Source organism: Panthera uncia, assembly GCF_023721935.1.
Source record: "Panthera uncia isolate 11264 chromosome A1 unlocalized genomic scaffold, Puncia_PCG_1.0 HiC_scaffold_17, whole genome shotgun sequence".
Lineage (NCBI taxonomy): Eukaryota > Metazoa > Chordata > Mammalia > Carnivora > Felidae > Panthera > Panthera uncia.
Window position 1 is genome coordinate 25,623,353 of NW_026057577.1, and position 68,770 is coordinate 25,692,122.

Below are 68,770 nucleotides of genomic sequence, written 5' to 3' on the forward strand. Positions count from 1 at the left end.
AGCAGAACCACAGAGACTCTCTCGGTTTCCTTTCTCCAGGACCTCAGCTGTTCCTGCAGAGATTCATGGCCACACTTGTGTGTCCGAAGCTTGCCCTGGTAGTCCCTTGGACCTCAGGGGAGGTGCCAGGGGAAGGCAGGGGTTGACAAATTGACCAGACTTGACGTGGACCGGGGGAAGGCAGCAGCACAGTGTAGGCCCCTGGCACATATGTGAGGCCCAGCTCTCACATGTGAGTGCAGGATGGATAGAACAAGAGGGTCTGAATTTTGGAATTTGAAGCTCAGCTCTGTTCAGTCCTTCAGGAGAGGCTCAGGGCAGGTGGGCTTGGGGGCCAAAGAGCAGCTGCCCTGCCCCCACACTTTCCCTTTCTGACCTCCTTGAGGACTAGGCTGCCAGTGGCTCAGGCTGGAGTCAAAGGAATTTTCTACAAGCAACGGGGCTGCCCCTCAGCTGCTGCCCGCCCCTTGTACTTAAAAGTCATGAGCTCCGTGGGTGGCAACAGAAACACCCCCATCCAGCCCCCACAGGGCTATGTCCTCAGGAACACAGACACAGGGCTCATTGTCCCCAAAGTGCTCCCATCCTCCGCCTGCAGTGGGGAGCGGGTGGGCCCAGCTAGAGCCATCAGAGGAGGAGAAAACCACAATTGGCCCTGAGACCAGCACAAGGTACCCTGGCACACACCCCCGAGTGCAAATAGGTCATGTAGGTCATGCAGGGTTATAGGGGAGAGACCGTTCTTCCTTCAGGCCTTACATGGGAACACAGGAGGCATGTGGTCCAGCCCAGGGCTGAGAAAGGATTATGATAACGGAAGCTTTCCCAGAGAGGATGCCATTTAAGTTGAGAACCTGGTGATGGGTTAAGGCAAGCCAGGCAGAGCAGGCAGCCCTAGCACACCAGCCTGTTCTTCCCAGACCAGCAGAGAGCTGGAGTTTGGCCTCTAGGAAGTTCTACCTGCTCATCTGGATTCAGTACCCACTTCCATCCAAGCTGAGTGTCCCAGATTCTGACCACACTCATGTGGGAGCTGATGAGAAAGCAGGCAGTTACTCCCAATCTGCTGATTATCCCACTGAGGCTTCAAGAACCAAATCAACAGCTGACGGATACCCAGAGAGAAGGAGCACATGGTACCAAGTGCACCAGCGCAGAGAGGGGGGAAACCAGGAATAGGAAGAGGAGCTCAGGAATGCCCACGATAGCCCTTTGTTCAACAAGCATTTGCTGTGTGCCAGGCAGTATGTGAAGTGCTTTGTATGCAACTGTCTCATTTTATCCCAAGGAATTTATGATATAGATACCATTACATTCCCCATTTCACAGACGAAATAGATTCAGAGAGGTGATAGAGCTGGGACTCAAACAAAGACTGAGGTCACCATGTGTATCCTAACCACTGAGTTCATACCTAGAGAGGCGGCTGCATGGGAGGCCGTGGGAGGGGCAGTGGCTCTGATGACCCTGCATGGACTCCCACACCCTGATGGGTGAGTGAGGGCCTCCTTCCTCCAAGACCTTCTGACTCCCCTTCCTGTTGAAGCCTCCTCCATACCAGGCTCAGCCCTGCCCCCACAGCCCATGGCCCATCTGGTCCCCATTATAGGCCAGGCCAGCCTTGCCTGCCTGTCTGCCCTTCAGACACATGTGCAAAAGTGCTCAGGTTTCTCAGGGGCTTTTGTTCCGGCCCAGTGGGGACAAGGGCTTTCCTACTGCTGTTTGCCTCATTGATGGGGGCCCACGTGGGCAGAGAGACCCTCCCCTTTGACTGTTGGGGTGGGGGAAATGGGGTTACCACGCCCACTCAGTGACTAGTCCACCCATTCCCCAGGCCCCGCCCAGGTCAGAGGCTGCAGAAAAAGCAGGGGCAGTCAAGATAAAGCTCTGCAGCCTCCACTGTGCCCCAGTGCTGGAGGCTGCCTGGCATGGGCTCTTTCCCCCTAGAACAAACATCTAGTCTCTCCATCCCCACTGTAGAGCAGAGGAGAAATTTACATGTCATCTCCCAGGCTGAGGCTGAGACCCACCTTCATAGCCTGGACTCTTGTTCCTTATCCTAAAGTCAGACTGCTCTGGCCACCAATCTCATCCCAGCCATGGAGGCTACTATAGTCATCTCCAGGGTGACCAGCCCTGGCTCTGAGAATGTGAGACTGTGTATGTGTGATTAGGTGTATGTTGGTGGACTGGCTGGCACTTGTGTGTTGTCTTCGTGCATGTGTTTGCCTGTAAAAGTCCTTGTGAGAGTGTGCATACCTATATGTGCCTGCAAGCTAGGGGCAGATGGCCCTGGACTCTGCAGGGACAAAGATCCCCAGTCCCCATTCAGATCCACACCTATGGAGATACTGCCCTTTTCTCATGAGCTGAGGAGGCATTTTCAAGGCATTCCCTGAAATGTTTCAGCCAAGGGCACCAGGCTGGCCATGGGGTGATGGGGTGGGGATCCTTAAGCCCTGACCCAGCCGCTGCCCCTCATCTACTCTGCCTATAGAAATCCACCCATATTGTGCTAGGAAACATGAAATGGAAGCAAAGGTACAGACCTAAAGGGGGCTGACCTCACAATGACACCCTTGAGCCTCAGTCTGCTCCCACTCCCACTGTGTGCTTTGGGCACACAATGATTGATGACTCTTCCTGGCTGCAGGACAGGAGTTTGATTTTCACGTTCACGACTATGGGCCCATACAGTACCCAGCACAGTTCTGGCAGGTAAGAAGGCTTGGCACCAGAACCATCTCTGCAAGGAAGCCACACACTTCGCTCCAGTCACACTGGCCTTAAAAGGCTTCTTGGAATGGTCCTGCCCCAACACTATCCCTTACGGGCACTGGTGGTGAGAACCACCACACAGTTCATGTGCCAAGGTTGAATCTAAAGGCACTCAGATTTTTGTGTCTGCCTTTCCATGGTCATTTCTCACTTCTGCTGGGGTTGAACCAGTCCCAAGTTTCAGTCCTTCCCTGTCCAGGCACCACAGCCCAGAGATGCCAGAGCCAGGGTAACCAGCCAACATCTAGGAAGGCCTGGCATAACAGGGTAAGGGTGGGATGTGTACGTAATGGCCAGAGACACTACCCCAGAGGGTTTTTCAATGCTTAGGCCCCTCTCTCTTGTAGGATGGCAGTCCGGCGACCAGCAGGCGGCCCTCAGCCACTGGGATTGGGCTAGAAGATGGCAGGCCAGGCCTGGGACCTCCTTATGGGCAGCCATCTCACCTCCCATTGCATCACAATGGCAGCAACAGTGAGGCTACCTTAATGACTCAAATGAGCACCCTGCATGTGTCTCCACTTCACAGGTAGTACAGAGAGATGGCCTTTGAAGCCACACCCAGATCCCATCTTAATCCCTGATCCCTCAAATCTCATCTTGACCTCTGACACTTGATCTCTGGGTCTCAGCTGGTTTCACTCTGATCCATGAAACCTCACCAGACCCCTGAGCTGGCAGAGGGGAAGGTTGGTACCACAACCCTGTCCCTTGGTGCATCTTTTTCACGCAGCACTGACCCAGCCAGAGGCCTCCCGCGGAGCCGAGACTGCGGAGTGGACCTGGGCTCCGAGGTGTACAGGATGCTTCGGGAGCCGGCTGAGCCCTTGACTGCAGAGCCCAAGCAGTCAGGCTCCTTCCGCTACTTGCAGGGCATGCTAGAGGCTGGGGAGGGAGGTAAGACTCCTGCCAACTTGCCCCACCTGCCTTCCCACTCCCTCAGTTGCCTTGAATTGCTCCGCCCCCTCTCTTTGCGTCCCCATGCCCTGCCTCCCAGCTATCTGCCCCTGCCTTGTCTCCTCCCAGCATTCCCACACCCCTCAATGCAACTGTGAGTGCTGATTCTCACTCCACCCTTGTCGCATTCCCTGGTCCCATGCCCTCCAAACCTTATCCCCAGTCGCAGTGCTGGTGGTCCCTGAAGCAGGGCCCAACCCACACCGCGTAGAACTGAAGTTATTCCCTTTTCTCACCTCTGCACCTGGCTCATGCCACTTGCGCTCCGGCTTTCAGGGGAGCGGCCCGGGCCTGGCGGCCCCCGCAACCTCAAGCCCACCGCCAGCAAGCTGGGCACTCCGCTGAGTGGCCTGCAAGGACTGCCCGAATGCACACGCTGTGGCCATGGCATCGTGTGAGTACACACCCCTGCTTTCCCCACCCTGACCCGGGTACTCCCTTGGCCCCGCCCGAGGCCCTGAGGCCCCGGATGGGCGCGCTCACGAATGCGTCAATCAGTCGCCGGAAGCAGCCCTCTCCCCCCCCCCCCCCCCCCCCCCCCCCGTCTCCCATCAGGGGCACCATCGTCAAGGCTCGGGACAAGCTTTACCACCCGGAGTGCTTCATGTGCAGCGACTGCGGCCTGAACCTTAAGCAGCGCGGTTACTTCTTTCTGGACGAGCGGCTCTACTGTGAGAGCCACGCCAAGGCTCGCGTCAAGCCGCCGGAGGGCTACGATGTGGTGGCGGTATACCCCAATGCCAAGGTGGAACTCGTCTGAGCTGCTCCCGGAACTTCCAGTCTCTGCTTCTGCTTTTAATGCCCCCACTCGGCCCGTGTAAATATGTTTGCCCCCTGCCTCTCTAATAAACTCCCTCAGCTCGGCCTTGAACATGTCCGTGCCCTAGCCTGCCTCCCTCTAGCACAGGCCATGACTCCCGAGTGCTGCCTCTATGTCCTAGGCACTGGGTGCATTGGTGAGCAAGACAGGTGCTGTGCTGTCTTCAAGGAGGCCACAGCCTAGATGGCTGGCAGACATAAATCACAAGGGGCAGTTATATTAGTAGGGAGGTGCGATCTGGGTGCTATGACTGATGTCACACCAAGGGGTCTGATCTGGGTGGAGTCAGAGAAGGTGTCAACTGAGGACTATACAGAGAGGAATCGTGTATGCAGAGGTATGGGACAAGTAAGCACAGAGAGGAAAGGTCTCCTCTGGCCACCAGCAGAGAGAGGGCAGCCCCTTGCAGCTGCAGGTGGGATTGCTGAAGGGTGGCGGGGGGCAGAAATCCCTGGGACTGCTGATGGCGGTACCTGCCCCCTGACCTTCCGCGTTCTCATGTGTCTCTCCCTCCCCCTGCCCACTATTCTTTCCTCGACCCCTTTTTCTTTCCCCTTCACCTCTCTACCCACCAGGGGGCGCGCCTAGAGAGCGTTGGGGGAGGGCCTGTGAGAGTCAGGAGAGGGACTGGGGAGGGGGGGGCGAGGAGGCGGAGAGGGAGAGAGAGAAAGGAGGAGGGCCTAGGACCCCACCCTTCACGCAGCTCCAATCTCCAAAGCCCAGGGTAAACACAACCCCTTCTCCAGACCTGGCGGTTGATTACCAGGTGGTGGGGCGGCCTGGAGCCTTTAATGGATCGGTAGCTTATGCCGGTACAGACTGGCGCTTTTTAAAAAATATAAATGATATCAGAGTTGGTGAGTTGTGGCCGTTCACAGGCAACAAACTGCCCTGGACTCCAGGTCACACGGATCTGCGCTCTCCACAGCTTGCTCCCGGCCGGAAGCAGCCTCATTCGCTGAGTCCCCGTTTACTTAGCTAGCCCTCAGTAATGTACCTTTGTGCTATTTTCAATTTTGTACTGTCACAAAAGCCACAAAAGATTTATCGTTTCCCCCTCTTACTATCAGCACACGACAGTGCCCGTTAACTCACGCTCTTGCTATCACAGGATAGTATCTCTCTCTCTTTTCATTTTTTGCCAACCCGATGAGTAAAATGCGATACGTGATTGCTTTAATTTGCATTCCTCTGATTGCCGGTGATGCACATTCATTCGACAAATACTTCTGTTTGCTGTTGGGCGCTGAGTGAACAGCTGGGAACAGAATGGTCTTCTCCCTCCAAGACTTCTTCTCCTGTGAATTGCCCTAAACCCTTTACTCATTTTTCCGAGACTCATTTACTTCTTGTTGATAGGACCTTTTCATACTTTTGCAGGGGTCTTTGTCACTTGACTTTATTCCACTATCACGTTGACTTAATTACTACTGTTGAAGAGTGTAATATGCCAATCTCTCCTTGTTCCTGGTTTTTACAAACATGTCAAGGCTGTTCTTGTACATTTCTAATTGTTGAGGTTTAGACTTAGGATGTCAGACTCGGGAAAACAAACAAACTTTTTTGAACTATGACCCCGACTCTCCAGACTCATTTGGCAAGAACTGGTGTAAAAGGTAGAGTCCTGTCCTGAAAGATACTGTAATCCGTGTTTACCCTGCATTTATTCAGGCATGGTGTACATAACCTCGTAAATTTTTATTTCTGCTTACTTCTTGTAGACATTGTGTTCCTGATTTAATTTGTTCTCCTCCCGCCGCCTCCTCCCCACCCTGAGGGAACACAGGCCAGGACAGCGGACAGGTGCCCCCTGAGAAGTGAGGGGAAAAGAGACAGGGCTGGAGTCCAGAGTCCTGGTCCTGCGGACGATCCCGGGTTCCGCCTCGCCCGCGTCTTCTGCTCCTCGAGGGGTCAACACTGAGCTCGCAGCCAGGCCGGGTCTGGAGCAGACAGAGGGTGGGGGCCGCAGGGCCGCACGCAGGAGCTCACTCGTAGGCCACACGGGAGTAGGGTGGGGCTGGTGGAGACTGCCGCTTTCCTCCCCACCCCACCCTCCTGCAGACAAGGTCCCCGTCCCACCCTCTCATAGGCGGGAGCCAAAGGGATGACGGGCAGCCAGGGAAGCCATTCGGAGCAGGAGCTGGCGGAAAAATACCAATCCCCCATCCCTAGGCCAGGTTCAAACCCTGGAGACTCAGGTCCCCACTCCCACCCGCCTCTGTGCCTCCAGCAGCCACTTCGGCTAGCCTTAGTCCTGGGACGCGCAGTCACCTCCAAACCCCATAGGACTACCAGCTCACACTGAGAAGCCCTTGAGCCACGGTGGCATCTTCTGCTCCCCCAAGACCAACATCTCCACCCTGCAGGGCTTGCAGCCATGACAGCAGCCTTTTTGCCTGGGAAGGCATCCTGGAGAGAGGTTGCGGGGACAGTAGCTAAGAGGTGTGTTGCCCAGAGCTGCGAGGGTTCTTTATCCTCTCCCAGTTTCAGGGCCCAGTCGCCCAACTACCTTCTGTGCCCAGGGGCCCTGACTGAGTCCATCATGGTGGGACAGGGTCCCTGCAAGGACAAGATTTCTGTGACCCGGGATCCCAGTTCTGAAATAAGGCAGCAGATGCCTTCTCAGGAGGAAACACAGATCCAGGACCCCCAACTCAGAGTGCCCCAGCCCACCTGGCCCAGATGGAGTGCTCATTATTGACCCCAAACCTGCTCCCCTCTCAGGTCCTTACCCCAGAGGACTTCAAACCAGAGATGTGGATATCATCTTCTGTATCCTAACCCCAACCATCCCATCCTACCCATCACTGTGTCTGGCATTCTGCCTCCTAACCGTTTCTGGGGCCTATTTCAGGGCAGCTGGAACATTCTCTCACTCCCTTGTCTCATGGACGCCTTCATGGCCCTAGAGCCCTCAGGATAGAATCCCTGGTGTATCAATTGTAGGCTTAGCATTTAAAGCCTCTCTGACCATGGACACCTGAGTGGCTCAGTCAGTTAAGCTTCTGACTTTGGCTCAGGTCATGATCTCAGGGTCCACAAGTTAGAACCCCGTGTTGGGTTCTGTGCTGACAGCTCAGAGCCTGGAGCCTGCTTTGGATTCTGTGTCTCCCTCTCTCTTTGTCCCTCCCCCATTCATGCTCTGTCACTTTCTCTCTCAAAAATAAACATTAAGAGAAATTAAAAAAAATAATAAAGCCTCTCTGACCTATGTTGCTGGCTGCTTGGTCTCACTTCCTCTGCTACACCAGACAGTCCACCATTCTCCAATCTGTCCTGCCTTTTCATACCTCTCAGATCTTACCTCAGACTCAAAATGCCTTTATTCTTTCTTCTCCATCCAGCAAACTACTACTCACTCTTCAAAGCCCAACTCCACTGTCCCCTCTCTTAGAGCAAAGCCTTGGCTCATCCATCCCCCCCACCCAGAGTCAGTAATTTGCATCCACATGTCCTCCACCCCACCCTGTCCATTCCTGCTCCATGCTTCTGGCATGACCTATTATCTCCTTTGTCAGAGCCTGCCCCAGACCTAATCCGTTTTGCCTAGACCCCAAGCCAGGTACAGAGAGGTGCGGGAACCCTCGGGCCAACACCCTGCTCCCCACCCACTACACACACATACACACATGCACACACACATTGTGGTCTCCCTGCTTCCTACCACCTTCCTCCTCACCTTGCTATCCTGGTTTCTGCTGGCATTCTTCCTAAACCTTCAAGGGGAGGTAAGTCCTGGATCCCTTCTATATCCTCCACAGCCTCCCTCTGGCATTCTCAGCCTCAACTCACTCATTCAAGCAATTATTTACTAGGAATCTATTATGTCCCAGGCATTGTGCTTCATATATGGAAAACATTCTGAACAAATATAAAGTAAGTACAGATTATAAGCACTGCCACAAAGGAAATAAATCAGATATTACAGTAGAGAATTAGCGATCCCTTTGTATATGGAATTTAGAAAGATCTCACAGAGATGACATTTGAGCAGAGACCTGAGGTGATAAGGGAGCACCTGTGCGGGTATCCAGGGAAACTGCACTGCAGGCAGAGAGGGAAGGAAATACAAAGGTGCTATGTGGGGCGGGGGAGGAGATGCGTGCTTGCCATGTTCTAAGAACAGTGAAGAAATGGGGTGCCTGGGTGGCTCAGTTGGTTAAGCATCTGACTTGGGCTCAGGTCATGATCTCACACTCTGTGAGTTCAAGCCCCATGTTGGGCTCTGTGCTGACACCTCAGAGCCTGGAGCCAGCTTCAGATTCTGTGTCTCCCTCTCTCTCTGCCCCTCTCCTGCTCATGCTCTGTCTCTTTCAAAAATAAATAAACATTAAAAAAAATTTTTTAAATATGGCTAGGAATAGTAGATGATATCAGAGAGATGAGGGGTAAGAAAGCTGACCATGTTGACCCTGTAAGCGACAGGAAGGACTTTGACTTTTATGCTGAGATGAGAAGCCAGAGGAGTGGCATGACCTGGACTTTTATGTTTTAACCAGAATCACTCTGGTTGCTCTGTGGAGAATAGACTGTAAGGGGCAAAGGTGGAAGCAGAGAGACCAGTTAGTAGGCATGACTGCATTCATCCCTAACTAATCCCTAACTAACCCTTTTCCCTCTGCCTCCACAGTTCTGGCCAGCGTCCAGGCCCCCACCATCTCTTGTCTGGGTGCTACAATAGCCTTCTGCTTGGCCTTGCTATCTTCTGTCTGGCCCCTCAATCCTTCCTCTGCAGAACAGCAAAGGGAGCTATTTAAAATGCAAATCTGATCATGTCACTCCTGTCTATTAAAACTTCCATAGCTCCCCATTGCTCTTAGGACAAAGTCTAAAGTCTCAATTCCAGCCCACAAGGCCACATAAGCTGTGGCCCCTGCTGATCCCTGCTTACAGCCCTGCCTCATGCCCTAACTGCAGTCATGCTGACCTGTAAAGGTTAGGTCGTGAAGCTCTCCTCCAGACAACTGCAGCCTTCCTTGACCCTCCAAGGAGCTTGAAATGAAAATGGAGTCCCTCTCTCTAGTTCTCTGTGTAACAAGCTTTGTTTGCCTCACCTTCATCCTTGAGATCCAAGGAAAGGACTAAGGGCAGGAGAAACCCACATGCTGCTTCATGCCAGCCCTCCCTCTGGGCCAAGGATCCAGGCCTTCCAGAGGGCACAAGAGCCTGGCCCTGAGCTCACAGCTGATGAACAACTGAGTTGGGGGACGTTGTGACCTGCGCTGTGATGACCAGATGACTAGGCTGTGGGCCCAGAGTCCCTCTGCCCACCTGGGACGTGACCTGCCCCCTCCTCAGCCTTGGGGTCTCCCTGCCCAGCTTACCTGCATGCTGGCTCCATTTCAGACTACTCGTTTTAACCCAGGGTAACACTCTTGCCATTGGGCCCCAGGCCAGACCCTGACTTGCTCCTCACAAGTCTGAATAATTTCCTGATTTATCATTTTCCCACATACTATTCAGTATTTTTCCACACAATATTCCTCAGCCCCTCTGAATGGAGTTGGAAGTCTGACAAGGATTGAGGGTAATAAAGGGGTCTCTCTAACAAGCAAGGACTATCCTCCTGTGCCCCCTTTACCACAAGTGGGAAACTCTATTTGAGTCCCCACAGAAATCAAATTTCTTCTTTGCTTCTATCTAACATATGATTTGCAACCATTTGTGGTTGAAGGCAGAGGCTCAAAATCCCAGGAAAGGCTGCCAGAGGCCTCACCTGTTCCCATAGGGTCTGGGGTCAGCCTGAGCCACTTGGGCTCAGAAACCTGACTGACCAGTCCTGTGAGGGGGTCTGTCTCCCCAGTTAGCCACGGTTATTCAAGTTCTCAGGCTGAATCACTGCACCACACACCAGCTTCCTCACAGACAAAAAGCAGCCATAGAAGGACACTCAGCTGCTTTCCAGGGCATGTTTGGTCTAAGGGCATGTTTTCATGGGAAGCCAGAGCACAGCCACAGACTTAGAGAAAGGGATTCAGATTGTATAATAACTATAACAAAAGCTGATGTGTCCCAGGCCTTCATCCCAGAGTCCTTAGTGAACTGATATTACTCTTCTTTAATCCTCACATCAACCGGAAAGGAAGTATAGTTATTATGCTCATTTTATGGATGAGTGCAGAAATGTTGAGAAACTTGCCAGTCTCACGTACTAGTGACCTAATCTTGATGGCAAGGGCACTCAGGGTAACCACAAGTACTCATCTTCCCTGGAGAGCACTGCCTGCCCTACCAATGATCTGGTGACTCCGACTAGGTCGCTTCAGAAGGGTGTTAATCTGTCCATCTACTACCCCCACATCAGAAATCTTCCCTGCCTCCTCTCCCTCCCTGATGCCCATATCCGGCTGGTCATCAAAACCTGCCCTTGCCACCTGAAAAGCTCCAGAATCCATCTTTCTTGGCCACTAGCACCACCACCCTCTTGGATGCCTACAACATTCTCCCTGATGTCTCTGCTTCCACCTTAGCTCCCTTCCTTGCATTCTCAATTTGACCACCAGAGGGAACTTTCTAAAACACCGATCTCATTAGGGTTTGTTCTGACTCTCCTTGGCCTCAGAATTAAAACTAACACCAAGTAACAATTAGGAACTTTTAGGGGCACCTGGGTGGCTAAGTTGGTTAAGCGGCTGACTCTTGATCTCAGCTTAGGTCATGATCTCACGGCGTGTGAGATCGAGCCTCACATCATGCTCTGTGCAGACAGCAGGAAACCCGCTTGGGATTCTCTCTTTCTCTCCCTCTCTCTGCCCCTCCCCTGCTCAAGCACGTTCTCTCTCTCTCCCTTTCTCTCAAAATAAATTTAAAAAGTTCAAAAAAAAGTTTTTACAGTTTAGCATGTTCTAGCCACTGCCAACCTTTCCAACCTCATCCCTCTGCCTTCTTCCACCACTGGTTTAGTGCTCACATGGGCAAGGGTCTGAGCTGGTTCAGACTGTTTTGGTGCCAGGAAGTGGCCCAAGACACACATTTGTTGACTGCAGGCCCTCTTAAACAGAACCAGCAGAAGCAGGAGTTCATTCTATTAATGAGGCAGCCGGGGCCCACCTTTCTCATGCTCCTGAGCAGCATCCCACGAGGAGCAGCACAGGCTGCATCCTCCCCAGTCATCTCCGACTAGGATGACCAAACACGGCACCTCCTCCTTCAGCTTCAGATCCTCCAGGCCCCCTGCTCACTGCAGGCACTGAAGTGGCAGCCAGCTTTTCTGAGGTGGCCCGATCTCACTTCTCACGTGGTGCTCCTGGACTTCTCTGACACTGAGGCGTGGAACACACACAGAAACCTGCCCAACACTCACGCATGTGCAATCTGGAAGTGTGGGGGATTCAGCAGGGGAAGGGGCACCCCTGAGCCAAGAAGGGATCAAAACCTATGGATAAATGTTGCCTACTTCTGAACCTGAGAAAGACATTTCTGAGACACGTTCCTCCAGTTTCCCACAACCGTAAACACCCCTATGCTGTACACTTGCAGTTGCATTTCTTCCCTCTGTCACCCTCTGCAGTCCTTTACTCCTGTTCTCGTAGATCCATTCCCAAATAGAAGGCAGACATGCAAGGGAGGGATTCTACAACTGGAACATTCACCTATCAAACAGGGTTAAGGAGTCACTTAACTATTAGTGAGTAGGCTGGTAATAATCCCCGGCATGGAATGCAAAACTCCTATCCATGGTAGATTAGAATGACATACAAGTAGAAAATGAAACATTTGGCTTGTATCAGTGTTTTTTAACCAGAAGCAGTTTTACCCGACAACCCCCTCCCCGCCCCGCCCCACTCCCCACCCCCTCCCCAGGGCACTGTCTAGAGATATTTTGTCATCACAACTAAAGGGCAGTGTTACTGACATCCAGTAGGTAGAGGCCAGAGATGCTGCTATACACCCTAAAATGCACAGGACAGCCCCCCCACAACAAACAAGAATTATCTCCCAAAACCTCAATAGTGCCAAGGTTGAGAAACCCCAATTATGGCACACAGAATGCATGAGGACAATGGTGATGACAAGGATCAAAGAGTTGACTAGCTTTTGCTAAGTGCTTTAGAAGCCTTGAAAAAAGAAAATGATAGGCCCAAGTCAGGCAACTATAAACTCAAGGCACACTGTGTAAGCCAGGAAGTCTCCATGGCAGTTCCTAAAGAGACCCTCATCTCCTGCAGCCACAGGGAAGATTGTGCTGGAAATAAAAACCGGGATTAAACTGATTTAATTGTAAGAGTAGGACAGCCACATCAAAAGGCTGCCTTTACAGTTTAGATGGATCTCCTGTGACAAAGTGATGGCCCTGATAGAAAATGCATAGGACCCTGGAACACAGAATAGAAACATTTGGGTAAATTAATGTGAGAGTTTTGAATTCCTAGATTTCCCTAATCTTCAAGGTCAACAGCAGCAGCTCTCTTCCCCTTGCTATAGGAGAGTAGCTTTCCTATCTGGGAATCCTGCCAAGATTCCTCCTGAGGCAAGTAGCTCCAAAGATGATGCTTATCCTCCTCAAGATCCTCCCCTGCCCACCCCCCACCCCCCAACTGCCTCCAGACCAACAACCAAGGTGAAGTCTCAGCACAGCCTAGGTGGGAGAGTATGATCCCTGATCCACAAGGAAATGGCATACACACTGAAAAAAAAAAACAAAACAAGACCTGTGTTTGGGTGGAAACAGGGGTAACATGTGGGACTTTATTAACCTAGGAGCACTCTCTCATTATTCTGGGTTTAACATCCAAGCAAGGATGAAGAAAAACACCTTCATTTCCTTTGTCAAAGATGGCTCTTTGACACTTGGACACAATTATGGCCTACAGAAATAAGGTAGAGAAGCCAGAATTTTCTTGACACTCTATGAAAGGAGTCAGAAGCCTGAGGGGAGTGAGCATATATTTATCATGCAAGACCAGAGAACCTATCATCAGACTGCATTCCCAAGGCAAGTACAGCGGGTGACTCCCTTCTCTAAGGCAATACACAATGCACAAGTGAGGACCCCTAGTGTCAGTGAGGATAAGCTTCTAGAACAGCAGAGGCTGAATAGTGACACAATCAACAGGGGCAGGGTGGAGGTCATTACAAGACCAAAGTAGCAATCAGCATGCTTTGGCCTATAGCTATGTGGTGATGGCTAATTGACCATGGTGTTCCTAGGACTTAAATAAATGGGAAGATGACCAGGTGTTCCTTGTGTAACAATCTCACCTCCAAAATCAAGAGCTAGTGAGCAGAAGGCTGACAGTGGTGCCACAATGGAAAATAGTTTTTTCTCATAAATTTCCCAGATATAGGCCAGTTCACAGGCTCCAAGCCTATTGATTGAAAACAAGTCCAAGTCTCCTTAAGGAAAAACCCACCTATACTACCAAAAGTATATATGAAAATTATTTCTCTAATCTCTTCCCACAAAGGATCTGTGGCTATCTTAGTCCACTCAGGCTGCCATAGCAAAATACCACAGACTTGGAGGCCTAAACGACAGAAATTTATTTCTCACAGTTCTGAAGTCTGGAAACTCCAAGATCAAGGTGCTGATGGATTCAGTTCCTCATGAGAGTCTTCCTGACTTGTAGATGGCCACCTTCTTGTGAGCTCTCCAGTGTTTCTTTCTTATAAGGTCACTGATCCCATCATAAGGGCCCCACCCTCATGATCTCATCTAAACATAATTAGTTCCCAAAGGCTCATTTCCAAATATGATTGAGGATTAGAGCTTCCACATATGAATTTGGGGGAGACATAGTTCAGTCCATAGCAGTGATCTTTTACCAGATCAACTCTGGCCTGGAGAAAGGGAAAGTCCTAGACCTTTCAAAGGATTCAAGAGTATGAGTTAGCATTGATGCCAAGGGTTGGGAAACACCATCATGGTCCCCCAGTTAGATTGGAGGCTCATGAAAGCCAGGTGGTAAACAGAGTTCTCATTCAAACAGGTCTAATAGATGTAAAGATCCATAGTGTAGTGGTCCCTAAGTGCATAACTGGGATAGCTATGCTGAGCAGCTGGCAAGACCCTAATACTTATTCCCTGCCCTAATAACTAAGAGCCATTAGGGTATGTAGGGACAACTAGAAGCCTCTAACGTGCCCACATTTTTGATAAATTTATTAAATCAGAAGTAATACCACATCCTGGGAGACGCTGCAAGGATTAGCACCAACACCAAAGATTTTCTTTTCAAAATCCCTCAGTAAGAGTATCAAAAGCTATTTGCTTTTCTGTGGGATGAATAGCAGTACATATTCACTTTCTTGCCCCTGAACTATGTCAATTCTCATGCTCTCTGTCACAATATAGTACTTAGTGACTTTGATTATATTGATATTCCCTAAAACATCATGATAGTCCATAATTGATCACATAATGCTAATATGACCTAATGAGCAAGAATAATCAAGTACTCTAGATCTCCTAGTAATACACATGCATGCCAGAATTTGAGAAATAAAAAGTATGAAGATTCAGGGCCTTCCACACTGGTAACATTTTTCTCTTACCCTTTTGTTCTGCAATGAGTTAAATGTACATAAAAATAAACAAACTAGAAAATAAACCCGTAGATCCACCATCATGGCCAATTCTATTTCATCTATATCCTCATTTGCTTCTTCTATCCCATAGTATTTTGAAGCAAATTGGTAAAATTATTGGGGAACCAGTAGTATGGAGTATGCCAGGCAATCCCCTATAAGGTTAAGTCAAGTTGTTGTACCCTGTACCCTCAACCACTAATAAAGACTTGGTGCTTGGTGAGAATACTACTCTGATCCATTTATTGAGTGCCTTAGAAGGCTCCCAATTCTGAGTGAAGCCCAGAGCAAGAGAGAGCTCTACAGTGTGTACAACTATAGTACAAGGTTCCTTACTATTCTGTCCATATGACCCAGTAGAATCAATGGTGTTCATGGTAATAAGAATGCTGGGATGCTGGGTAGAGCCTCTGACAAGCTCTAATAAAAGGGTTTCGGTACAGATCTCTAGAGTTCCAGGGCAAGGTCATGTCTTCTGCAGCAGAAAGCTATTTGTCTTTAGAAAAGCAGCTATTTGGCCACAGTAAAAAACTAAATGCTTGGCAGTGGGACATCAAGGGTCTGTACAGCTAGAAATGTCCAATATTAACTAAGTATTGCCAAATTCTATCAACTTACAACGTTGAGCAGGCACATTGGCAATTCATCATGTAATAGAAATGGTAGCGTTGTGACAGGACTGAGCAGGTCCACGGTATTCATGTAAGTTTACGAACAAGTGGCTCAGACTCCTATGACACCTACCTCAGCTATACCAGTCCTTTCCCCTCAGCTCAAACTTTGGTCTTGTGGGGGTGATTCTCTACAACCAAATAATAGTGGGGAAAAATATTCAGCCCTCACTCACAGACGGGTTAGCTCGATGCTAGCCAAAAAATGGATCCTTACTGAAACAAAGCCCCACTCTGGCCCTAGACAGTGGTGAAGGGAAATCCTTTCAGTGGGTGCACCTTTAAGTAGTGCGCTTGGGCATTTATTTTGTATGGGGGGCAAAATGGCTCAAGGTATGGATTTACATTTGCTGATGGGCAGTGTCAAACAGTTTACTTGGGTGCAACCTGTTCAGCTGTCACACATGTGCAATCTAGAAGTGCAGAGGAGTTAACTAATGGAGCCAGAACTGGGAAACAAATGCCTCCTCATTCCATATGGCTCTTTAGAAGGTCCCATTGGGATCTCTGTCACCCATAGCAGTGAGGTTTGGGGAAAGGTTGAGGCAAATGAAACTAGTGAGGCACTTGTGTCAGATGGAAAAATTTAAGGGGGCACCAAGAAATTCCATAATCAAAAGAAATAATATTTTAATATAGCATTTTAAAAAATCAAAATCATATAAAAATCCATGATCAAAGTAAAGATTAGGATCAGTATTACTAATTTTTTTCCTTTGGCCTCAGGATCCAATGTTTCAGCACAGCATAATCACTGACCCTGGTGCCAATAACCCCTCGGGTGTTACACAGTCTTTTCTGGGCTTACCTTCTCTCCTGTTCACTCTTCTGAGCCCCTCACTCCTTTTCCTGGGATCATTGCTCAAAATGAACCATCTTCACATAAATTCCTATCTCAGGCTTTGCTTTTATATTGAGGGAGAGGAGGAAGGATGAGATTCAAGCTAAGTAACACAATGGCCACATAAAATATTATTTAAAGGATACTTTTGGAAGTAAAGGGATGTGCTATTAATAATTTTGCAGGATTAGCATGCATAAATCAGACCTGTCCTAGCACATCAGGACATATGGTCTCATTACAGAAAAGGAAACAGGAGGAGAACCTCGGTGTCTCAGTTGATTAAGTGTGGGAGTTTTGATTTCTACTCAGGTCATGATCTCACAGGTACTGAGCTGGGGCCCTGCCCTGCACCCTGCACTAGGCTTACGCTGGGCATGGAGCCTGCTTAAGATTCTCTCTCCCTCTCCCTCTACTCCCTACCTGGTCCCTCTCTCTCTCTCTCTCAAAAAAATAAGCTTAAAAAAAAAAAAAAAAGGAAAGGAAACAGGTTCTAAAGGAGTGAGAAAAGGAATGAGAAACCAGCCTAAGAGGAGGGGTTAGACTGAAAACTACATAAACTGAGGCAGAAATGTCCCTCAGCCACTTAACCAGGACCTGGAAAGCAAACACACTTGCACACAATCTCCAAAAAGGTAGGACCTTGAACCTGTCAACCTCATCTGCCTGCCTTCTGCACCCCAGGACTCAGCCGACAGCCCCGGCTAGTTCACACAACAGCAGGGGGCCTTTGGCAGGCACTGAACTATTTGAAGCCCCTGCTCTGGTTTCCCTGCCAGATCTGGCCAAACTAGACCTTCTCCTCCTCCCTCTCTCCGTTCCTGGACTGGGGGCGGTCCCTTCTGCAACCCAAAGGCCTTCCAGTCCAAGAAGGCTCTGACAGCCCCAATAAAGAGCCCCGGGGGCATGGGGAGAATGAAGGGATCCAAATCAGACCCCAGAGGTGGTGACAAGAGCGCCTCCATTACTGTGCTCTCACACAGGGCCAGCCTTCGTGTTGAAGTCCTCTAGAAGTCCTCTAGAAACCCCAGCGGGATCCTGGACCGACCCGATAGCCCCTGTCCCCTACCTCCCTTCCTCAGCACCTGTCTCTGACGCAGTGTGACCTTGCTCATCCTTTCCGGGCTCTGGGCCTGTTCCCCCCTTTTCTTAAGGTGAAGCTCCAGGCTGGCCAGAAGACGCTTTCCGGAGCAGCGCGGGATGGTGATTGAGTCCGGCCGTCCTCGTCCTCGGACGGGTGGGGAGTGAGCGCCCTGTCAGCCTGGTGCCAGCGCAGAGGTCGCACTCCTGTCACCCTCGCGCTCACAGAGGCTTCTCCTGAGCACCGACTCCACGGACACGCCGTCCGCGCGGCGCCCGAGGACACCTGAACTCGGAACCAGGATTGGAAGGGCCACGCACGGAGAGACCCCTGCCCCAGGAGAGGCCTGGAGCGACGCCCACGGAGAGGGCCAAGGGCCGACTTCTCCAAGACCTCGGTGTCCAGCCTCGGCTCCTGCCTTTCGCCCGCTCTCCCCTCCGGAGCTTCGGCCTGGGGCCTCCGCACTTGGGGTCGCGGGCGACTTAGGGTGCGAGGGAGCGGAGCTTTGCCTCACCGGGCCGTTGGGAGCCCAGGGCGGCTCAGGCGCGGGGTCGCAAGGGCAGGGGGGTGGAGCACCAGGCGGAGCCGGCGGGGAGCCCCACCCCTCCTGCGCGGCCGCCCTCCACTCCCCTCCCCGCCCCTGCCGAGAGGGGCGTGTGGTCCGTAGTGCCTCCCGTGGCTTCTAGCTTTGCGACCGGGAGAGTTCCAACGCACGCAGCCTGTTTCCCGGGAACCCTCCCCGGTCGTGGGCCCCAATTTCCCGCAGCCTTCCACGACTCCGAGAACGTTCTGACACCCTCGGGGAAAGCTCTCTGCTGCACGACTCGGTACGGGGACGGCTTTTCGCACCCCTTGTTGCTGGGGCAGAGCGACGGTGGGAAGCATGCGGGACTACGACGAGGTGACGGCCTTCCTGGGCGAGTGGGGGCCCTTCCAGCGCCTCATCTTCTTCCTGCTCAGCGCCAGCATCATCCCCAACGGCTTCAATGGAATGTCAGTCGTGTTCCTGGCCGCCACCCCGGAGCACCGCTGCCGGGTGCCCGACACCGCGAACCTGAGCAGCGCGTGGCGCAACCACAGTATCCCGCTGCGGCTGCAGGACGGTCGTGAGGTGCCTCACAGCTGCCGGCGCTACCGGCTGGCGGCGATCGCCAACTTCTCGGCACTGGGGCTGGAGCCGGGGCGCGATGTGGATCTGGAGCAACTGGAGCAGGAGAGCTGCCTGGATGGCTGGGAGTTCAGCCAGGACATCTACCTGTCCACCATCGTGACTGAGGTGGGTGTGTGAATGACACTTCATCTGCCTCATATCCCTTGAGACTCCCTGGCAGTGCCTGGGTCCGCGTTTCCCACTTGCAGTCAAACCTGACTGGCAAGCAACTGGGTTATGCTTCTCAAACACGTGTGTGCAGAGCATGAGCAGGGCTCGAGTGAGGCTTATTCCTGAGCGGTCCAGTCTAATATGGAGGGGATGGAGCAGGGAGTGTTGTCGCCAACTGTCTTTCCCTTTTTGAGTTTCACAACAGATGAAATTGTTTCCCAAGAGGCCCAGTCCCAGGCTGCTCAGATGTACAGTCTGATTCAAGTTCCTGCTACTCACATGAGGAAGGGTGTGGGGATCTCTGCTGAACCCAAGTGCAGACACAGAGAAGAGCCTTGTTGCAGGGCAGGCTGTGGGCAGGTTTGACCTGTTTCCTGGCCACAGAGGTCTGAAAGAATCAAAGGGTCTACTGCTCTGCCATACACATTTTGGTGAAGCTTTGGGTCCTATCTTGAGGCTCCAATTTCTCTGAAAAGGAGCAGAGGACCTTCTGATGCTGACTGGCTACAGGGGCCACAGGAGCCATAACTCTGGCCCCAACGTACTGATAAAGAGACTGACTCACAGAGACTCTTCTGAGCATAGGATGCAGGGGCCGGCAGGGGTTCCAGCTTATGCCATTAGCACCTTAGGATCCTAAGTGGTTTGATGGCAAGTTTTCTGTTTCAGGAGTCAGGCTACGCACATACTTTGTCCCTTACACTTCTTGCTTCACATGTGCTATGGGCCACAAGATGCCGCGTCCTTCTGAGGGGGGCATACCCAGACCAGTTTCCTGCTGTTGATCAGACAGGTAGGATTTCCCAGCTTCTGGCCCTGCCCCTGCTCTATGTTCCTCCCAAGAAAAACCCCAGTGTGGCCCCTCTTAGTCCTTAATCCTCTTGTCTCAGAACAATGTAGCAATCATCAGACACCATGTCTGGCCTTATGCTGGGCACTAGGCTAAAGACAGTTGGGGTGTAGGGGCTGCTTTCAAAACTCACATGCCCCTGGGGCACACTGGCCAGGTTACAGAGAGGGCTAACACTAACTCTGGTTAGTAATAGGATTCTGGAGCCTGAATTCAAATTTGGCTGACCTGCTGTGTGACCTGGAGCAGTATATTACTGTCTCTGTGCAGATAACAGGGTGAGGGAACCCTCCAAGAAAGAGTGAAAAATTAGAGCTGAGTCTGGAAATATGAGTAGAACTTGCCCAAGCAAAGAACATGGCAGATTCCGTGGAAGGAATTCCCGTAGATCCAGGCAGATGATGTTCAGGGGATGACAGGTGAGGCTAGATATGCCTACAGAGATCATTTCACAGTGGTCACTGTAAAAATGTTGAGTAATTGACTTTATTCTGAGAGCAGTGAGGAAATAATAAGGGTTCTAAGCAAGGGGTAACATGGCCAGATTTGGGTTTTCAGCAGAAGCTTACTCTAGCTGCTATGAAAAGCAAGAAGACCAGTGAGGAATCTGTGGGAGTTTCCTTGGCAAGAGACTGGTGGCCAGCCAGGGGTGGTGGCTACAGGATCTATAGGACCTGTGGAAAGTGGGCTCAGCCTGTGACCCACCTCTGGATCCCCCAGCATTGCCACCAGGCCTACCTTGGACCCTGAAGTGACTGTGCTTCTCTGGCATTGATCCCCTAGCAGGGGCTCCTAGTGCCCACCCCCTTCCCACAGCCTGGTCCTGGGGTATCTAAGACTGGGGATCAGCTCACTCCACCTCAATTCCTGGAACTTGAGCTAAAGCTGGCCCCACTAGCTGCAGCCCCCCTAAAAGCTGATCTGAACTCTTTTCTCTTCCTTGCTGGTGTCATTGACCTCATGGTGTGAAGGGTGGGTAGCTGCTCACCTTCAAGTCCATAGCTCCTCCTGTTGTGCCCTACTAAAGGATCCTGTGGGCACCTCTGGGGATGCACATCATCACACACTCACACGCAGGAAAAGGGTTTGCTTTTCTCAGCAGGCTTTCCCTTCCTTGCTTCTTTTTTGGTGGAAGAGTAAAATAAAAGACAAATGGATACTGGTGTTTGGGAGGAAGGAGAGGAGAAGCACCTCTGAGTCGGTGAGTAGGGGGAGGTGGTTCTCCACAGACAGATGGTGACACAAGAAGAAGTTCTGGAGTCAGACTGGAGGGCCAGTTCTGACCCCACCCCTAGCCACTTGGCTGACTTCAGCAGTTACATCACTTTTCAAAGCCTCAGTTTCCTTAACTACGAGAGGAGATACAAGCATGTGAAAATCTGCTCGACATTACTAATCAGTAAGGAAATGTAATCAACACCACAGTGAGATATCACCTCACACCCATTAGGATGGCTGTTATATGGAGAAATTGGAATTCTTGTGCACTGTTGGTAGGAGTATAAAAAGGTGTAGCCACTATGAAAAACAGTATGGCAGTTCCTCACAAAATTACAAGTAGTTTACAAGTTGGGAAAACTAGGCAGTCACTTCTGAGCTGGGTACCACTTCTCCTAGGCCCCATGCTCCAGAGGCCCTGTGAGAGCCTTTTTTTGGTAAGGACCAGCTTTCTGTGGCAGGCTGTCAGTGGCCTGAGGCGGGCATGCTTCTCCATCATCCAGGCTTCTGTCCTTTCCTGAAGTTGGCTGCATCCTTTAGGAATCCGTGGGTGGAGCTGCTGGTGGCTATGCCCTTGAGCATGATACAGCCTCCAGCAAAGGGCCTGGGCCTCTAGGGGCACTAGACTCATGCCATCTTTCCTGGGACCTGGGGTCAGGGCACAGACAGAGGAGGACACACTGATTCTCCACCCATAACCCAAAAGTATGAGGTAGGAACATGAGGGCCTCATCCTCTGCTAATAGGGCGCTTATGGGAGGCATTGGGAGTAGCAGAGGAGGGACGATGAAATAGACTAAGGTTGATATCTGGTTGCTACTACCTGGGACTACATACCACAGGATGTGCCTCCTCTGAGGCCTGGGTGGCCTCTGACAAAGGTGAAAACTTTGAGCAGTAGGCAGGCTTATGCAGTTTTCTTTCTGTCAGGCCTGGAAGCTACCAGGAAATGCTGCTGGTGAGTGTAGAGACTAGCAGCTTGGCTGTCAGGACAGCCTGAATATTATTAACCAAGTTCACACTCTAGCTCTCTGTCACATTCCAGAGGGGACAAGGTATGGGATCTACGCCTCCAGCCAACACCAGCGAGATTTTCAGAAAGATCTTGCACAGAAAACAAATAAAAGAGACTCAGGGGCTTCCCCTAGCTCTGATCTGAAATTGCTTCCCTGTTTGTTTATCAGCTGCCTCACCCCAAACAGTTTGCACGTTGCCTCTCAGCTGTGCTCCTCTGACAATGGCCACCAGGATCTCAGAATGTGCTTTTGTCCGGAGGCTTCTTCACCCACATCTCCTGCCAAGTTTCTGGATAAACAAACTTTGTCCATCCCTCCTGGTGTACAACAGAATGCTCACACAGAGTCCAAGAGGTAGGGTGGTGTATTGACAAAAACAAGGCTCTGGCAGGATGGGTCACAGGAGCTGCACATGCCTCTGAGTGGACTATAATTTCGTCCTGGCAGCAAGCTAAATTCACTTCATATTCCGGGCTAATGCAGGGCTGCCTTGTTATCTGAAACTTTGGTCTGGTTTTAAGTATGTCTTTGGAGCCCAAAAGAAGAGCAAGAAAAGCACGCATTTGGAGTAGAGATGGTGGAGAGAGATTGGAGGCTCTTGGGAAGGGCCAGGTTGACTCACATGCCCTAGCGATGGCCACAGATAGCCTGAGGCTGGCGGCTTTTGCTGTGTATTTGTAGGACTGGAGGTCAGGTTCACAGTGGCATCTTCCATAGCTTCCCCTCAGTGCTGGAGGGCTGATACAGACCCCATCTCACTCACTTCTGTTCCCAGAGTGGAGCCTAGGAGATGTGTGGTGGATCTGATGCCAGGCTGCACGGGGGAGAGCCGGATCTCTGAGTCCCCTTCTCTTTCCTTCAGGTGCCTCCACTCCCATCCTTACCATCCCACTCAAACTTTTGCTTTGGTTCAGCCTCTAGTGACCACAGAGCTCTCCACTGAGGCCTCCCCACCTATGGTTGTTTTTTCTTTACCTGTAATCTAAAGAAGGAAGGATACTGAGGACATTTTAAGGTTTAGTGCCCCCCTTCCCCCCCCCACTATCCCCTGAGCTCCGAGTTGTAGAGGCTTTATGCCTGGTGAGTACAGCCAAGAGATTGGGGAATCCCATCCTCTACTTGGCTCCTACTCATATAGTGGCAGCTCAAGCCCAGATTCCACAGACTGAGAATACTGGGGCCCTGGTTGTGCTTGTCCCAGATTGTTTGTAAGGTAAGATGTTCCATCCCAGGAGAGTCAAGCTGAAATGCAGAGGCTACAATCCTCACCCAGAATCCAATTCTGAGGGCCACTTTTCCTACTACCGGCTCTGGAGCAAGGGCTCAGAGATTTTGTCCAGGCAGACAGGTAGGCCATAAGAATGGAGCTCTGAAGCTGTCCCCACGGGAAATAACTGCATTTGTTAGAAGTTGAAGAAGAAAAACACTAATCTACACAGCTCAGAAGCTCAAAGAATTCCAAGTGGAAGAAACAAAAAGAGTTCCACACACAGATACATTATAGTAAAACTGCTGAGACCCAAAGACAAAGGTAAAGTTTTGAAAGCAGCAAAGAAAATATGACTTGTGACATACAAGGGAAGCCTGATAAGGTTTACCCTTGACTTCTCATCAGAAACAATGGAGGCCAGAAGCCAGTGGGTAACATATTCAAAATGGTGAAAGAAAAAAGATGTCAACCAAGAATCTTAGTTCTAGCAAAACTATCTTTCAAAAATGAAGTAAAGATATTCCCAAATACAAAAACGCACAACTGAGAGAAAGTTTTCACAACTTATTCTTCAGGAATAAGTTTTTTTAAATGAACAACTTAAGCTCTGAAAACTAAAAAACATCTTTGAAAGAAATTAAAGAAGACATAAATAGGAGCACTTGGGTGGCTCAGTACATTAAAGGACTGACTCTCGATTTCATCTTGGGTCTTGATCACAGGGTTGTGGGATCAAGCCCCAAGTCAGGCTCTGTGCTGAGCATGGAGCCTGCTTGGGATTCTCTCGTTCTGCCCTCTCCTTCGCGTGTGCACATGCACTGTCTTTCTCTCTCTCTCTCAAATTAAAAAAAAAAAAAGGAAGACATAAATAAATGTGAAGACATGTCATGTTCTGCTCATGAAGTAGAAGTCATAATATTGTTAAGATAGTAGCACTCCTCAAATTTATCTATAGATTCAACACAAAATTTGTTCAGTATTATTAGTCATAAGGGAAATGAAAATTGAAACCACAATAAGACACTTAATACCTGTTGGGATGGTTAGAGTTAAAATGACATACAATAACAAGTGTTGGTAGGAAGATGGAGAACTGAAACCCTTGTTCATTGCTGTTGGGACTGTAAAATGATGCAGCCACTTTAGAAAATACTTTGGGAGTTTCTTGAAAGGTTAAATGTAGATTTATCACGACTTAGCAGTTCCACTCCTATGTATATACCCAAGAAAAATGAAAACATATATCCATACAAAATCCTGTCTGCAGAAATTCATGGCATCATTATTTTTTAATGTTTTTTTAAGTTTATTATTTATTTTTGAGGGAGGGGAGAAGGTCAGAGAGACACAATCCCAAGTAGGCTCTACACTATCAGAGCTGAGCCTGATGCAAGGCTCAAACTCACAAACCATGAGATCATGACCTGAACTGAACCAAGAGTTAGATACTTAACCAACTGAGCCACCCAGGCACCCCCATGGCATCATTATTCATAAAAGCCATAAAGTGGAAACAACCCCATTGTCTATCAACTGATGACTGCTAAGTAAAATGTAGTCTATCCATACAGTGGTGTATTATTCAACTGTAAAAAGGAAAGAAGTACTGATACATGCTAAAACGACATGAATGAACCTTGAAAACATTATGCTGAGTGAAAGAAGCCAGTCACAAAATACTACATATTGTATAGTTCCACTTAAATTAAATGTCCAGAATTGGCAAATCCTTAGAGACAGAAAATGTATTAGTGGTTGCCAGAGGCCGAGGGAAGAGAATGGGAAGTGACTGTTCATGGGTATGGGGTTTCTTTCAGAGGTGCTGAAAATGTTCTCAAATTAGATAGTGCTGATGGCTGCATAACTCTTCAAATAATGCCAAAAACCACTGAATTGTACACATTACAAGAGTGAATTTTATGGTATGTAAATTGTATTTCAATGAAGCTATTATAAACACAAAGAACAAAAAACCTAGATTTCCCCACATCCATCCCCATCATGTGGCTGGGAAATTTCTAGCTTAGTCACAACAAAGTTATGAAAAAGAAATTGGAGTGGATGTGTATTCTGTTATTAACTAACTACTACTTCCTATTTTTCCCCTGGAATGAAAAGTGTAAGATGACACAATGGAAACCTATTTTTCATTCTTAAATGGACTATTGCTAGCTTTTCATTCACAGTAATCTCTGAGATTGATATCCATTTATAAAAGGATTTTATGCTTTCTGGTAAAAGCTTTTTTGGTTTTCGGTCACTGACGAAGAAGTTCTTATATCCAAGAATCTCTGTTGGCTAGTCAGGTTTAAGTGTAACCTGCTTTACTTATTCATTCATACTGTTTGTTCTAAGTCATGATTTTGCTGTGAGGACAAAGGCATGAGCTTAGTAGAAAGTGAATGACCATTTAATGAGGCCTGAAATGTGTCAGACACTGTGTTAAACACTGTACTTACATCTCCTGTGCTCATGACAACCCCAGGAAGGGGTGTTCTTGTTACTTCTTTGAAGATGAGAAAGCAGGCTGATAGAGGTGGATGAATGCCCAAAGTCACACAACCAGAAGTGGTAGAGCCCAAGAGAGCCTGTGCTCTTTGCTCAACGTCAGGCTGCCTTCTGGAGTTCTCAGTATTATGGAGGTCACAGGGATACTCTTATCTTTATGTTCTTTTATGGCTTTGGTAAAGGGTAAAACTGCTAGCTAGACTGGCTACTTTCACAGTTCAAGGTTAAAGGTGATTTTCAAAGGACAGCGTGTGATACCATGGTTTTCCCCAAACTCATTTTCCATTACACCTGATTGTTCAGCATTCAGCATTCATTCATGAACAATTTGTTGAATATACACCATTTGCCTAGCCTGGTGCAAGCGTTAGTTATCTAAAATGATTACCTGATTGAGTTCAGGTTTTAGAACTCTGTCCATCTGAAAGAGGTTGAGGAAGGGGTGTCTCTTTTTCTCTCTAGCCAGAGATCAAGGGCACAGTGGCCCAGAACAGAGCCTGCCCTGCCCAGGACTACTGGGCTCATGCATGCACATATGCACACCTGATCTGTCCTATAAAGTATGCTTGACCTTGAGCTTTGTGGAGGCAGCAACCATGTCTGTTTTGTGCCCCACACAGAGTCTGGCCCAGAGCAGGTGCTCAATGACGGTTGAATAAATAATTAAGCAATTCCTTTTGCCAATCCACTAGAACTCGAGCTGGTTGCTTCATTGCCCTGTGCCTTCATTTCCTCATTTATAAAGTAGGGATAAAGAGAGTACTCATTTCACATGACAACCTTGAGATCCCATGAGATAATACAAGGCACACAATGAGCACCCAATACACTATAGTCAATGTTTCTGTGAAGGGGCATGAGAGACATGCATTTCTATGCCAAGAGTGGCCTTCCGTCTTCTATTACCTTGTGACCTGGGTTTTTGTTTCTTAAAGCAAAGCTGAAGGGTGGGTGGCCCAGCTACAACAACTCACTCTGCTATGTTAAGGAATGTTAAGACCCTGAGGTCTAAGACCCTGGGGATGAGGCAGACATGGTAACCCTGAGAAGGCATATCCGGTGCCCCCACTCTACACAGCTTGGGCCAGTTAGTTCCTACATTACACTGTGTCCAATGTGGTGTGTGTGTGTGTGTGTGTGTGTGTGTGTGTGTGTGTGGTGGAGGAGGAGGGGGTTATGTTTTGGAAATTTTAGTGCTTGATCTGAAATCACAGCTCCAGGGCAACACCAGCCAGCTCCTCACCAGACCGTCCACCACTAGTCTCTGAGCAAATCACGTTATGCATGTTTGTGTGTACATGTATGTACACATATGTGCAGAGACCCAAGGGACAGTTCTGTCTTATTTAAGAAAAGACTCTCTTCAGGACTCCTGGCTGACTCTGTTGATTGAGCGTCTGATTTCGGCTCAGGTCATGATCTCCAAGTTTGTGGGTTTGAGCCCTGTGTTGGGCTTTGTGCTGACAGCTCAGAACCTGGAGCCTGCTTTGGATTCTGTGTGTGTGTGTGTGTGTGTGTGTGAGTGTGTGTGTGTGTGTGTGTGTGTGTGTGTCTGCCCCTCCCCTGCTCTCTCTCTCTCTCTCTCAAAAATAAACATTAAAAATATTTAAATAAATTTTTTATTTAAAAAATTTCTCTCAAAATAAACATTAAATAAAATAAACATTTTCTTATTAAAAAGATTTTTTTAAGACTATCTTCCACTCAGCCTACAATGTCATTGCTAACCACAGGGAGTTCCCTGGGCTCTGGCTAGTGGGGCACCAAGATGCACCCCTCAAGTCCCAAGGGGCTGGTCACAGGTAGGGCCTGGCCTCCACAATAGCCCCATGGAGAAAAGGGCCCTTCTTTAGGCTGGCAACTGATTTCTAGGACTCTAGTCTCATGAGCTGAAGCTGGAACTTTGTCTACAAATCCTATATCCTATTACTAGGTCTGCTTCAGCTTTCCAAACAGATTTTCTGGGCATAGTAACTTCTCAAGAGAGGGCCCAACCTTGGAATGAACCATGGGTAGCTATGATGTCCAGCTGCCTTCCTCTGCTGGGTATGAGCAGGAGTTCCAAAGGCCAAAAACACCCTCCATGAACCCGCAACAGGTGGATGCTATGTGCACATGACTACCTCCTGTGCCACATGATGCTGATAGGGCTTCTTGGGCCCCTCTTCAGGGAAGAAGGGGGACCTAGAGCCATGGCTGTGTGGGCTCCAATAGGAGAGCAATGGGGAGCTGGCCCTTAACCCATCCTTCCCAGCACCCCAATTCAGAACTTGTCCTGCTCCATTCCCTAAATGGACCAGGCTCGACCCACTGCCAGGCCTTCTTTATGGGCATGCAAACTGTGCAGTCATATGGGGCTCCAAAGTTGTTTGTAATGCTCTGCTACTAACATCTTGAAATTCTTCATAGTTTTTGAACAAAGTGTCTTGCATTTTCAGATTGTACCAGGTAGCCAATCCTGCTCGCTACCTTTGCCATGTAATCCCTGGCTCCACATATAACAGTCTTCCTCTTTCCTTTCTGTCTTTAATTCTTTCTTTTTCCTTAATGTTTATTTATTTTTGAGAGAGAGAGAGAGAGAGAGCAGGAGAGGGGCAGAGAGAGACACACAGAATCCAAAGCAGGCTCCAGGCTCCAAGCTGTCAGCACAGAGCCCGACACAGGGCTCAAATTCATGAATCGTGAGATCATGACCTGAGCTGAAGTCAGACGCTCAAATGACTGAGCCACCCAGGCGCCCGTCTTTAAGTCTTATTTATCCTACTCTAAGGCAAAATCCTGACAGAAAAATACTCAAAAACCACAAAGGAGAGCACATTCTCTTTGAAGAGCTTTTCTGCTTGACTGCAGATGGGATGGTGACAGTGAACAATAGACACATCAATACCCCTACCACACTTGAGAGTTTCTCAGCTCTGCCCAGCACTAAAGGCTGTGGTAGAGGTCTTTTGCCCTTGGTCCTACTGTCTTCCATGAAGAATTATAGGGGATGGTATCTAATAAGCTCATTTGCCTGACCTTTGGAGTTCTTGTCCAAAGCATGACATGGGTGCAAGGTTGGTACAAGATCAAGCCTGAGCTGGTATCTAGCAAGCCCATTTACTGCTATGACTTCAGACAAACCCAGTCTCAGAACCTCAGTTCACTCTTACACAAAGCAGGCAAAACAACATGTTAGGAGGCTTTGGAGTCTCAGTTTTATGAATCTGAGTGTTGGGGCAGATTCCAAGCTCTTTTCTGACACTTTGGCCAGTGATTTTTCAGAAGTGGGTGGCCACTAATTCAGGTGCATGTCCTGTCTATGCCTTCTAACCCATGGCATGACAGGGCACATGAATCCAGGCATACAGTTTTGGAGGGTTTGTGCCCTTTCCCCTGAAGCCCATTCAGGAACCTCAGTTGAAGAAAAACTGTACTCTGGACATGATCTCAGATTCATCCTCTGCTTGTGCCTGGGGGACAGAGAGTCAAGTTCCTGGCCCACTTTGTTTTTCCTCTGCAGAGCTATGCTTGGGCTTTCTGCCTGTAGCCAGGATCGTGGGTGCCAGGAGAGGCGGCCTCATGAATCTTGTTATTGTCTTTAGGACGGGAGTGTTCTCAAGGACCTTATCCTCAACATCACAGCGTGACCCCTTTGTGGAAGGAAGTCTACAGGAGAGACTTCTCTCAGGTCTTAGTACTTAGAAAAACTAAATTCTGCAGAACAAGTATATTACTTTGCCTATGCGGATCCTGTGAGCTGAGCCACAGGGATCTTCAGAGCTGGATTTCAGAGCGTCTCTGGCAAGCATGCAGGCCCCTGGGCAGGACAGCTGGCTGTGGGTCTAATCCTGGCTTGGTTATTTTGCAACCCTTCCTCCCCTCTGTTGTGTGCCCTGACTCCTTAGCCTTTTGTTTTATACTTTTCTCTTGGATGCGTCCTGCTGGAGACTGAAGTGTGATATAAATATGTGAATTCATTTTTAAATCTATTTTAGGGAAGTTGTGAGGATTAAGAACTGAACTGCTTAATGAATGTCATGGAAGCAGTTCTACCACCAAGTGGAGGGGGGATTGGGTAGGAGGCAGGGGGTTTTCCTGTAGACTGGATCATCTTGCCACACATAGCAATCCCTTGACCCAGAGCCCCCAAAATATCTATGGGTGCCTGCAGTATATATGTGTATATGGATGTATATATATTTCATATATACATATATATACATACATATACACATATATTTCATTCATATATATATATATATATATATATATATATATGAAAGCTCACTGAGCACACTTTGAAATCTTTGCAACTTCCCTTGAAATTTTGCTGACTTGACTAAATTGAAGAGCTGGGAGCTGAAATTCCTGCTGAAGCCCTCATGTTATGGATCCACCAGCAGGGACTTGTTAGGGGTGTGACAGCCCACAGGCCCTGGGGAATTGGAGGAACCACCTTTCTGGAAAGGCTGGGTAGGAAGGGTAGGAAAGAGTATGGAGGAGTGTAGAGGGGAGATAAGGGGTGCTGGGGAGGTATAGATACCCACCCCCCACCACACAGTGGGCCCTGAATTTAGGCTCCAAACTCAGCCTATGGTGTGAATAGAGCAGTGAACACAAGGTTTTCTGGAGGAGTCTGCTCAGAAAATATAATCATAGACCACTTGCACTTTTCAACAAGGCAGAGGAAACTTCTATGCCTGGACCAAGGGACCAGGCCCTCTGCCCTGCCCCTGGGGAGTTTCAAACACCTTCCCTCCATGCTTGGATGCCTTCTGAAACAGAAATACTACCTTGCTTCATACTGCTTCACAACTGAGGGGTCACCGGTCACAGCCGTGGCCTCGGCTAGCTTTTTGCTATGGGACGCAAGAAGAGCCAAGGCATTACCCTCCCTTACCTGGAGAAGAGGAAGGTGAATCTCAGGGAGGGCAGTGACTTGCCCCAGTAAATGCTAGAGTCAAGAGTCACCCCCAGGGTGAGACCTAGGCCCTTAGCACAAAGTTGACAGCCTGTCACAGGGGAGGAGAGCCTTTTCCAGCTGCCATGCTACTCCCTCAGATCTGGGCTGGGACTGGGCCTGCTGGAGGGCTGGGTCCATGCTTCATGTTGTCTTCTCTGGCAGTGGAGTCTAGTGTGTGAAGATGACTGGAAGACGCCCCTCACCTCCTCCCTGTTCTTCCTGGGTGTGCTCTTTGGCTCCTTCGTGTCCGGGCAGCTATCAGACAGGTAAGGAGGCTGGGAGGGAGAAAGGGTGGGATAGAGCCCCTTGTCCATTCACTATCTGTCTGGGAGTTGAACTGAATTTCGGGTATTTCTACCCAGAGAAAGAGAGGCCCCTCATACCAACAAGTCAGTGCAAGGAGGAGCCCTAATATCTCACATCTTCCCTGCCCTCATTTCCTTATTGGAACCTTACTTTGTTCAGTTTTCCCAGCCTTGCATTTCCAGGGTTTTGCCCAAAGGTCAGGAGGAGGCAATGGTCCCACTGGAGACTGCAGTCTTTATATCACCAAACTTCTCAAAAAAAGAACACACACACACACACACACACACACCCTGCTGGCATCACCACTGCCTCCCCATCCTATCCCTAACTTTCAGATGGCACATTATCTGTCCACAAACAGCCATCAGTCAGAGTAAGGGCCAGACAGTGAGTGCCCACATCACTGCTATGCAGGGCACCAGGGCCACAGACTGACCGAGGCTGGTTGTGGACCTCCTGGATCTCAATCTAGAGGAGACAGCATCGCAGCTCCAGGAGAAGTGCCTCACTGGCCCCTGAATGTTCTATGGGGACCAGAGCAGGAAGGTGGGAATGCTAAACGGCAGTGTTGAGAAGGCTTCCCAGAGGAATGCCTATCACTCCGCCACTTACCAAGTCCAAAGGGACAGCAAACCCAACAGCCTGAGATCTGATTTTGGAAAATGAGGTAGGAGACAGTTTGGCCACGCCTGTGCTCCATTCTACTCATTGGTCACTATCAGAAAGCGAAGTGAAGGCTTAAGCCAATTTTCAGCATGTCTACTGCTAAGAGCTACTTTTCCCATAGAGAACTGGCTTGCAATTTTGTTTGCACATTAGACTCATCTGGGAATTTTTTTTAAATCCTGACACGCAAACTGCATCCTAGACAATAAGAATCTTAGGAGGTGAGATGCTGACGCGGGCATTTTTTGGCACCAGGGGGTTTCAAGTATAGCTAAAGTTGAAGACCACTGCCATAAAGGGAGTCTTCACTCTGGATTGACACAATTCCCATATTGCTGATAAATGTATCTGTAACCTGTACTTACCAATTTGCCAGAAATGTGGTGGCAGCTTCTTCCTGTGGCTTATTCTAAAGAGCAGAATTCTATGTGGTCCTTGCATGAGCCGCTCTGTGATTTCAAGATATGGGGCCTTTACAGAAGGTTTTGAATCTCAGAAGTCACTTCCTGGGTAGATGGATGCCCAAGACCTCACCAAGGAAGAAGTGGGAGGATGAGACAGGGAGAAAAGTCTATCACACAGCCCTGAAAACAAACAGACAGACAGACAAACAAACAAACAAACACAAAGTCTGCAGTGATGCCTGACTCAGGGTTTGCCACATGCCCGGCTGTGAACTGCACATGCCATCTTTTGTGCTGTGCTGTATTCTACAGGTTTGGCAGGAAGAGCATCCTCTTTGCGACCATGGCTGTGCAAACTGGCTTCAGCTTCGTACAGATTTTCTCCATCAACTGGGAGATGTTTACTGTGTTATTTGTCATCGTGGGCATGGGACAGATCTCCAACTATGTGGTGGCCTTCATTCTAGGTAAGAATGTTTTCTGATGCTCCGGCCTTCTCCTTCAAACCTTTTGAGAGGCCAGGAAGAAGGGACAACCAAAGAGGAGCATAGGGAGTGCTCTTAGGACAGCAGGAGGCTCCTCAACCCATGGGCTGTGCTTCTAAAACATGATCGGCCTCATATGTGTGTTGGGGAGGGGGCTGAAGCCTCAGGTTCTTTGATCTGGTTGCAGGCAAGGCAGGCACCCACAAGGCTGGGCTCTGGAATGTAGTGGTAGATAGAAGCTGGAGCTGATAGGAACCAGCCACACAATAGCTGAGCACAATTCAGCAACACGGGGCTTGGCAAAGGCACAAAGTTGGGGTGCTGGGGATGTCTTTGACTTGAGCTTTGAAAGCTTGGGATGTCTGCCTGTGTCAGGGCAAAAGTCTTCCTGGCAGCTGTGCATGGCCTGTGGAAGAACTTAGGGTAGATGGTGTAGCCGGTACACAGGTAGAAGAGGCAGGCATGTGCCAGACAGGAGTTCAGTGCCAGTCTGCCATCCCTGGGCAGGTCTGGTGGAGCTCACTCCAGAGAATATCAGCAGTGTGCAGGATGAAGTCTTGCTGATAGTAGTCCTATCTCCTAACAACAGCCTTGCTTCTGGAGTCTCAGGCTGCTGAGTGGGACACACAAACTAAAAGACATGAGGAGGCCCCCAGGGCCCTCACCAGCATTTCCTGAGAGGAAGTGAGGTGAGCTCCAAGCAGGCTGACCAGGGTCACCCATGAGAGCAAGCACCCCAACATGCTCTCTGAGCCCACCTGCTGACTCTGACCAGCTGAGAGGAGGGGAAATGAGGGGCCCTTCTGGAACAATAGACAACAGTTCCTATAATCTCTAGGCTGACAATATATCCTTGTTGATTCATTGCTGACCCAGTTTGCCCCTATTGTCACAGTGTAATTATTAACATGCCCTTTTAATGTAAGTCTAACAATTCTTCCTGCTGCGTCTGGTAAGATGGATTCTGATTGCTTTTAAGAATCTGAATGACTCCCTGGATTTGGAGATGCTATGCTCTCTTAGTTGAGGACGTGTACACTCTCTGTGAGGTTAAGATGGAATTGCTCACATTCCACTCCTTTAATGATTTGTGAAGAGCTCCCATAGCCAAGGTGTCTGAAGATGGGGGGAGGGAAGAGCATGCTGGAGCCACATGGTCCTGACAGTTAGTACCCTCTTCAGCAGGCCCCAGCAGGAGGGGGGCCTCCCTCTTCCTTGTGGGGAAAGAGGGGAGCCAGATGTTCTTTTTTTTTTAAGACAGACAGACAGACAGACAGTGTGAGCAGGGGAGGGGCAGAGGGAGAGGGAGACACAAAATCCAAAGCAGGCCCCAGGCTCAGAGCTGTCAGCACAGAGCCCGAGACACAGGGCTTGAACTCACGAACCGTGAGATCATGACCTAAACTGAAGTTGGATGCTTAACTGACTGACCCACCCAGGTGCCCCAAGAGCCAGGTGTTCTTAAAGAAGGTCCTTTGTGTAGAGGACACACAGCTTCAGGCCAGTAGTGCTAGAAATGAGAAATTGGAGGAATTTAGGATGAAATTGCAACCTCCTAATGAAGGCTGCAAGGACACAGGGCTCTTGAATAAAGCCTATTTGTTCTCATGGGCAAAATCACCCAGAATCCATCTTCCTAGGGGTGATCCTCCCTAGGTCCAAAAAGCCCAATTTGTGGCTATACTTGGGCCAGACACATACCAGAGACTAAACAGGTCTCCCCAAAGCAGATGATTCTGCCTGAGATTGGCAGACTCCTTTAAGGAGGACCTAAAAGACCATCTAAAAGGGAAGGGCAGAAAATCATGGTGAAGCCAGAGAAACCCTATCATTGGGATTGGGAGCCAGGTGGGGTTTGTCCCAGACCTGGTGTCCCCCAGGTTCTACTGAACGGCCAATATTGAGTCCTGCCTTTCCAGGGGCGTAGGATGCTTCTGGAGCCTTGGAACCTCCCCTGTGTGAGTGGATGAGGCTGGAAGAGCATCCCACAGGGAAATCCTGCCCAGCTGGCCCTGACACTACAACCTACTCCCCTCCCTGGTCCCCGTGTAAGAGAAGTGACAGGGCCACGGGGAAAGTAAGATCATGTACAATCAATCAGAGCCCACATGTACAAGCCAGCAATCAGTGAGCTGGATGCTGGGTGCAACAGGCTCCCCATCCATCCACCTGGGTCCCAGAGCCTCCTTGGCTATTGTGCTTTCATTGCACTTGCAGGAAACTGCCGACTTCTGTATCCTCGTATGAGACTCTTTTTGTTGGGTTCTCTGGATGCACATTTAAGAACATCACTGAAAACCAATGTGCCCCCTGGAGCAGCAGACTCGTGTCAGTGCCTGGGGCCGGGTGGCATGGTTGGCGCGGAGTGCGAGCACTACTTGGTGGAGGCTGGCTTCTCCTGCAGCACAGCGGCGCTCTCTAGTGTTCCAGGGCTAAAACAGCGAATTCCGGGTTTCAAGTAAAATAAACTGAAGTTTGGGGTCTGGGCCTTCTCTTTTGCCCTCTGGCACTAGGGAAGGACTGGCAAGACTCTGTGATGATAATCTCATTTTAAGAGGCTTCACGTTAATTCAGGAAGCTGAATTACTCCCATTCTCAAAACGATGCAGAAGTAGACCTTTTAAAAATTGTAAAACCTGGCAGAATCTCAGAAGACAAGAAAAGGAAGGGAAGGAACAATGCTAGCCAAAGGAACATGAAGTGGATACCCCTGGAAGTGAGGGCACTGCCACAACCATGCTAGTTTAGGAGGAAATGACCACTCAGGACCAATGACACTGACCCTTTCTACACTCCAGCTGCCCCTCACCGTCTCCCACTGTTTCCCAGAAATTATGCCTTCAAGCCGTCCACAGCCTTCTGGGTAAAATGCCACAGGCTCCTCCTTTATCCCTCATCACTACCTGTTCAAATTTATTTTGCACAGTTAACTGCCTTCCTGTCTTGACCAATCCATTAATTCAGTATTTTCCTAGTACTCCTAACTTCAACCTCCTATGCAATATTTGTGCCAGCATGCCGAACGATTTAAAACTCTGCTTCCTCTGGTGTTTACATGTGTTTTTCCTTTTCATAAGTATGTAACTGATGGCATCTTCCTTTATAGCTCTGGCTACCAGAAAGCTCAGGCAAAATTGAAATTTCACTATATCAATTGTGCAGTCTTTTTTAGCCACATATTTTTAAAAAAAAAATTTTTTTTTTTTTTGAGAGAGAGAGAGAGAGAGAGAAAGAGAAAGCGTGCATGCCCACACAAGCTGGGCAGGGGCAGAGAAGGAGAGGGACAGAGGTTCCAAAGCAGGCTTTGTGCTGATGATGGCAGAGAGCCTGATGCAGGGCTCGAACTCACGAACCACAAGATCATGACCTGAGCAGAAGTCAGACACTTAACTGAGCCACTCAGGCACCCCTAAATTGTTTTTAAATTAAGGTGTAATTTGCATACCATACTATGCACTCTTTTAAAATGTGTATTTAAAACTTTTTAGTGTTTATTTTATTTTTGAGAGAGAGAGAAAAAGAGAGAGACAGAGCATGAGCAGGGGAGGGGTAGAGAAAGAGGGAGATACAGAATCAGAAGCAGGCTCCAAGCTCTGAGCTGTCAGCACAGAGCACAACATGGGGCTCGATCTCGTGAACCACAAGATCATGACCTGAGCTCAAGTTGGATGCTTAACCTACTGAGACACCCAGGTGCCCCTAAAATGTGTATTTTAGTGGTTATTACTATATTCACAAAGTTGTACAACCATCAGCTCTTTCTAACTCCAGGACTTTTTCATCACCTCCCCCCAAACTCTGTACCCATTAGCAGAGACTCCCCATTTTCCTCTTTTCCTAGCCCTTGGCAACCACTGATCTACTTTCTGTCCATATGGATTTATCTATTCTGAACATTTCAGATAAGTGGAATCATACAATATGTGACCTTTGTGACTGACTTGCTTCACTTGATGTTTTCAAGGTTGGTCCATGCTATAGCATGAATCATTATTCCATTGAGTGATTTACTACATCTTGTTCATCCATACATCAGTTGATGGGCATCTGGGTTGTTTCCACTTTTTGGTTATCAAAAAGAATGCTGCTATCAACATATGAGTACAGAGTTTTTTGTGGATATGTGTTTTTCGGTTCTCCTGTGTATATACCTAGGAGTGGAATTGCCAGGTCATATGGTAATTTTATGGTTAACCATTTAAGGAAGTGCCATAGTGTTTTTCAAAGTGATCAGTTGCATATTTTTTGTTCTTTTCTCCAAGGCATAACTTTTACCTTTCTTTGTATTTTACTTTAATGTTACCATTTTCTTATTGTATTCAAGTTATTAGCTACCTCAAAGACTTCAAGGGATGAGATGGGATATAAATACATTAAAAAGATGCAGAAATTTGTTGTCACCCCTTTTGTGCACTGCATCATGTGAAGAAAGATCTGGAGGGACCCAGGGAGGAGCAAGGACTCACGCTTGTCTGTTCTCAAGGAGTTTACATCTGGTCAACAGAGGCAGTCAATGCAGTTGTTACTGAGGACATGAGACATGGGTGAGGTAGGGGTGGCTATATGCTGGATATATGCAGGGATAGGAAATGTTACTTTTAACTAGAATGATCTCTTTAGGTTCATAGAAGGGAGAGAAGTAGCCCTGAGTAGGGGAATATCGGTTAATTTGGAGAGAATTCTGAGTATTTTCCAGGGAGCAAAGAGAGGTTCTACTGTCTGACCTCTTGATCAAAGGCACCATACTTCCCATCATTCCTCTGACATCCAGCATATTTCAATTGTTTGACAAGGATAAAAGAATTAGCTATTTCTGAGAACCTGTCATATGCCAGATGCTCTACTAGGCACTTTACACACAGTATCTCAGTCCTTGTAATAAGAACTCCATGAAGTAGGACTTATCAAAATTACTCTAGTAGTAAGCGAGTGTCAAGGAGCCCAGGCTTTCTGCAGGTGCCACTCTGCATATGGTTTTTGTACTCACAACCCAGGGGCCCCTGCCTCCTACTCCTGATTCTGGCAACTGCCCCACCTTATTTCTTGAGCTGGGGTCTGCCACAGGCCTGTGTTAGTCATTCATGGAAGAGCATGTCCTGCCTCCATGTGGAATGGATTCAGTGGTTCCTGGGATGACTCCCACAGAAGGGCCTTGATCAATGCAGAAGTGAGCCTGGCCCTCCCTGAGTCACCCACTTGGACAGAGTACCCTCTTGGAGAGAGTACTTAGCTTCAGGGGGTAGTGACAGGCAAAAGGCAAACACTCCTGGCCAGGACAGGCCCTTCTGGCTTAGATGACAGAGTCTTACTCCCAATAGACACTCCAAGAACCAACTAGACCAAGACCAACTAGAAGCAAAAACCTAGGGTGTAAACAAGGCCAGGAGAGGCATTCCCAGCCAGGAGAACCAGAAGTCACTGCTGTCACCTGTGGGGCAGCTACAGCCTGTGAAAGGTCTGCAGGAATCAAGGCTCCTCTCTTAGCGTTCCTCTGAGAGGGCTGGTTGGCCTCCAGTTGGTTCGAAGACCAGCCCAGGAAGGGAAAACACAAATCCTCGCTTCTTGAAAGGAGACCATGGCCTGACCCATCTCCCATGAATATCTCCTTTAGGAGTCTCAGGTGAAGGACTGGTTGAGAAGGCCCAGGCTTTGCCCCCAGGTGATTTTTTATACATGGTGTGAAGTGAGACCATTTGCTTGAACTGTTTAAGTCTCAGCTGATTATGTGTAAAACAGAAGTAATATTCATTTTTGCACAATTATTGTGATGCTTCAAAGAGATGATAGATGTAAACACTTAGTCTAGAACCTGACTCAAAGTGCCGGCTCAAAATAAATGCTAGTGTGAAGATGATGGTGATGATGAGGACAATGATAATGTTTACAGAGGGGTGATGGTCTAAAAGTCACAGAGCAGGAAGCCGTGCTAATAAGGAACTCTTCAGGTTCATGCCATCCATGTGGCTCCACAGAAAGGCAGAGAGGTAGATTTAAAAAGCTCTGTCTCCCATGGGTACTCTGCAAAGTCAGAACAACTCTGTTCTGCCCTGACACTCGAGCTTAGAGACAGAGATTATCCAGGAACCCAGTTGTGTCGCTTCTCTTTCTTATCAGGATCGTGGAAGTATGGGGGAGCTCCCTTGCTTCACAATTCTGCAAGATTCTCCCTTGGTCCTGTGCACTTTCTCTTTTCCACAACCAAATCCTCTGCTACTTCACTTCTGAATCTCTGCTTAGGAATAAAGCACCCCCTATCCATTCTTACATCACAATAATTACAGCTGAAGTGTTTAGAAACATGGCATGGTGAGTCTGCCTGTGGAGTGGTAGGAGGGTCCTTAGTGAGGTAAGAAAATACCTGAAATTAACACTCATGATCTTCAAAGAAGTCAGGCCCTATTTTTGGAAATTAGTTGAGAGGCTATAACAGGCCCCAGGTGGTTAGGGCTGTTGCCCACAGTCTGGGATGTGAGAGGCACACATTTCCAACAGTCTGCTTTTTAGAAATGGCTGTTCAAGAGGGAACCACTGAGGCAAACCTCTGAGTCATGCTGAGGAAGAAATGGGTTGGGGATAAGGAACAAGTGGTGAGAATGGGAAACTAGGAAAATACAACTGACCCATGAACAAGGGGATTGGGGTACTGACCCCTCCTTCACCCGCACAGTCCAAAATCCCATGTATTACTTTTGACTTTGCCAACACTTAACTACTAAGAGCCTACCATTGATCAGAAGCCTTACTGATAACATACACAGTCAATTAACATATGTATTTTTTTAATGTTTATTTATTTTTGAGAGAGAGACAGAGCATGAGTGGAGGAGGGGCAGAGAGAGAGGGAGACACAGAATCCGAATCAGGCTCCAGGCTCTGAGCTGTCAGCACAGAGCCCGAAGTGGGGCTCGAACTCACTAACTGTGAGATCATGACCTGAGTCGAAGTCGGATGCTCAACCGACTGAGCCACCCAGCGGCCCCACAATTAACATATTTTTTATGTTGAATATATTATTACTGTATTCTTATAATAAAGTTAGCTAGAAAAAAGAAAATGTTATTATGAAAATCATAAGGAAGAGAAATACATTTACAGTACCATACTTATTTACTAAAACAAAAACAAAACAAAACAAAACAAAAAACAAAAACCTTGTGTATGTGGACCCATGGAATTCAAACCCATTGCTCAAGGGTCAACAGTAGTAATTGTACTGCTTCTCTGGAATTAGCCCTTAATTCTTTAGCCTGGGCTCAGGGCATATCAACACATCTGAGAAAATATCTCTTTAAAGACAAGCCTGAACGGTCCTTTGAATGCTGTTTTGTTTCCTGGGTTACTTTTCTGCAGTGGTGGGCAGATCTCAAATAAAAGGCAGAGCCGTTGCCATTGGCCAGATCTCTGCCTAAGGGCAGAGGACCAAGAGTGGACTCCGGAAAGGGCCTGGAACTCTGTGACAACAGAAGGAGCTTCTTCTCAGACTCCCCCATATCAACCGAGAGCTCCAAGAGGCAGGGAATGTCTCTGGAAGACCTGTGGCACTGAGCACAGCAAGAGCCAACAGCCAACAGCCAACAGCCAACAGCCACCTGTGTGTCCCAAACTAGGGCCCAACGCCAAGCAGTCTTGGCCCTTTGTGGCGCTCTGGGGAGGCTCCATGAAGTTCCCTGGGTGTGTGGCCAGCTGTAGAGCTGCCTGTCACCTGCTGGGCCAGCAAATCAGCTGCTTCTTTTCTTTCCATGGTCTGAATAGACTATTTCTGCCTGGGGCTGATCTCTGGACACAGTGTGGCTGAGGGGAATTCAGCTCTGGATGCTGGAGCCTTCCCTATGTACCTCAGGAGCCAGCTGGACCCTATTTATCACTTCCCAGAGCTCAAGGGTGGCTAAAGGTGTCCTAACGCGACTCAGTTAACTATGAACTTCCCACTGTTTCCCAAGACCCCGTGTCTGTTTATAGTGCAGAACTCTGGGAAAGGCTCCATGCATCATGACCCCACAGAGCCCCCCAGAAGAGCCCCAACTGTCTCCTGGAGCACCCTGTCGGCTCCTCAACCTGGGACACTCATTTTGGAAATGTGGCCTTCTCAGAAGATATTACCCCTCAGGGCGGGCATGATATTTCTGTGACATGAGATGGCCTTCAAAAGATAAATCTATGGCTCCTTTAAAATCTCATGAAAACTCATCCTTCTCTAAGGTGACAAGTCTTGGGTCACTTCCCGCTTTCCTTCACCCTGATCATGCCTCCTCCGGGCCACACGGCAAACAAGTGCCTCTTCCCTTTTGCAAGTAATTACAGTTCGAACTCTAACTGCCAGGTAATTGATGTAAAACAACAAATATTAAAGTAAGTTAAAATGCTAATACTCCTCCCTTGTTTTGAACAGGAACTGAAATTCTTGGCAAGTCAGTTCGTATTATATTCTCTACGTTAGGAGTGTGCACATTTTTTGCAGTTGGCTACATGCTGCTGCCACTGTTTGCTTACTTCATCAGAGACTGGCGGATGCTGCTGCTGGCGCTGACGGTGCCGGGGGTGCTGTGCATCCCCCTGTGGTGGTGAGTGTGGCTCGGTCCCAGACAGCCCCCTGCTGCGGGCCAGCATGCCTGGAGCCAGAGCCTGGTGTGGATCCTCCTCGCGTGGGCTTGCGTGACCTCAGTGCGGCTGGCTGAGGCTGGGGTTTCGGAGCCCGTAGAGTGTCTGCCTCGCTGTGGGTGGGCCTGTGTGCTGGGGTTTGATTCTCCATGGTCCCCGCAAAGCACAGTTCTCAGGAAACCCCCCTCCCACAGGCTCCCCCCCACAGGCTCACTAACTTGATGTTGGTTGTTGATATTGCTTGTGGAGTTGTTACTGTGGGATTCTGTTGTTTCCAACTCTGTCCCACCGTGCTCTTTCCACACTGTTCTGTCTCTAGGAAATCTCTTTCTCCTTATGGATTCATCTAGTGTCATTTCCTCAGGCTTCTCTATCACAAGGTGATTAACATGTAGGTTGCTCCTATTTATCTGCTTTGTCTTGAAGGGCGAAAGAATTACTTTCGTTTAATAAGTTGTTAGAGAAATGTTCTCTCCTTCCATAATCCTGCCACCCAATTTTGACACATTGGTGTGGGAATAACCAAGTTTGGAGATACTGGGTCCCAGTTTCACCCAACATGATTATGTGGGAAATTTCAGGTGAGAGAAGAGATTAGAATCATGGAATAAGGTTCCAGTTGCACCCTCTTTTGGGGGATTCCCCCATTTCTTTGTATTATGGGCTCCCCCCCCCCCATATTTAAGTAAGAGGAAAGGGGATTTCTTCTACTGGTGGGTCTCTCTCTCTCTCTCTCTCTAGTTAATCCTTCTTGGTTTGGTTTCAGGTTATCAATATCAAATCTCCCCGCAGTGACAGGTTTTACCAAACTGCTTGATCTGTACCTGCTTACACACAATGAAAGTTTCTTTGACCGGTTTTAAAAACTCATGGTTTAGACTAGCTCTTATGGTTTCCCTGTCCTGTGGACACAGCCTAGGAAGTTGCCAGAAGGTCTTTTATCTTCCTGCAATTGTTAGACAGCCATACAGACTGACAGCACATTTTGGCCTCCTTGGACTGGATAGCTCAGGTTGGACCACTCCAAGCTACTGTCTTTTTATCACCTCTAAGACTGCTATGTTTTTCAGTGTAAATTCTTGGCATACATGTGCCTGGGAGGAGAAAGCACTTTTTTTCCTTACTTCTCTGGAATTTGAGAGACACTGTTTTCAAGGTTAGCTACTATTCTGATTTGGAGGTTTCTTCTGGAACCCAGTCTGAGGGTCAGGAAAGCTTATGGGAAATCAGGACAGGCCATTAACTACAGAGCTCTGTCTCCAAGGAAGCACCCCAGATTTACAAGAGAAGGGCAATTTCCTGGCATGAGAGTGAGCATCGTCATTATCATCAACATTACCTTCATCACATCTTCTGTCCCTGTTTCCATAATTCCCTTGCTAGCTGAATTTATTATAAGAAATGGTGGTGACCAGAGATTCTCTCAAGACACAAGATAAGATTATTCAAAGGTTATTTTCTGCCTCTTCACACAAATGATGTTAATAATCTCTGATTCCTGGTTGCTGTTTTGGCATAAGACACCAGTACTTCTAAAATATGGTATAATAATATGTTATTGGTATGTGCTCCTATAAGAGAGAGAGAGAGAGAGAGAGAGAGAGAGAGAATAAAAATAGAAGGGCCCTGACTGACCATTAGAGATTAGTATGGATTTTAATTTCTGGGGCTTGGATCTTTGCCTCAGGCCCAGATACTGCAGCAAGAAACCACTCTGGTAGGTCAGCCCCTTCAGTTTCCAGCTGAGGAGATCCATCCCATGAGGAGCTGCATTACTCTTGCCCTAAGGAGAGTTCTTGCTTCTGTTGGTTGCCCATGGGCTGAACCATGAGCGCTCCCGGCTGTGGGCACACTGTACCTGGGACAGGACTGCCCTAGACAGAGGGCAGCCCCGGGCCAGCACTACAAAGCTGAGTGCTTATGCTGAAAGTTTAACAACAGTCTTATCATTCCCCTATAAAAACAGAATAGCTTTCTTATGAATGCCTCGTCCCTGAGGGTGGGACTTCCGGAAGCCATACTCATCAGTCTAGGGGGGTTGGGGTGATTGGGGGGTCAGGTTAGGGCTGCTGCACTTCCTGCTGTCTGCTCAATGTATGATAGAGACTCTCTAGCAATGCCCTTCCCCTGTTCAACTTGAATTCAATACCTAGAGAGGCTACGGTGTATAACCTCATATGGTACTCCATTAAATTTTGAAATAATCAGCTAGACTTAATTCTCCATGCAGTAAAAAGCCATGGCAATCCAAAAATAGAGATCACAGCAGCCCTGAGTATGGTGGCCTGGAAATGGGAGTAAACCCATGCAGAGCCCTGCAGGTAGTCTGGGGAATTTTTATGTCCCAGGTTCCTTTTTTGTTTGTTTGTTTGTTTATGTTTACTTATTTATTTAGAGAGAGAGAGAGAGACGGGGGGGGGGCACACACGACCAGGGGAGGGGCAGAGAAAGAGGGAGAGAGAGAATCTCAAGCAGGTTCTGTGCTATCAGCACAGAGCCCGACGTGGGACTTGATCTCACATACTGTGAGATCACGACCTGAGCCGAAATCAAGAGTCGCCAACTGAGCCACCCAGCCACCCCTGTCCCAAGTTCCCTTTAAAAGGTTTAGCAAAGGGCGCCTGGGTGGCTCAGTTGGTTGAACATCTGACTTCGGCTCAGATCGTGATCTCACGGTTCGTGGGTTCAAGCCCCACGTCAGGCTCTGTGCTGACAGCTCAGAGCCTGGACCCTGCTTTGGGTTCTGTGTCTCCCTCTCTCTCTGCCCTCCCCAACTTGTTCTCTGTCTCTCTTTGTCTCTTAAAAATGAATAAATGTTAAAAAAATTATTTTTAAAAAGGTTTGGCAAGAAGTGACTACAGGTATGAATGGAGTATGTGTATAGGGGGTGAGAAAGAGCCAATAGATGCAACTTGAAGAACCAATAGAAGCTTTTCAATATCTAGCTGACTAAACATTAGGAACTTGAGGTCAATGATGGCCCTGAAAGCCTGTGGAAGGAAAGGTAGAGTATTTCTAAGAGCAACCTGGTGGGGGAAAGACATTGCTCAGAATCAGAAGTAAAGCATACATGTATATATACATGAAGTATACAGTGGCTGGGAAGTAAGGCCTCAAATTCTGCACTAACACAGTAGCCACTAGCCACATGCAGCTATGTAAATTAAAATTAATTAAAAGTAAATAAAATTAAAAATTCATTTCCTCAGTCACACTAGTTACACTAGCTCAACAACATGTGGTTACTGGCTACTATATTGAACAAAACAGCTATAGAACACTGCAGAAAGTTCTCTTGGACAGCACAGCTCAATTACTGAAGGTCAGTGACCTAACATCACCGTTGCTACAAGGACCAACTAAGAGTAGATTCCAAAAAATATAAACTGGGTTCATTTTTCAACTGATGTGCTAATAGGCTGGGGAAGGAGGCTGAGGGTTGACCATTTGATAAGTTGTGTTTTGCTCTGAGATTAATTCCTATTGAGGCTTTGGAGGGGCACATGTAATTATAGGAGGCCCCTATACCTGCTACATGTGATTTATTTTCTGGGATAACTGAGTACTGACAAATAGGTGAGAAAAACAAGAGAAGAATGGCAGAAGAATGGCTAAGAGATTTTGAGAAATAAAAAGTAGAAAAGAATAGAAAAAATAAATAAATATAAGTATGAAAAAATAAATAGAAATAGAAAAAATAGAAAAATTAGGAAAGAATAGAAGTCAAGTGTGTGTAATAAAAAAAGTTTCTAGGTGGTTAAAAAAAAAAAGATAACATTGACTGTCTCCCAAAAACTGGTTTGGTTACTCACTGGCCTGGTAGTCTGTTGAGAGCCACAAGGATAGCCCATCAGAGGGTGTCCATATGTACATCTTCTCCTCTGACTGTAAGAAGAGCCCAGAAAGCACAGATGCCTTGGCCACCCTTTACCTGATAAACTTTTGAGCTTTGTCAGCTGGGGCCCCAGGAATTCTTCAAGGGATGGAGACACTAAAAAGACACTAGATTGTGTTTCTTTTATGACCCACCCTGGCTATTACATTTGAGATGACTTTCTCCCACTGCCCTGGCTTACACGCACCCACAGTTAATGTTACTCCTTATGGTCTGGTCCTGGCTTCAAGTACGACTGATGATGATTGGTCTTATGGTTTGATCAAGACTTTGAAACTTGGAGGTGCTTTTGTTTATTCCTATTATCAATGGAAATCTTATGAGGCGCCCCCCTTCCTGATTTCCTTTAAACAGGCACACTACAATTTCACAAAATAAAAATCATTTGGGGGGAACTTGTGGTGAATACTATCAAAGCTTGCTATTCTGAAAAGTTATAAACCCTTAAAAATTTATTCCAGGTTTATTCCTGAATCTCCCCGGTGGTTGATATCCCAGAGAAGATTTATAGAGGCTGAAAATATCATCCAAAAAGCTGCAAAAATGAACAACAAAGCGGCCCCGGTGGTGATTTTTGATCCTATGGAGGTAAACATTTGCAGATGTGCCCTCTTGAGGTCAGCCATGCATTCTTGATTTCAGGGAATGTAATTTAATCCGATGTGTTTTGAGTGCCCACTATGTACCACGTGCTGCATGAGTCCTTAGAGACATAGTGATGATTAAGTTCTGAGATGAAACCCACGTCAAAAGGCTGTGTATGAATTAGGTGCGATCATGTATGTAAACTGCTTAGCATACAGCAAGTGTTGATTAAATACTAATTCCCTTTCCTTTGGCAAGTTTACTTCCAACTTTTTACTGGTACTGCTCCAAACCACTGGTGCAGTTGCATATCACATAATCTAAATGTCCACATTAAGTGGAAAAAAATGTAGTTGAGGGAAATTCCATGCAGGATTTACTCACTGTACTCTGAATCGTACCAAAGCTGCTGAGGAAGCTGTATATGCCTTTAGTCTTGCTGTGTCGTGTCTAGAACCTAAAGGTGTGAAAGCACAGGCTCAAGGGTTCAACCCAAAAGGCTCGAAGGTTCACCCCTGAAGGCAAGAGACCATGCGAAAAAGATATTCCATGGTGGCAGCCACACTTCCTGACAGTCAGTGAAGACTCGCAGTGTCCCCATTCATGCCCTGTGCCACGTCCTAGAGAAAATAAGAAAATGAGATACAGTTCCTATGCTTAAGGAGAATAGCATGTAGCTAAGAGTGTCACCAAGATTAGATGAAACATAAATGATGCCAGGAGGGAGGAAATGCTTATGTATCCAAGGAGTAGATGCTGTGTGCCAGCAGAGAAAGGGAACAGACTCAGAGCTGAAGAGGCAGGTCTGAACCAGGGGTGGGGGCCCTTAGATGAATGGAAAGAATGGAGCAGGGCTTTCCTGGCTAGGAGAAGGGTAGGCGTCTGCCCAGGAAACCCAAAGAAGACTAGGGCAGCTGCAGCAACAGTATGCCTGCCCACATTGAAGTCCGCACTGCTGGCTTCCACAGAAAGCAGAACTTTCAGAGGGTGGTGGGCACACCACTGCTCCACCCCAAGGGCTTCCTCCGTCCCTGGCCTTTGGCCCCTCTGTCAGAAGCAGATGTCCTGGCAATGGCTGGAGCGTTAATTACAGTGCCAGGAACCCAAGGTCCCAGAGGGCTGCTAGGACAGAGATTGCTGAATCCTTCACTCTTCACATCAGGAATTCTGTTCCCCCGGTGGCTCAGTTGGTTAAGCATCTGATTTCAGCTCAGGTCATGATCTCATGGTTTGTGAGTTTGAGTCCCGCATGAGGCTCTGTGCTGACAGCTCAGAGCCTGGAGCCTGCTTCAGATTCTGTGTTTCCTGCTTTCTCTGCCCCTTCCCCCCCCCCCCCCCGCCGCTCTCTGTCTCCAAAAATAAACATTAAAAAAATGTTTAAAAAAAAGAATTTCATTCCCAGCCTTAGATAATTTATTGGACATGGGGAGTGTCCAGTGAACTCTTCTGCATCTCAGGGCTGTGGTGGTTGTTTGTTGATATTTATTGGATATGTGATCTGATTCCTGTGTTTGAGGAATTTACAGTTTAGTAGTATAAGTCAGACTTACAAGAGATAGTTAGAGGCAAATAAGAATAAAGTCCAGTGTCAAAACACATGCTTCTGATAGAATCTTGTTTCTTCCTACCATGAGGCATTTGGAGCCTGAATTGGACAAGCCTGTTGGAGGAAAAGAGAGCCAGTGTTCATCTCTGCTGCTCACCTCCCAGTGACAGTGGAGAGGGGTCCTCTTAAGGAGGGTCCACAGAGCCCTGCGTCAGCAAGTGCGGCCTGCTCAGAATGATAATGGAGAGTCTACCAGGTGCCAGGCATGGTATTCAAATTATTTGATGTTCATTCAAGCCATAGCTCGTGGATACTACTCTAGGCTCTTTTTTTCAGGAGAAGAAATTGAGGCACAGAGAAGTTAAGTAATTTGCCTAGAATTACACAGCTAGAAGTCTCACTAGAGCTGTCTGGTGCCAAAGTACATGCTCTTCACAACTGTGCTTTCTTATCTCATGGTAGAGGCAGTGGACAGGAAAAAATACAGAGTAGTATCATCTTGGAAAGTGATCTGGGGCTTCTCTGGCTTTCCTTCTCAAGCACCTTTAACCTGCTCATCGGGTCTGGTTCAAAGGCATTTTGGTGACTCCATACAGAGGCGAGCACTGGATATAAGAATATTCTTGTACTGAGGTTTCCGAACCTGGCTGTCATCAAAATCACCCAAGGAGCTTTAAAAATACCATCCTTGGAATGCCTGGGCGGCTCAGTCAGTTGGACGTCCAACTTCGGCTCAGGTCATGATCTCATGGTCCGTGAGTTCGAGACCCACATGAGGCTCTGTGCTGATAGCTCAGAGCCTGGAGTCTGCTTCATATTCTGTGTCTCCCTCTCTCTCTGGCCCTCCCCCACTCATGTCGTGTCTCTCAAAAATAAATAAACATTAAAAAATTGTTTTAAAAAAATACAGAATCCTAGGCTTCAGGGCCCACAGGAAATATTCAGATTCAGCAGGGCCAGGGTAAGACCTGGCGATCTGCATTTTCATAAAGCACCAAGTGTTAGCATAGACCTGGTGCCCAGGTCCTATCCATGCATGGCACCACTTCCAGAACCCCCATGAAGACTTCTAGTTCCCACTAGTCTATGCAGGGGCTTTGCTTTGTCGTGATAACAGAGTTCTACTGCCAGGGGCGTGTTCTAGAGCTGCACACTCCAAATACTGTAGAAGAAGAAAGGCGATATGTCTGCAAACTGCAGGAGGGAGTGTGGTTATTCTTGGGAAGACAGATGCTCATATTTGGGGAGCACTTGCTTCAACAGCCAGTCTGGCAGTCTTACTCCTTCATTGTAGACACTCCTTCCTCGGCCTCTTATTTTTTTAAATCTTTTTTTAAAAAATGTTTATTTATTTATTTTTGAGAGAGAGAGAGAGGACACAAGTAGGGGAGGGGCAGAGAGAGAGAGAGAGGGAGACACAGAATCCGAAGCAGGCTCCAGACTCAGAGCTGTCATCAGGGAGCCTGACACGGGGCTCAAACTCACCAACTGTGAGATCATGACCTGAGCTGAAGTCAGACACTTAACCCACTGAGCCACCCAGGTGCCCCTCAGCCTCTTATTGCACATGCACTCTATGTCCTTGCACTTTATCCCAAAAAGATTACCCACCTCAGGGCCTTGTAACTTTTTTACAAGTTCCACTGAGCTTGGTTATCTAGACTCCTAACACATGGCAAGTTCACTTTAGTTAAATTAAGAATAAAGGAGGGAAGCCCATTGACAGCAGTAAGAAATTGCCACTAGCCAAATAGCACCTTTTCCTCAGTGATGCAGTAGTAGCAATAATTATAGTTAAAATGTATTGGGTATTTACTATGGTTCAAGTACTATGCTAAGCTTTATATACATATATATGATCTCATGTAATCTTCTCAACTCCCAATTATTATACCTTTTTAACATACAAGTAAACTGAGGCTCAGGGGGAATAGTCACTTGCCCAAGGTCCCTCAGTCAACCCAAATCCTTTCTGACTCTGAGACAACAACAAGAAAAATATAAAAAGCAGATATGGATCCCAAGGCAGTTAGGGGCTGCTTGGCCCTAAGGAGCACAGATCCTAAGGATCACAGCTCCGTGTGATTAAGGTCACCACAGTGATGTGACCATGAGTCAAGAAAAGGCTGTTAGCAATCAGGCTTTATATGAAGAGACAGTGAAGCCAATGTTACATATTTCAAAGGCTTCTGTCTAAAATGGGCCACAAGTATTTTAAAGTGTTAGAATAAGCATCATATATGTAGATGCCCTTATTCCCCTCAAATTCCAGACTTCTGAGCATACTCAAGGCGAAGCAGAGTTACAAGCATTAGTCTTTCCCACGCTGTCATGGTTGAAGATACTTCCTTACTAACCTCTTCATCTCCTGGTTATTTGCATTATTTTAGCTACAGGAACTAAAACTCCCAAGCCAGCAGAAAATTCTCATTCTCAGCCTGTTCAGGACTCGGAATATTGCCACAATTACCATTATGTCTTTGATGTTGTGGTAAGTAACAAGTGATCTAGAAATGTGACATGCAGCACATAAGTGTACAATTGATTTTCTTTAATCCACAGGGAACATCAGGGCATGGCCTGAGTTTTCCTGAGACAAAATAAAAATTATAGAATTCTAAGCCATTTGGAAATGTCTTCATTCAATTCACAGAACTGGATGCTGAAAAAAAGTCACAGGGGATAATCTTTAGGTCTGCAGTCCTGTGGCCCACATGGAAAGGGTCTGCCAATCCTAGGGTAGTTGAGATGAAGACCATTAATGTTCCTGGTGCCTGAGACTGAGAGGGTAATTCAGCTCCTGCTTCTCCAAGCTGGACTGGCAGCTGAACAGTGACGTCACAACATCCCCACTGCATCGGACTTCTGATGAGCTTTTCACCCTTGCCAATAGCAGACTACCCAGTGATTTTTCAGGCATAGAAATAATGAGTTGAGTCTGTAGACTAGATTTGATGATGTATCTACCAAGAAGTGAGGAAGGAAAAAAGAAGACCTGCCTACCCGACAGGGGCAACACAAGAAATTGTAGGTTCAGAGACTGCAGTGAGTCTGCTTTTAGGGCCATCCTGTTTTGCAGTTAGAAGAGATCAGTGACAATTATGCCACTTGATACAGCAAGTGTGTCACAAGCACATGGCTTTCCTCACTCTACACCTGCTTACTTCTTCTATGTCAGTGTATGTCATTGGTGCAAATGTATCTCGAGTGCTACTGAACCAGTACTAGTCCCTAGTTTTGCCTGCATTGTACTTATTACCAAATGCGACCATCGCGAAAATCCTCAGACTGATAACGTTCCATTTTTTCTTTTGTTTTGCATTAGCCCTTGTGCTACCCAACCCAGTAGAATATGTATAAAAAGATCCAACATTGTTCCTGAAAACATTTTTCAAATGCCCTCTGCTTTTCGGTCATGTCAATAATAAGCAAATTTCTGCACAGAGGAGTCTTTAAAGGGCAGTTGTTTTTTGCACAGAAAAGCTTCACAGTTATGTGGAAATTCACTGTAATGACGGGATATGGGGTGTGTACTGTGTGATACTTTGAACCATTATGGGGACTTTCATTCTTTTCCTCAAAGTGAGTTTTAATAAATTGATAGGAATTTACCGTAAGTGAATCCCATAGTATTACCTATGTATCTTCGTTTTTCTTTTTGATAAGAATGAAATCTGGATTTTATGTTCACTGACATGACTGACAATCTTTCTTCAAATTATAGTTGTAAGGGAATGAGGATGTACACAAGCTGTTCAGGAAATAACAAAATTTGAAATTCATTAGAACAGGGTAGGTATTGTTGAATGTTGGTATATCTAGACTAGGGCTATCCAATAGAACTTTCCACAATGATGAAAATGTTTTATGTCTGAGTTGTCCATTTTAGTAACTACTAGCCCCATGCAGCTATTAAGTGGGTTGAAGTGTGGCAAGTATGACTGAAGAATTGAATTTATAATTTTATTTAATTTTAACTTATTTACTTTTAAATAGCCATATGTGGTTAGTGGCTACTTGTAGGACAGAAAGATCTAGACAATTTCTTGACCATCATGGAATTATTGAGTGGTTCGGGTCATCCTCTCATCACTTTTGTGTTTTTCTGTGGTTTTGCAGGATGCTTACCTCAGTGGGTTACTTTGCTCTGTCTCTCAACGCTCCTAATTTACATGGAGATGCCTATTTGAACTGTTTCCTCTCTGCCTTGATTGAAGTTCCAGCCTACATTACAGCCTGGCTCCTGTTGCAAACCCTGCCCAGACGCTATATCATAGCTGGAGTACTGTTCTTGGGAGGAGGTGTGCTTCTCTTAATTCAACTGGTACCTGAAGGTAAGAAGTTAACCAATTTTAAGAGCTTACTAGAGGGGTGCCTGGGTGGCTCAGTCGGTTAAGCAGCCGACTTCGGCTCAGGTCATGATCTCACGGTCCGTGGGTTCGAGTCCCGCGTCAGGCTCTGTGCTGACAGCTCAGAGCCTGGAGCCTGTTTCAGATTCTGTGTCTCCCTCTCTCTGACCCTCCCTGTTCATGCTCTGTCTCTCCCTATCTCAAAAATAAATAAAATGTTAAAAAAAATTTTTTAAAAAAAGAGCTTACTAGAAAAGCTCCACACCTTGACTAAACTCATCATTTGTCACTGTGCTCTGTTGTTATGTAGCCTTTAGATCGTAAGTTCTTCATAAGTCAATCCAATCAGATAAGTGATAGACAACTACATAATTTTCCTGTGTTCGTAACAACCACCCCCCCTCCCCCGCCCAAACAGGAGTCAGCCTGAGAGAATCAGAAGTCACTGAGAGGAAGAACAATACTGTCAATCATCCCCTTGGTACTTTTATGTGAGGCACATATTCCAGTGTTGTAGTTTGTAGTACTTGCCAGGTCCAGTGTAAGTCAGTGATTTTTTTTTTAAGATTTGATTTGATTCATTATTTTGAGAGAGAGAGAGAGAGAGAGAGAGAGAGAGAGAGAGAGAGAACATGAGCTGGGGGAGAGGGGCAGAGGGAGAGAGGCAGAATCCCAAGCAGGTACCACACTGTCAGCACAGAGCCCAATGTGGGGCTCAATCCCACAACCCAAGGATCATGACCTGAGCTGAAACCAAGAGTCAGATGCTCAAATGACTGAGTCACCCAGGCACTCCTTAAAGTTGTATTTTTAAGTAATCTCTAAGTGGGACTTAAACTCATGACTCCAAGATCAAGAGTTGCATGCTCTTCTGACTGAGCCAGCCAAGTGCCCTTAGGCCAGTGATTTTTATGGTCTGTAATCTTTAAGTTGTTAAAGAGCACATAAAGACATTTGCTTCTTTTTTCTCTTTATATCAACCTTTGTCATATTATTAAAATGTTATCAATAGATCATTGATACATAGTATTATACATAGAAATATATATTTCTTAATAATTAACAGGATAAAAAGGATTGGTTCTTCCCTTTGAGGATTAAATTTAACTATATTAGCGTGCTAACAACTTACTCTGAAACTGTTGTTACACATAAAAGTGGACAAAGGTCACTGAAGGAATAAATGATCTAGAAAAACAGTACAGAAAAACAGGAAGGAACCTGTCACTCTCCACCTTTGTTTGTGTCTAATTATTAAGATATTTGAGGGGCTCAATTGGTTGAATGTCTGAGTCTTGATTTCAGCTCAGTTCATGATCTCAGGGTCATGAGATTGAGCCCCATGTTGGGATCCACACTGGGCTTGGGGCCTGCTTAAGATTCTGTCTCCCTCTACCTCTCATGCTCTCTCTCTCTCACTCTCCTAAAAAAAAAAAGAAAGAAAGAAAAGATAAAGATATTTAAAGAAAAAGTGTTACTTGAGGAATATCTTTATACTATAAAAACAATCCCCAAACAAGCAAAAAGGACAACAAAAGCAACTGAGTTAAGAAAATCTCACTTCTAAAACCACTTCTGAGGAGGGAGTGTGGGGCAAGTTGAGGGCAAAGTACAGACTAACAGTAACCTACCCACCCCAGGATGGGATGTGTGTGATATTCCTCAGACACTCCTGCCTACCCAAGAACAAAGGAAAGGGGTTTAAGTGCTTACCATGGTGATGAGGGAAGTTAAGGCAAATGAAAAATTAGATTCCCTTACTGCCTACAGCCCACTGACAAGTCCTGGAAACCAGCAGTGACCTTCCTCTAGGAGCTGCCTCAATGATGACCCTTTGCTAGACCCTTTGCTTGGCTTAACATTCTCCTGCCCCACCCCACACCCCAGGGTCCTGTAAGTCTACTTTAACATATAAAAATTCCCTTGGGGCACCTGGGGGCTCAGTTGGTTAAGTATCCATCTTCGGCTCATGATCTCACGGTTCGTAAGTTCGAGCCCTACATCAGACTCTGCTGACAGCTCAAAGCCTGGAGCCTGCTTCTGATTCTGTCTCCGTCTCTCTCTGTTCCTCCCCTGCTCCTGCTCTGTCTCTCTCTCTCTCTTTCTCAAAAATAAATAAACATTAAAAAAGATTTTTTAAATTCCTTTGGTAACTTCCTTTATCTCACCCCCAAGATATATGCTGGCAATCATACTCCAAGCTTATGGCCCCCTGATATACATATGAAGCGTCTCATGACTCAGGTTTTACTAAATGGTAATAAATGGCTTATTTTCGTAACAACACTCAGTCCCTTAAGGGACTGGAAACCTTGCTTCCAAAATTCCTTAGAGACTTACTCTATCCCTAACCCCCTCCCAACCTGAGGGTATGTAACTAGCAACTCCTCATGACCCCAAGGTAGCTCTTCCTGCCTACAGGTCCTGTCCCCATGCTTTAATAAAATCACTTTTTTGTACCCGAGATGTCTTCAAGAATTCTTTCTTGGCTGTCAGCTCTGAACCCCCACCATCACCCCAAAACCCCACCACCTCTATTTACACTGGGTCTCTTTTCCAGATTACAACTTCTTGTCCATTGGTCTGGCGATGTTAGGAAAGTTCGGAATTACTTCTGCTTTCTCCATGCTGTATGTCTTCACTGCAGAGCTTTACCCCACCCTGGTCAGGAATATGGCTGTGGGGGTTACATCCATGGCCTCCAGAGTGGGCAGCATCATTGCTCCCTACTTTGTTTACCTCGGTGAGATGCATTTTGTCAATTTGTTCTTTTTTTTAAATATAAAGGAATAACTTTTTCATTGTGAAAAATGCTAACAGCATAAAAGGTACTGGAAAAAGTGCAAGTTTACTTCTTCACTCTCGGGCAGCCCAAATCGCAGCCCTAGAACTAAAAGGAGCTAATATTAACACTTCAGTGAATAGCCCTTCAGTTGTTTTTTATTGCAAAACATACACACACACACACACACACACACACACACACAAAGACTATATATTAATCCCCAGGAAAGGTACACTCTAAATCTTTACAGAGAAAATGAAGCATTTTCTTGTTTTAAACATACTCTACATGGCTGCCCTGAACAACACCTAAGAAAGCACATTATTATATAGAATGGTGTCATTTCTCCTTTCTTCCTCCCTATACGATCAAACCCTGCTCACTTGGTCTAAAGGGTGGACCATTGGTGCCTAAGAAACAGAGGAATCCAAGACAGAGCTTTCTATTCCACAATAGCTACTCCTGTTAGTGACATAGACGCCTCGCAGAAGATTCAAGTTTAACATTTTCTGTCAAATAAAATTCTTGGGTGTGTTGTTCCTCTGTAATCTCTGTATGCAGAAGGGAAGCAAGGTGAGGATCTATTATTCTCCTGTCCAAGGAATGCCTGATAAGGAAGAGGTGGAATGGCTCATACAATTACATACAAAACCAAGACATGCAAATGTTGCAGAAAGCAACCAAAGCCAGGCAGAATTCACGGTGCCTAACATTTAGTGATTGAAACTGGATTGAACGTATTACTTAGGGTTTTTTTCTGTAAGAGTTTCATGGCTCTTTAGGGGCATCTGGGTGGCTCGGTGAGATCGAGCCCCACATCGGGCTCTGAGTTGGTCATGGAACCTGTTTAAGATTCTCTCTCTCTCTCTCTCTCTCTCTCTCTCTCTCTCTCTGTCTCTCCCTCTACCATTCATGCTCTCTCTCTTTTAAAAAAAATATTATTAAAAAAAAAAAGAAGATTCTCATGGTTCTTTGGACCTAGCTGTCCACTGCAGCCCACTTTTGCTGGCAAAAGCAAAGGTCACAGCTTGTCACACCAGTCATAATGGCTAGTATCTGTCCCTGCAATATGCTTTCTCTCCTTGATGTCCTCTCATCCCTCCTCTCAAATTTCTTCCACCGTAAGAGGGAAAACTTGGTAGGCAAATAGTTCCATCAAAGGAACATGGGTCACACATGGTTAAACAGTGGCTTAGAGAATGGAACTGGCATGAAAGACCTTATGCAGCATCATGTAAGTAAATGAGTATGGAAATCATGAAGGCAATGACATCTGCCAAAGAGAAACTGTGATTGTGATATTTTACATATCTTTTTCCTTCTGACAATGTTCAGATTTAAAACTGCTCTCAAATACCATTGTTCACCATGAGAAAAGGATTCCCAAGAGCGTCTGAAGAATCCCTATATGTAATTGATGTTCTTGTTCCTTACAGGTGCATACAACAGAGTTCTGCCCTACATCCTCATGGGCAGCCTGACTGTCTTGATTGGAATCATCACCCTCTTTCTCCCTGAAAGTTTTGGAGTAACTCTACCAGAGACCTTAGAGCAGATGCAGAAAGTGAAAGGGTAAGTGGAACTTTAAAAACTGATACCAAAATTCCTCAGAAGGAATAAACATCCAAGAATAGCTAGGAAGTTTCTGAAAAAGAAGGGTGGTAAATGGAGGGTAGCTCTATCAGATAATAAAGCATATTACTAAGCAAAGGTAATTAAAACAGTGTGATACTGGTGTATGATAGAAATCCCTGGAATAGAATAGAGTTCAGAATTAAATCCAAGAAAATATGATAAGGCAGTATATGCTAAAAATTAGCTATTCAAAATCAGTGAGGAAAATTAGATTATTCAGTAAAAGGTGTTAGAGAACTCAGCTAGCTATGTTGTATAAATAAAAAAAACTTGACTCCTACTTCAAAATACATCAAGATAAATTGCAGAGCAATTAATGTAAAATCATAAATGTTCCAGAAGAAAAGATATATATTTTTATAACCTTAGAGAAGGCCTTTCTGAATATGGTATGAAAAGCAAAGAGAATATGAAAGGAAAAGATTGCTATGTCTGATTGTGAAACTTTAGAAATTGTTGGCACAGCAAGAAAAGAAACCATAACTAAAAACAAAGGTCAAAAATCCAGGGGGAAAATATTTGCAACACACAATAGGTACCTGGGGCTAATATAGCTAATACACAAGAAACTCTCAGCAGTCAGTCAGAAAAAGACAAACAACTCAGCAGGAAAAATGCCAAAGGTCATCAACAAGCAGTTGACAGAAAAGGAAATTTCAATGGCAGATACATACATGAAAAGCAATACTTGTCCATATTTATAAAGAGATACAAAATAAAATAATTCAATATATATATTTTTTTGTCTGTGAGATTTTATGAGAGTTTTCGCCCTGATACCAACCACTTCTTACCCAACTAGGTGTCCTGTAATTTAATTCAATTCCAACCCTTACCACCCAGAGTTTCCATCAGAATCCACAGGTTTAAGAGCTCAGTCCCATAGGACTGCCCTCACTTTAGATGCTGGTGATAAATATCAGGTCCCCAGATTATCCACACTTCTATCCAACTTGGCTTCAGAGTCTGATGTTTCCACAACCCCTGTGCTCAAATTCAGTAATTGTCCAGAATGATTCACAGAACCAGGATAACACTCTCCTTACCATTTCAAGCTTATTATAAAGGATACATATGAACAACCAGATGAAGAGGTGAGGTACAAAGAGGTGCAAAGGGTGAGGTCGAGAAGAGTCCAGGATACAGGAAACTTCTGTCCCTGTGCAGCTGGGGAGCACTGCCATTTTGGAGCATGGATGTGTTCACCAATTCAGAAGCTCTCCAAACCTCAGTGTTCAGAGGGTTTTATGGAGGTTTTATCACAGAGGCATGATCAATAACTAATGCAACCTGTTGTCCCTCTCTTCTCTTGGAGGTTGGAGGGTGGGGCTGAAAGTTCCAGGCTGCTAACAAAGGCCTAGTGTTTCTGGTGACCAGTCTCCATCCTGAAGCTATCAACTGACCCACCAGGAGTTGCCTCATTAGAACAAAAGACAAGACAGTCCTATTTCCCCTATCACTCAGGAAATGACAAAGGATTTAGGAGCGCTGAGTCAGGAACCAGGGACAAAAACCAAATATCTTTATACAGTATCACAGACTGGCAAACAATTAAAGATGAGTGGTAGTGTGGGAGAAGTTTAGATTCTAGAGTGAAAATGTCTGGCTTCAAATCCCAAATCTATTGCATAAATTAGGGAAAATTACTTAACTTTCGCCGAACCTCAGTATTTGCGTCTGTTGTACAGGAATAGTTCATATGGCTGTTGTGAGTTTACATAAGATAAAGTGACTTTACATTAAGCCATGAAAAACATAAATCTGTATGTGAGTAGATTCTGGTCCCTGAAGGAACATGTACAACAAAATGTACCCAAAACGTTGTTTCTTCTAATGATAGGACTATTTCAATATTAACTTTAGCTTGCCAAGAATTTCATGTTTACCACTCGATCCTTTCCTGAGGAGAATTGTAAAATTATAGAATACAAACTCTAGACTCCTGAGTTATTACTAGAGTTATGTTCATTGACTGGATAAATGTTTTTCAGCATCCCTCTAGCATTTTAAGGAGAAGAGTCTTGACTAATTTTCTTTACTGCTTATCTTATTTTCAGGTTCAGACTTAGGAAAAACACAAGAGATTCAACGGAGAAAGAAGAAAATCCCAAAGTTCTCATAACTTCATTCTGATAAAATTTCCACCCCATTTGGTGACCTGAAAAACAGATGCATAAGACTCTATGGAGAAACCAAAGTCTTTCCTGATGAAATGGACCAACCCTAAGGATTAACACTAAGATGACTTTGCTGTTGAGAAATGCTTGTCACATAGCAAACTCCAAGCCACTCTTCCAGATAATCCCCTTATTTTAAAAACAAACCATTTCTAGATAGTCCACCTTCCTAATTAATTCAATGAAATGGGTTCATAAGATTTTTTTGAAAAATGCATTGGTCAAGGACTGGTAAATTCATACAAAGATGAACCTTCATTTTCAAACATACAAATACTATTCAAATAAAAAGAATGTCTTTGTATTAACACAACTATTAGGTGATAACAGTATATGTGTGTATGTGTATAAGTGAACTAGTACATTCAAAATTAGAGTAATTTTTGAAGTGAACCTATATATTGCTGTAACTAAATGATTATATGCAGTATTCCTATCCAGAGAATTTCATACAATCCTTTGAGGGGAATTGATGGCAGATATTAATAGTGTTTTACAAGTGAAACACGGTAAGAGATCAAGAAACCTTGACATGCGGCTCGTATGACCTGTTGGCCTTTACGAAGGAAACCCAGACAGTTCCCTGCTAAAATTCAGCGGCTATAACTCACAGTGTTTTGAATGGTCTGTATTTGTTGTGATCTTTTGAGGCACATGATTGAACTTTCTGTTTCTTAAGACTGGTTGAAAAGGTATTTTGCTAATAAACAGATAATCAGGAAAGCCACAAACCAGTTAGATTGGTAAAGATGGTTTGTATGCCCCATGGCCAAGAGACATCAGCACTCAGGAAGAAGGCTGTCCAAGCCAACAATCTGGAAAGACTTTTAAAACAGTTCTTTCCATTAATAGATTCCTTCCTAAGCACGGTATGCAGCTACATTCTCTCTGACCAGGGGTGCATCTGGTTCCATGAATGAGCAGTGTAAAAAATAATGGTCACTAATGGGGTAATGTGTTATCATAAGCTCAGAAAATAAATGTCAGGTCTCTGTCTCAGCATGTTTTAGGCATGCTGAGATGATAACACAGCGAGGAGTTAATCCTGGAGACTGAGGCAGCATGCTTTCTCTGAAAGTGGCTTCTGCCACAGCAGCACAGCGAAAAGCAACTGAGCCTTTGACATCCCCAGCACTACAGTGTGCTCATAGAAGGAGGTAGCTCTGGTTTTTTATATGATGCTTGGTGGCAACATCTCCTAAAAATACTTATCCCCAAGATTAAATTTTCACTAAATATTTTGTAGAGGAAATTTTGATATAACTTCTTTAATAAATGGTCCATGTTATTTCAAGTTTCTTATCTTGAACTTGTCTGATTAACCCTGAATTCTTTCTCTTTATTGTTGTATTTCTAACACATATTTTATATCCTCATGACACACTGATCCTAGCTTTTGATTGTTACTTTAAAATCCACTAGAATATCCTAGAATAGTTTATGTCATGTCATTTGCACAGTTTCATCCACCCAGTGCTTTTGTCTCCCCCATGGATGCAGCCTGTCTGGATAATTTTTCCACCTACCTTGCTGGGCACTAGGTAGCCTGTCCCACAGACAGCAAGTCACGGTGTCTCCCAAGAAGCTCTCCTTGAACTTCCTTCCCACCGGTAGTGGCTGTTCCCTCCTCTGTGCTCCTCATGCACTTACTCAGTTGGGCTCTTGTCTTATTGCTTTCCAGAGGCTAGGGACATTACCTTGTTTGTCTTTTTATCCTCTGTAGATCTGTTTAGCATAGTGTTTTCTTGCATTTAGCAAGCATTGATAAATATTTTAGTTGAAAAACTTTGTAAATCTAGCTTGGTGAATATGTTTGATACATAGACATTAAAAAATTTAAATTTTTTAATGCTCTCAAATTTTTAAATGCTCTCAAAGCTTTTTCTAAATGTGAAAAGTGAAGATTTTATAATTACCTTTTATTGCTGTTTGTGCAGGTGCTTTATGTCTTCTGAAAATCTGTTTATATAAAGGCAACAAGTACAGACATGATTATCTTTTCGGTAGTTCAAAGATCAAGTAGATCAATACGTGCCCAAATACTATTTGATTAAACTGAAGGTGCATTGCTGATTTTTAAAAACTACTTTTATTTATTTTTTTAAGTTTATGTATTTATTTTGGTAGAGAGAGAGAGAAAGAGAGAGAGGCAGAGAGAGAAGGAGGGGTCAAGAGAAAGAATCTCAGGCAGGCTCCACGCTGAGCATGGAGCCCGACTCTGGGTTCAATCCCACCACCCTGGGATCATGACCTGATTCAAAATCAAGCCACCGACCAAGCCACCGACCAAGCCACCCAGGCACCTCTAGAAACTACTTTTAAAATTAGGTGTACAAAGCACTATCCTGCACTTATGAATAGTAATCTCAGACTGGCAGCCAATCTTACACCACATGTTCTAGAATCTAGTTTCTTGCCTGGATTCTGTTAGCATCCTAACTAGTCCCTCCTCCTTAATTCTGCTCCTGTCTTCCTTGAATCTATCCTCAGCATAGCAGTGTGGGTGATCTAAATGAGATCATGTCTTGCAGCACCTGGGTGGCTCAGTCAGGTAAGCATCTGACTCTTGACCTCTGCTCATGCATGATCTTATGGTTCATGGGATAGAGCCCCACATCCGGTTCCCTGGCTGACAGCATGGAGCCTGCTTGGGATTCTGTCTCTCCTTCTCTCTCTACTCCTCCCCTGCTGACACTCTTTCTCTCTCTTAAAATAAACTTAAAAAAAAAATTTTTTTTAATGAGATCATGTTACTTTTCTACTCCAAACCTTCCAGTAGCTTCTCCTCTCAGCCAGGTGCTTTTCTTCCCCCCTTTATGCTCCCACAGCACATACTTTTATTATGTGAGTTATGTCCCACATCGGTCAAGTTTTTAAAAAGTCAAAGTCTTTACAATAATCTATACAGAGGACGACTACATGTCTCAGTTTTCCCAGAGGAGCCACAGCTGGCCCAGGGTGATTATTAATACCCCCCACAACCTTTCATGCTAAAAATGCTCCAGTTTGATATATAGCTCCTAGTTTGGAACATATATAGCTCCCAGTTTGGAGTTATATATGCTCACCAACTGATAGGGCCATATTCTGTGTGTCCCCACCCTATGTCTTTCTTCATATGTCACCTGCTTCCTAAATACTTATCCGACCACCCAGTCTAAAATTGCATCCTGTTTTCTGTCTGTCCTCAACTCACCCATCCCTGCTTCATTTTTCTTCATAGTTCCTATCACTCTCTAACATCCTAATTTACTTCTTCATTTTTTCAAATGTTCTTCTTCCTCCTGGAGCTTACATTCCATGAGGGGCACTTCTGTATCCCCAGAAATTAGAACAGTGGTTGGCACATAGCAGGTACTTGATGAAATATTTGTCTAAAAATGAATAAATAGGGGCACCCGGGTGGCTCAGTCGGTGAAGCATCTGACTTCGGCTCAGGTCATGATCTCACGTTTCGTGGGTTCGAGCCCTGCGTCAGGCTCTGTGCTGATAGTGCAGAGCCTGAAGCCTGCTTCAGGTTCTCTCTCTCTCTCTCTCTCTCTCTCTCTCTCTCTCCACCTCTGCCACTTGCACTCTGTCTCTCTCTCAAAAATAAACATTAAAAAAAAGTTTTTAAGTAAAAAAACATTAAAACAAATAAAAATGAATAAATAGGGGTGCCTGAGTGGCTCAGTTGGTTGAGTCCCACTCTTGATTTTGACTCAGGTCATGATGCCACCAGAGTCATAGGATAGAGCCCCATGTCAGGCTTGGCGCTAAGTGTGGAGCCTGCTTGATATTCCCTTTGCCCTTCTCCCCTGCTCTCGTGCTCTCTCTCTCTCTCAAAATAAAATAAATTTATCAATCAATAATGAATAAATATATCATGGTCATTATTATAGTTAAATTGGCAAAAGTAATTACTAGTTTTCAAATAAAAAAATGTTGGCCAATAAACATACCAAACAAGCATTCTGCTTTACAAGTAATTGAAAGAATACTAATTGAAGTAGCAATGTGCTGCCATTTTGCAACTAACAAAGATTACAAAACGATAGTGTTCAATAATAATGATTGTATGAGGAATATACTTTCATATTCTTCTGGTGGGAGTGTAAATTGGATTATTTTTTCTGGAAAGTAAATTGGCAAAGCATTTCCAAAGCCTTAGAATGCTTGGATTTTTTTTTTTTTAAGTTTATTCAATTTGAGAGAGGTAGAGCATGTGTGTGAGTGAGTAGGGGAGGGTCAAGGAGAGAGGGAGAGAGAGAATCCCAAACAGGCTCTGTGCAGTCAGTGCAGAGCCCAATGCAGGGCTCAATCCCACAAACCACAAGATGATGACCTGAGCTGAAATCAAGAGTCAGATGCTTAACCAACTGAGCCACCCAGGCACCCCTGGATTTTTTTTTTAATTTATTAACTCCACAACTAAGAAATAGTCAGAGATATATGAACTCTTTATGCAGAGATGTTTATTACATTATTATTTGCAATTTTAAAAAACTAAGTATGGCCTAACAAAGGAGGTGAAAAACTTATTCATTGAAAATACAAAACATTGCTAAAAGAAATCAAAGAATATATAAATAAATGGTAACATATCCTGTGCTCATGGAGTGGAAGACTCAAATATTATTAAAATGTCCAACTAATCAGAGTAATCTACAAATGCAATGCAATTGCTGTCAAAATCTCAGTGGCATTTTTACAGAACTAGGAAAAAACATCCTAAGATTTATGTGGAATCTCAAGGGAACCCAAACAGCTAAAACAATCTTGAAAAAGAACAGAGTTGGAGGCTTCACACTTTCCAGCCTCAAAATATACTACAAACAACAGTACTCAAGACAGTGTGGTAGTGGCATAAAGACAGATATATAGATCAACATAAGAGAATAGAGATCCCAGATAAACCCTTACGTATATGGGGAAATTATTTTAGACAAGAGTGTCAACACTACACATTGGGAAAAGGACAGTCTCTTCACCAAATGGCTTTGTTAAAACTGGATATTCACATGCAAAAAGTTGGATCCACACCTTACACTATAATACAAAAATTAACTGAGAATAAAGACCTAAATGTAAGACCTAAAAAACTCTAAGAAGAAAAACTTCAGGGTACTGAATTTGGGGATGGTTTCTTGGACAGGGCACCAAAAGCATTGGCAAGAGAAGCAAAAATAGACAAATGGGACTATATCAAACTTAAAAACTTGAGTGTCAAAGGCAACAGAGTGAAAAGGCAGCCTATGGAAGGAAAAAACATGTTTACAAATCATATATCTAATAAAGGATCACTATCCAGAAGGTAAAAGAAACTTCTACACTCAACAACAAAAACAATAGTCTGATTTAAAAATGGGCCAAGGATTTGAATAGACAATTCTCCAAAGAAGATGTACAAATGGCCAGCAAGCATATGAAGGTGCTCAACGTCACTAATCATTAGATAAGTGGAAACCAAAACCACGAGATACCATCTCATACCCAGTAGGATGGCTGCTATAAAAAGAGCAGAAAACAAGTGTTGACAAGGATGTGGAGAAATTAGAATACTTGTTAACTCTTGGTGGAAATGTGAAATGGTGGAGCCACTATGGAAAACAATATGGAGGTTCCTCAAAAATTTAAAAATAGAATGACAATATGACTCAACAAAACAGTTCAAAGCAGACTCTAGGAGAGCTATTTGCACACTCATGCAGCATTATTTACAAAAGCTAAGAACTGGAAGCAACCCAAATGTTCATCAACAGATGAATAGATAAAGAAAATGTGGTGTGCATGTACAATGCAACATTATGTAGCGTTGGGGGAAAAAAAGGAAATCCTGCTGCATGCTGTAACACGCATGAACCTCAAGAACACTATCCTAAGTGAAATAAGCCAGTCACAAAAGGGCAAATCTGTATGATTCCACTCACATAAAGTATCTAAAATGTCAAAATCATAGAAACAGAAAGTAGAAAGATGGTTAACAAGAGCAGGGAAAAGGGAGAGTTAGCATTCCATGGGTTTCAGTTTTGCAAGATGAAGAAGTTCTAGAGATCTGTTCATAACAATGAAAATATGCATAATACTGCTGAACAGTACACTTACAAATGGTGCAGATGGCAAAATTTAATGTTATGTTTTTTTACTACAATAAAAAAAAAGTTAAGTTGGATACAGTTAAATAAATCAGTAATGGTGTGTTTTTTTGAAAGAATATTATTCAGCATTTAAAAACAGTATTTAAGAATTTTTTTTCAAGTCTTATTTATTTAAGCGATCTCTATACCCAACATGGGGCCCGAACTCATGTCTCTGAGATCAAGAGTCACATGTTGTCATGACTGAACCAGCCAGGTGCCCCTAAGAACTATTTTTAATAATATGATAAAATACTTGTGATATAATGCAAGTATTAAAAAATAGTATGTAATAGTATTAACCAAATAATGAATGCATGCTTGAACAAAATATGTGTAAAATACAAAAAAAAAAAAAAACAACTAGAAGGAAATATTTCAAAGTGTTAACAGTAAGTATGTCTGGGTGGGGGATTTTAGATGACTTCTGTTTTAGTTTCCTTTTTGTAGTTTTCCATACTTCACAAATGTTTCACAAATATATTACTTTTGTAATCATAAAGAAGTTAAAAAATATAAACTTTTATTAAGTGTCAACTAAGTATGAGGTCTCAGGGACCAAAGATGAAGAACATGAAGAATACAAAATTCTTGCTCATAGTGGGCTCAGTCTAGCCAAATTATAAATTCCTGTCTGTGTGGCCTTGGCAGCTAGCCCAGTGCCCTGACCTGGGGCTGAGCTCTGTGGAGCTGAAACTCAGGTCAAAGTCATTTTCCGCTATCCAGACCTGGGCTTTTAAAAAAAAAAATTTTTTTTTAAATGTTGATTTATTTTGGGGAGACAGCGAGAGACAGAGTGCAAACAGGGGAGGGGCAGAGAGAGAGGGAGACACAGAATCAGAAGCAGGCTCCAAGCTCTGAGTGGTCAGCACAGAACCCGACGTGGGGCTCAAACTCACAAACCGTGAGATCATGACCTAAGCGGAAGTTGGACGCTTAACTGACTGAGCCACCCAGGTGCCCCAGACCCGGGCATTTTTATACCTCTCCTCTCTGCTTGAGCAGCTGTCACCTACGTCTACCCTGATTTGGTTTCACCAAGCCACACTTGCTCTGCTGAAGCAAATTACCTCATCACTGGGGTTCTATTTAACAGACCGCCAAATGGCTTATAAAAAGTTATGAGGACTTGTAAACAAATTATAAGGATGTGAACTATCAGTGTCTCAGTTTGGCACAGAAGTCTTCAACCTGATTTTGAGAACCGTGAGACTTTTATCTAATGCTGCAAATTTTACCTTCCTTGTCAAACACTCTCCTTCTAACTTCCCTCTGTGCTCCTGTCCCTGCAAAGCCCACCATTTCACGCTCCCTCTGTTGCCTTCCTGCCATTCTGTTCCACTCTGGACAAACATCTGTCCTCCTTGAAGTATATCTCTGGGTGCTTTCTCCACATCCTCACCCTGACAGAGACCTAGCTTCCCCCTGAGCACCTCACTTCCTTTCTGGTCCTGTCTCACTGAGGCTATTTATTTCCCACTTCCTGTGAAATTCAGAGCCAGGTGAATTCTCGGCATTTACCTAGATGTTCACTGGCGGTTCCAAACTAGAACCCCTTCTCCTTCACGTACATGAAATACCTCCTTCAAGGTTAATGCTGTACCCTTATGGTTGTTGTTACCGACAATCTGCCCAGTTGCTTATCCACATTCTGTGAGCTCTCTGGAACCCAGTCTGAGACACTGATGACTTTTGTGCTCAGGAGCATGAGTAATTGTACACCTACCTCAGCTTCAGGGTACTTGACCTTTACCTGTACTTCAGTCCCTCACTGCCAAGGACACACCCTCGTCCCTGTCAACAATCACAGTAACTCCGCCTCATTCCAGTACCTTTTGTTTTCCTCACAACTCTTTAGTTCTGACCTTGGTTCCTTTTGTTTCCAGTTTATACTTCATGATCCCCTCAATTCAGTCACCTAACTCTGGGCCTTTTGTTTACTCAAACCATTTTACTCTTCACTCTCAATCCAAGATGCTGAATGAAGATACAGGAGAGGGGACAGGCACCTGGGTGGCTCAGAAGGTTGAGCGGTTGAGTCTCCTAGGCTCAGGTCATGATCTTGTGGCTTATGGGTTTGAGCCCCACATTGGGCTCTCTGTTGTCAGTGCAGACCCTGCTTTGGACTCTGTCTCCCTCTCTCTGCCCCTCCCCTGCTGGTTCTCTCTCTCTCTTTCTCTCTTTCTCTCTCTTCTCTTCTCTTTCTCAAAATAAATAAACTTAAAAAAAGATATAAGAGAGGGGAGATCACCGATGGGTTGGAGGAACGTGTCGGCTGGGAGAGTGACAAATGGGTTGAGGGTCCAGCTGTGATTGGAAATGGAAATGTGTAGAGATGCCAATTCACATGGTTGTGTGATTTTTCTCCAATATCCCAGGGTAGGAGTGAAATGCACACCTGGTTGGATTTGGGGTTTGTAGTTCAGGTGAACAGAATGACAAGACAGTGGAAGAACTGAGACTGACTGAGCCAAAGGACCATAGTATCGAAGAGGAAAGGGAAAAAAACATGACAACTTCTGTTGTGCTAGTATGCGTGTCCATCCACTTTTTTTCTTTATTTAAGGTGTATGAGAACCTGGCACAGTGTTAAGATCTAGAGCTAGAGTGCAGATCAGCCTAAGGTGTCAGAATCTGCCCCATCTCTCTTAGACTATTCACCAAGGACGTGACCATGTTTATATGAAACCTGAGGAGACTGAATGCGGTCACTTGGCATGGGCAAAAGGTTAGATTTCAGTTTTAAACATAATGAGATGTAGCATTAATAATTAAAAGTGTAGGCAAGGAGGCAGACCCACCAGAGTTTTAATTGGGACCTGTCACATACTAACCAGAGCAACTGCATAAATTATTGAACCTCCCTTTGGCTGTAAAGTGAGGACAATGAGAATATCTACCTCATAGAACTGATGTGAGGACTAAATGATGTCACGGGCTATTGATATTATTATTATTGTAACATCGCAACAGCAAAGAGGATGGATACTTGATCAGGACTAATTTCCACCCTAACTTGGCATCTAGCTCAGAAGATTAAGATCATCAATAACTTATATTATCCAAATTTAACAAAGTCTCCTGATATCTTCCTATGGAATCTTACTCCAATATGACTCATATCCCATCTTATCTCATAAGGAGACCAAATGTTCCTATGTATCTTTTCTCTTGGTTAATTTCTTCCAGACTTATGACTTTAAATACCATCCATATGCAGATAACTCCCTGATTTATATCTCATTCTGACCTCTCCTATGAGAGGTCTCCTATGAACTTCATATTCACATATCCAACTATCTCCAAACTTATACTGAAATACAAGTTTAAAATATTAATATACTTACATATAAGTTTATTTTTATATTTGAAGTATACCTCTTGCACAGGCAACAAACGAAAAAAAAGATAAATTGGATTACACCAAAATTTAAAACTTTTGTGCATAAAAGGACATGATCAACAGAGTGAAAAGGCAACCATGGAAGGGGAGAAAATATTTGGAAGTCACCTATCTGATAAGAAGTTAATATCTAAAATATATAAAGAACTCCTACAACTCAACAACAACAACAACAACAAACAACTCAATTAAAAAAAAACGAGCAAAGGACTTCATGGACATTTCTTCAAAGAAAATACACAAATGGCCAGTAAGCACATAACATAATGCCCAACATCACTAATCATTAAGCAAATACCAATCCAAACCACAATAAGACATCATCTCATATTCATTAGGATGGCTGCTATTAAAGAAAAATAGAAAATAACAAGTGTTGGGGCGCCTGGGTGGCGCAGTCGGTTAAGCGTCCGACTTCAGCCAGGTCACGATCTCGCGGTCCGTGAGTTCGAGCCCCGCGTCAGGCTCTGGGCTGATGGCTCGGAGCCTGGAGCCTGTTTCCGATTCTGTGTCTCCCTTTCTCTCTGCCCCTCCCCCGTTCATGCTCTGTCTCTCTCTGTCCCAAAAATAAATAAAAAACATTGAAAAAAAAAATTAAAAAAAAAAAAAAAAAAAAAGAAAATAACAAGTGTTGGTGAGGATGTGTAAAAATTGGAACCTTTGTGTGCTGTTGATGGGAATGGAAAATGGTGCAGTTCCCTATAGAAAACAGCATGGCAGTTCCTCAAAAAAAAAAAAAATAGAATTGCCATGCAATCCAGCAATCTCATTTCTTAGTATATACTTAATAGAACTGAAAGCATGGACTTGAAGAGATATTTATATACTCATGTTCCTATAGCAACACTATTCACAGTAGTCAAAAGATGGAAGCAACCGAAGTGTCTATTGACAGATAAATGAAAGAACCAACTGTGGTCTATACATACAGTGGAATATTATTCAGCCTTGAAAAGAAAGAAAATTCTGACATATGCTATAGCACAGATGAACCTTGTGGACAGTGTGCTTAATGAAATTAGCCAGTCACACCAGGACACACAGGACTGTAGGATTCCAGTTATATGAGGTACCAAG

At 45.7% G+C, this 68,770-nt stretch overlaps 2 protein-coding genes and 1 non-coding gene across 4 annotated transcripts in view; all 3 read left to right on the forward strand.

Annotated features, from left to right (window-relative positions):
- Positions 1–4,606, forward strand: part of PDLIM4 (PDZ and LIM domain 4) — a 15,343-nt gene extending 10,737 nt beyond the window's left edge. Inside the window, exons 4-7 of one of the 2 annotated variants that reach the window (XM_049649137.1) lie at positions 3,126–3,307; positions 3,512–3,675; positions 4,012–4,129; positions 4,291–4,606. In XM_049649137.1, coding sequence (XP_049505094.1) covers positions 3,126–3,307; positions 3,512–3,675; positions 4,012–4,129; positions 4,291–4,495 — 669 coding nt within the window. In that variant the 3' untranslated portion in view covers positions 4,496–4,606. The remainder of the gene's footprint in view (positions 1–3,125; positions 3,308–3,511; positions 3,676–4,011; positions 4,130–4,290) is intronic. The other variant, XM_049649138.1, reaches the window with a different exon arrangement.
- A 13,788-nt stretch (positions 4,607–18,394) lies between these two features.
- On the forward strand, positions 18,395–59,475 carry SLC22A4 (solute carrier family 22 member 4). Its single transcript, XM_049649139.1, has 10 exons — positions 18,395–18,951; positions 30,906–31,009; positions 32,432–32,586; positions 40,994–41,165; positions 45,559–45,685; positions 49,619–49,719; positions 51,348–51,562; positions 54,138–54,320; positions 55,799–55,934; positions 58,055–59,475. The coding sequence occupies exons 1-10, from the start codon at positions 18,559–18,561 to the stop codon at positions 58,128–58,130; spliced, it is 1,662 nt and encodes a 553-aa protein (XP_049505096.1). The 5' UTR covers positions 18,395–18,558; the 3' UTR covers positions 58,131–59,475.
- Positions 43,822–43,906, forward strand: TRNAR-UCG (transfer RNA arginine (anticodon UCG)). Its single transcript has one exon. It is a non-coding gene; the product is annotated as a tRNA-Arg (tRNA).
- Positions 59,476–68,770: the final 9,295 nt, after the last annotated feature.

Excerpts from the sequence above, each read along its gene's own strand:
- SLC22A4 (XM_049649139.1), top strand. The coding sequence starts at position 18,559 with ATGCGGGACTACGACGAGGTGACGGCCTTCCTGGGCGAGTGGGGGCCC. Across the intron at positions 31,010-32,431 it reads TCCGGGCAGCTATCAGACAG|GTTTGGCAGGAAGAGCATCC; the intron begins GTAAGGAGGCTG and ends TGTATTCTACAG. Across the intron at positions 49,720-51,347 it reads ATTATGTCTTTGATGTTGTG|GATGCTTACCTCAGTGGGTT; the intron begins GTAAGTAACAAG and ends GTGGTTTTGCAG.